Source organism: Cucurbita pepo, chromosome 9 (genome assembly GCF_057944985.1).
Source record: "Cucurbita pepo subsp. pepo isolate OVF chromosome 9, ASM5794498v1, whole genome shotgun sequence".
Taxonomy (NCBI): domain Eukaryota; kingdom Viridiplantae; phylum Streptophyta; class Magnoliopsida; order Cucurbitales; family Cucurbitaceae; genus Cucurbita; species Cucurbita pepo.
The window spans coordinates 7,003,774-7,075,862 of record NC_141806.1 but is presented as its reverse complement, the minus strand read 5'-3'; the positions used below and the strand labels follow the sequence as shown (position 1 = coordinate 7,075,862).

Sequence of the window (72,089 nt, the reverse complement as noted above, 5' to 3'; positions counted from 1 at the left end):
AGTTATGATGATGTATGAACTGTGTTGTACGATATCGTATGTTAGTATATGATGATGTATGAGTTGTATCGTATGATGCCATATACTAGTATATAATGATGTATGAGTTGTATCATATGATGTCATATATTAGTGTATGATGATGTACGAGATATGATGATGTATGAGTTATGATGCTTTATGATGTGCGTAGTATATATATATTTCGATGAATGACGTACTTGATATGCTTGATGCACTTTATGACAATATGATGAGCATGATTATTGTGTGACGTTTACCTTAATATGATGATATTTTCCATATTGAGCATGCTATATGATGATGAGTGCCATATTTCATCATGTCGTTAGATCGACATATAACACAAACTTAAGAGCATGAAAATGATATTAATATAAATATCCACGAGTATGTGTTACCTAGAGTAACAAAGAGAGGCAACGATATTTTCTAAGATAAATCTGCGGTCAGGTTACCGTTAAATAAAAATTAAGGAAAAAAACGTACCAAAGACACCATTTAGGACAAGGTATGATCACTATGAGTTCGTAGTGATGTAATTTGGCCTCACCAATGCTCCAACTGTGTTAATAATGTTAATGAACTGAGGGTTCAAGGACTGTCTGGACACTTTCGTGATTGTGCTCATTGATGACATCCTAGTGTACTCGAAAACAGACCAGGAACACTTCTGAAAAGTCCTAGCGGCCCTAAGAGAGAACAAGTTATACGCGATGTTCTCAAAGTGTGAATATTGGTTACGACAAGTCTTTTTCCTAGGACACGTGGTGAAAAAGGATGGAGTATCTGTAGATCTGACTAAGGGCGAAGGGTCACAAAGTGGGAACGCCCAACTACGATAACATCCGTACGGAGTTTCTTAGGACTTGTGGATACTATCGATGGTTTGTGCAGAACTCCACTAGGATAGCCTCGCCTTTGACACAGTTAACGAGAAAAGGGGTTTCATTCATATGGAATGATGCTTCTGAGGCAAGCTTCCAGAACCAAAAAGAGAGATTGGTAACAGTCCTGGTACTCACAATGCCTGAAAGTTCCGAATGGTACTTAATCTATAGTGATGCATCTATGAAGGGACTAGGATGTGTGTTAATGCAACATGTAAGGTTGTTGCATACCGTCCCGTCAACTAAAAGAATACGAAAAAAGTTACCCTACCCACGACCTAGAGTTGGCTGTTGTAGTGTTCGCACTAAAAATTTGGCGACACTTCTTGTATGGAGAGAAAACTCAACGTTTTACCAACCACAAGAGTTTAAAATATTTCTTCACCTATTAAGAGTTAAATATGAGGCAAAGAAGGTGACTAGAATTGGTGGGACTACGATGTAGACGCTTAGAGTAGAAAGACGGCCTACTCTTCAAGGAGACAAAAAAAAAGCTCCAGTAAGAAAACTCGTGATGTAGAAACCCTCAGACCCGCATTTTAACCAAACAGATCAACCATGAAAGACCTCACCGACCTTAGTATATTCCCCAAAGAAGATTCACAATGTGCATCGTCGTCCTCGAAGAGGGAATTCGAACAATCAAACTTTTGGAAGAATTTCTTATCTACCTCCATAAACGTCCAAGAACCATGAAACTTTTTGAGAGAGAGAAGAAGAAGATGATGAAAGAGAGATGAAGAAGGTGGCATCGAAATCGTCGCAACAAGGAGAGAGAAAAGGACACTGGAGAATCGCGCTGAGTTGGGTAAGGAAGACGAATCGAATGGATTCGGGTCAAACGCGAATCGAATACCCGAGACCCAAACCCATTGTAGCCTAATAGTTTAGCCTGTGACCTGTCTCCAGCCTACTTGTAGAACCCGAAGCCCAAATCCCTCCTCGGACCAGTAGCCAACTATCAATCCAGCCCTCAACAAACTTGAGACCCAAGTTCCCTCGACCCAACCAAACCAGCCCGCAGCCTAACTCACTCGCGGCCCAGTCTGTAAACAGAAACCCAGTCAGCAGCCCAGTCCGTAAACAGAAACCCAGTTAGCAGCCTAACCGTAAACGCGGTCATGAGCCAACCCAAACTGAACCTCGACCCGAGACGCTTGCATCGACGTGAAAAATGACTATATTTATAGCCAGTACAATGCTTAACAAAAGAGAAAAACAAAATCCTAACGGAAAGCAGAATATCAGAATTAAATGCCAAAACGATGCGGCAGAAGACCATATTAATGACCTCATGTTCAGGATTACTAAAACATAAAAATAGCAACTAACACTTTTACAACAAACTCACTCGAAGTTCGCTTGTACTTTTAACTCTCTAGTCATGAGGACCGACGAGTGTGCCGTTTTATGATTTAGGGCATCTTCGACTACGTTTGCCTTTTTAGGGTGGTACTAGATATTTATATCGTAGTCCTTTACTAATTCCAACTACCTTCGTTGTCTCACATTCAATTCTTTTTGGGTGAAGAAGTATTTTAGGCTATTGTGGTCGGTGTAAATTTTGGTCTCTTCTCCATACAGGTAGTGTCACCATATCTATATTGTGAATACTACTGCGGCCGATTCTAGGTTGTACGTATCCCTTTGAGCTTTCTGGAACCATGAGCATTGGAGCTGACACTAGTCTTTATGTAAGGTCTTGGCACTTGCCTCACGTGCGTCATTGTATATAAAAGGTATGCCCTTCCTTGTAAAATGTGTAAGAGGCGAGGCTATTCTAGCGAAGTCTTGGACAAATCTTCGATAGTAGCTTGCTAACCCTAGGAAGCTTCATACCTCTGTAACTGTAGTTGGGTGTTCCCATTTAGTGATGACTTCTATCGTAGTGGATGAAAGAAAAAACGTAACAGAATGGGAGAAGAAGCGAAGACACACAAATTAATTTTCTTCTTTTTGTGGTGTGTTTAGAACTTGCACCATTTTCCTTATATAATAAAATTTTTACCCATTTCTACTACAAATGAGCAAGCACTCCACCATTCCTTCCACTACTTCCAATATCTCCAGCCTTTTTTCATGGAGAAATAAGCAACAGAAATAAAATAAATACTAGCGAAGTCTTGGACACTTCTTGTATGGAGAGAAAACTCAAAGTTTTACCAACCACAAGAGTTTAAAATATTTCTTCACATAGAAAGAGTTAAATATGAGGCAGAGAAGGTGACTAGAATTGGTGGGACTACGATGTAGATATCCAGTACCACCCTGGAAAAACAAACGTGGTCGCAGACGCTTAGAGTAGAAAGACGGCCTACTCTTCGGCCCTCATTACAAGGAAAGTAAGGGTACAAATAGAATTTGAGCAAGCAAGCATAGCTGTAGCGAGCGAGGGAATCATAGCAAAGCTGGCCAGACTCATAGTGCAACCTACTCTTAAGCAGAGAATTATTACCTCCCAACGAGAGGATCCTAACGTACAGAAAGTCCTAGGCTAGCTAGACGAAAGTCCAGTAGACGGATTCTCAAAGTCCTCAGATGAATTACTATTTTATTAGGGACGCCTATGTGTCCTAGCAATAGAGGAGTTAAGGAAAGAGATACTAACGGAAGCTCACACCTTGCCATTTTCCATGCACCCAGGAGGTACTAAGATGTACCAAGATTTAAAACAACATTTCTTGTGGAAGAACATGAAGAGGGACGTGACCAAGTTTTTGAGCAAATGCTTAGTTTTTCAACAAGTGAAAGCTCCTAGACGAAAGACAATGGGGATGTTACAACCCTTAAGTATACCGGAGTGGTAGTGGGAAAACATAGCAATGGACTTCATAGTAGGATTACCCGAAACCCTTAAAGGCTATACAACGATCTGGGTAATTGTCGAAAGGTTGACCAAGTGGGCACACTTCTTACCTGAAAAAGGCACATATATAGTTGATAACTAGGCACAACTATATGTGAAGAAATAGTAAGACTTCATGGAGTTCTAGTGTCTATAGTGTCAAATCGAGATCCACGTTTTACGTTAGCGTTTTGGAGCAGACATCAAAAAGTGTTGGGTACTCGGCTCGACTTTGGCACCTACTTCCACCCCCAAACAGATGGACAAACTGAGCACCAAATCTTAGGGGACATTCTACGCTCTTGCGTATTAAGACTTTAAGGGAAGTTGCGCTTTCAAGCCACTATTTGAATGACACCGTTCGACACCCTTTATGGGAAATGGTGCAGGTCTCCGCAATGTTGGGATGAGGTAGGTGAGAGAAAGCTAGTAGGACCCGAGCTAGACCTAGTCACCAATGCGACTATCCAATAAATTTGATCGAGAATGTGTACCGCTCAAAGTAGACAAAAAAAAAGTTATGCCGATGTAAGACGTAGAGACTTAGAGTTTGAGGTAGAGGACCAAGTATTCCTAAAGGTAGCACCCATGAGAGGCTTCTTGAGGTTCAGACGTAAGGGAAAGTAAGTCCTAGATGCATTGGACCTGTCAAAATTGTCGAGTGAATTGGTATTTAGTGTATAAGTTAGCCCTACCTCCCTACCTCTCAGAAGTACACGAGGTAATTCACGTGTAGATGTAGAGTAAATACATGACGGGCCCTATACACATAATAGACTACAAGCCCCTCCCACTCAATGAAAATTTGAGTTACGAGGAAAACCAATAGAATTTTAACCCAAGAAGTGAATGTGCTACCAAACCAGGGACATTACGTTCATTTTGGTGTTGTGTCAGAGCAACCATATCAAGGGGGACACGGTGGGTGCAGGAGGATGAAATAAGAGAATAATACACCGAGTTAGTACAAGAGTTTGAAAATTTCGAGGACGAAAGTTCTTTTTAGGAGTAAATAATGTAACGAATCTGAAATATATAAAAAAAAACTTAGTCGCTGGTAATTCCGTGACCCGTACGAAATTGTGTTCCCCGACCCCTCACAACGCCTCCTTCAACCTTCAACCATCGCCACATGAACGTCAACAACCTCCCTAATGTTGAAATTGAAATTGGTCTGATACCAATTTGTTGGAATTGAAATCGCTCTAATACCAATTTGTAGAAAAATAAAGCCGCTCCGATACCAACTTGAGAAAAAAATGCTCGCTTTGAATCTAACTCATTTAGATAACTCTCACGAAACTTTAAAAGGGGTATTGAAAGGGGAGAGAGACAAGGAGACAAAGAAGTTCTCCAAAGGTTATTACACAGTAACTCAGACAATAAATTGCTTTCTACTTTTTATTCTATCTTGTTTCTCTACACATTTTACACTATACATAAGACCCCTTTTATAGTTTTTCTAAGGCTAAGTTGAGCAGTATCTCCCTCACTTTTCTATCTCCCATAACCCTTTCTCAAATTTAGTGCCATCACTCTTCTCTCTCCCATAAGCCTTTCCCCTCTCAAATTTCGTAATGGTCTTTTTCACAAAATAACAAACAAAAAATCATAATTTTTTTTCTTCTCTCTCCTGCATTTAAGTTTATTTTTCAACACCTAAACCACTTAGAACAACTACAACCAAAGAAGAGACGAAAAAAATTCGAGAGGAGAAAACTGAAGAAAAGCTCCAGTAGGAAAACTCGTGATGTCGAAACCCTCAGCCCCGCATTTTAACCAAACAGATCAACCATGAAAGACCTCACCGACTTAGTATATCCCCCAAAGAGGATTCACAATGTGCATCGTCGTCCTCGAAGAGGGAATTCGAAAAATCAAACTTTTGTCTTATCTACCTCCACAAACGTCCAACAACCACGAAACTTTTTGAGAGAGAGGAAGAAGATTATGAAAGAGAGATGAAGAAGGTTGCATCGAAACCGTCGCAACAAGGAGAGAGAAAAGGACACTGGAGAATCATGTAGAGTTGGGTAAGGAAGACAAATCGAATGGATTCGGGTCAAACGCGAATCGAATACCCGAGACCCAAATCCATTGTAGCCTAATAGTTTAGCCTGTGACCTATCTCCAGCCTACTTGTAGAACCCGAAGCCCAAATCCCTCCTCGGACAAGTAGCCAACTGTCAATCCAGCCCGCAACCTGTGACCCGTGCCTGCCTCTACAAACTTGAGGCCCAAGTTCCCTCGACCCAACCAAACCAGCCCGCAGCCTAACTCACTCGCGGCCCAGACTGTAAACAGAAACCAAGTCAGCAGCCCAGTCCGTAAACAGAAACCCATTAGCAGCCTAACCGTAAACGCGACCGTGAGCCAACCTAAACCGAACCTCAACCCGAGACGCCTGCATCAACGTGATGACTATATTTATAGCCAGTAGATTGCTTAACAAAAGAGAAAAATAAAATCCTAACGGAAAGCAGAATATCAGAATATCATGCCAAAACAATGCGGCAGAAGACCATATTAGTGACCTCATGTTCAGGATTACTAAAACATAAAAATAGCAACTAACACTTTTACAACAAACTCACTCGAAGTTCGCTTGTACTTTTAACTCTCTAGTGATGAGGACCGACGAGTGTGCCGTTTTATGATTTAGGGCATCTTCGACTACATTTGCCTTTTCAGGGTGGTACTGGATATTTATATCGTAGTCCTTTACTAATTCCAACTACGTTCGTTGTCTCACATTCAATTCTTTTTGGGTGAAGAAGTATTTCAAGCTATTGTGGTCGGTGTAAATTTGGGTCTCTTCTCCATACAGGTAGTGTCACCATATCTATATTGCGAATATACTGCGGCCGATTCTAGGTTGTACGTATCCCTTTGAGCTTTCTGGAACCATGAGCATTGGAGCTGACACTAGTCTTTATTTTAGGTCTTGGCACTGGCCTCACGTGCGTCATTGCATATAAAATGTATGCCCTTCCTTGTAAAATGTGTAAGAGGCGAGGCTATTCTAGCGAAGTCTTGGACAAATCTTCAATAGTAGCTTGCTAACCCTAGGAAGCTTCATACCTCTGTAACTGTAGTTGGGTGTTCCCATTTAGTGATAACTTCTATCTAAGTGGATGTCAGAAAAAAAGTAACAGAATGGGAGAAGAAGCGAAGACACACAAATTAATTTTCTTCTTTTTGTGGTGTGTTTAGAACTTGCACCATTTTCCTTATATAATAAAAATTTTACCCATTTCTACTACAAATGAGCAAGCACTCCACCATTCCTTCCACTACTTCCAATATCTCCAGCCTTTTTTCATGGAGAAATAAGCAACAGAAATAAAATAAATACTAACCACTATTTTTTTTTTTTTTTAACCAAAAAAGAACTTATAAAGCAAAAAAAAAAAAATAAAATAAAAAAATAAAATAAAATAAAATAAAACAAGTTTATAACCAACATCCACTCCTCTAAACTTGTTTAACTATGTTGAAACGACTTTCTTCAAGCCAATCTTCTCTCCTATCTCCAGGAACCGTTGTCTTGCTAATGGCTTTGTCAGAATATTCGCCAACTGTTCATCTGTGTTCACATATTCCAGTTCAATAGCTTCAGTTTGTACACATTGGCGAATAAAGTGGAACCTGGTATCAATGTGCTAACTTCGATCATGGTAAATAGGATTTTCCGCTGACGCTATAGCTGACTTGTTGTCAACATTAAGCTTGGGTTTTACTTGCAGTTGACTGATGTTACTCAAAATCCTGTCCAACCATACTCCTTGACATGTTCCAGCAGTTGCGGCTATATAATCAGCCTCGCATGATGACAAAGCCACCACCTTCTGCCTCTGTAATACCTAGGTTATTTGATTTACTCCCAAATAGTACAACACTCCAGTTGTACTCTTCCTATCATCAATATCCCCAGCCATATCACTGTTTCTAAATCCTACCAGCTCTACATTCGATAGCTTCTTATAAACACAGCCAAAACTTAGAGTACCTTTCACATACCTCAATATTTGTTTTACTGTTGTGAGATGTGAAGTTGTTGGTGCCTCCATGTATCTACTCATCACACAAACTGTGTAGGCTATGTCGGGTCGGGTATTAACTAGATAGCGTAAGCTTCCAATAACACTTTTGTAAAGTGTTTTATCAACCGCAGGTTCTCCATTCCTATTTTTGCTCATCTTCATTCTTGGTTCCATGGGAATCAAACAAGGATTGCACTCCCCCATTCCTAGCTTCTCTAGGATTTTTCTTGCATATATGGCCTAACATAAAGTGATTGATTCACTACTTTGTCGTACCTCAATACCCAAGTAATAGCTCAAAAGTCCAAGATCGCTCATCTCAAATTTCTGGTGCATCTCTTCCTTGAATTGAGCTATAACTTGCATGATTTCTTCATCTGGATTTTTCTTTAATTTGAAAATCCATTTGATGCCGATTACTTTATGATTCTTCGGAAAATCTGTGAGTTCCCACGTTCTATTCTTTTCAATGGAGAGAATTTGAGGCATCATGACATTCCTCCAGTTTTCATTCTTAGCAGCTTTCTTATATGAAGTTGGTTCCTCTATAGAAAGAAAACAAAGGTCCACTGCTTCCTCCTCTGCTTCGTTCAGTTCTCTATAAATATCTTCTAGAGACCTGAATTTTTTCGGCGTCGATGAGCTTGACAATGATGCATTTGAGGTATTGTCTGGCGTTGATAAATTTGAGGACAAATTTTTCCTTTGTCTTTCATCTGGATCAACTTCGATTTGTTCAATATTCCTCTCCTCTGTTCTACTCTGTTTTTCTGAAATTTGAACGGTGAAAGTTCCTCTTTGTTCATCATCACCGTTTTTGATTTCTTCCCAACACCACTTTTTCTCCTCTTCGAACACCACATCCCTGCTCACCATAATTCTATTCTTTTGTGGATCCAATAGTTTGTAAGCTTTGGTTCCATCTTCATATCCCAACATAATTGTCTTCGCACTCCTATCAGCAAGTTTAGGAAGGTGTGAATATGTATTCTTGGCATGAGCAAGACACCCGAAGATTTTAAAGCGATGAACCTGTGGTATCTTGTCAAACCAAGCTTGATACGGTGTACCATCTACAACTCCTTTTGTTGGTGATCTGTTCAGAATATACACGGCAGTTTTGATAGCTTCTCCCCAAAATTTTGCAGGCATCTCTTTTCTTTTTAAAATACATCTGGCCATCTCTACCACCGTTCGATTACGCCTTTATACTACGCCATTTTGTTGTGGTGAAAATCTTGCAGTAAGAAGTCTTTTCATGCTTTCATTCTCGCAATAGTCTTTAAAAGCAGTAGATACGAACTCTCCTCCACGGTTCGTTCTAAAGCTCTTAATCTTCTTGCCTTTCTCTACCTACACAATGATCTTGAACTTTTTAAATACCACCACTATTTCATTCTTGTTTTTCAACATAAACACCCACATAAATCGTGAAAAATCATCCACTAGTAACATAAAATATTTGTTACCTCCTTAAGTCAATAGCGAAATAGATCCACATAGATCTCAATGGACAAGATCTAATGACTCCTTCGCACGATATGTTTTTGTTCGAGGAAAAGGAGTCCTATGCTGCTTTCCAATTAAACACCCATCACAAAATTGATTGACCTGGGAGATTTTCAGCAACTCTTCAACCATTCTTTTGTCATTTATTTCTTTAAAGAGTGAAAATTCAGGTATCCATACCTTGCGTGCCAGAGCCAACAACTGTTACTGATATTTGTCATTAAACACACCTGATCCGCAAGCTTAAGCTTTGCTACATACAATCTGTTGGATTGTCTGGTCACCATAATAATCAGGCTCCTAGCCCTGTCATATATCTTCATCACACGGTCCTCTATGACAATTTTATTTCCACTCTCATCCAGTTGTTCCGAACTTATAATATTGCTTTTCAGTTTAGGTATGTAATAGACTTGCGATAAGATCAAGTGCTCATCGGTTTTGCATTTGAAGAGCACTATTCCTCGACCACAAATGTCTATTACAGAGTTATCACCTAAGCGTACCTTTCCAACAATAGATGTGTCGAGCTCACGAAACACCCTTCTTTCTCCTGACATGTGGTTGCTTGCTCTAGTATCTAGGAACAAGGAATTTTCAGCTCCAATATTGGCTGATGGCGGCACTATAGTTTCATTCAACATAACAAAATCAGGGTCTTTGTCATGTGTGGTTTTAATTTCACACGCCTCTATCATCAGCAATGAAGACTCCTCATCCTTTTGCATCTCTATCAAGTTGAGTTGTTCGTCTTTTGTGGAACACTCTAATGCGAAGTATCCCATTTGCTGACACCTGTAACGTTTAATTTTACTTTTCTCAAATTTCTTCTTTTGAGTTTGCGACTCTCCTTCATCTCCTCGATGCCAGTCACTTCTCCCACGGCCTCTCCATCTTCCACGACCCCGTCCCCTGCCTCGTTTGGAACTGCCTTTATCCTTCCATTCTTTCTTTGAGGATTTTGCATTCTCTCATTCCTTCCATTCTGCATGAGTGAGGAGAACGGTTTCATCCTTTTCTCCAAACCCTTGCGTTTTGAGATCACTGAACTCCTCAATCATTGAAGTGATTTGAAGAAACTTTGCAGAGGTGGATCGTAGAAGTTTCTTAACTACTTGGATATCATCCACAGTATTGGCGAGGCCTCTCAATTTGTTGACAATAATGGTGAGTTTTCCTGAATACTCATCAATACTTTCTGAATCACCAATCCTCAAGGCTTCAAACTCCCGCCAAAGAGTCTGCGTTCTAACTTCTTTCACTCTTTCCGCACCTAGATTCATATTTTTCAACATGATCTAGGCTTCCTTGGCAGTTTTCTTGGCACCCAACTATAGCAACGTATCTTCTCCAATACTTTGATAAATAGCTGCTAAAGCCATCTTATCTTTGTGGTTATCTACTGTTTCAGGTGACTCAATTGCCTCCCAAACACCTTGTGCCATCATAAATACCTCCATCTTAATTGTCCAAGCTGCATAATTGTATTTTGTCAACATCGGATATTTGAGTGTGATAGAACCCTCCTTTTCTTGAATCCGTACACTCACTTCATATGCATCACCTTCTATCGCACCGGTGTTTTGGCTCTTGTCACTTGATTCCTGTCTCATTTTTTATCTCTCTCCCTTCTTGACTGCTCAATCTCTAGGTGATACATGAATGAAAATAGGCCTTGATCTTGTAGCTCTAATACCAATTGAAAAAGAAAAAAAAAAGTAACAGAAGAGGAGAAGAAGCTAAGACACACAAATTAATTTTCTTCTAATTGTGGAGTCTTTAGAACTTGCACCATTTTTCTTATATAATAAATTTTTTACCCATATCTACTGCAAATCAGCAAGCACTCCACCATTCCTTCCACTCCTATTATTCCACTCCCTAAAAACTAGTTCCTTCCACTACTTCCAATATCTTCCGTCTTTTTTCATGGAGAAATAAGCAACAGAAATAAAATAAATACTAACCACTATTTTTTTTTTAAACAAAAAAAAAACTTCTAAAGCAAAATAAAAAAACAAGTTTATAACCAACAGTGGATTCAACTTAAATCCCATCTTTAGACACTACGTGTTCTAAGAATGAGACTTTTTATAGCCAAAATTCACATTTGAAAAACTTGGCGTACAACTTGTTCTACCTTAAGATAACTTTTCGGAGGTGTTCTTGGTGTTCTTGATCCATTTTCAAGTATATTAGAATGTTGTCTATGAACACATCTGGGGCATTGGTGAGACCAAATTACATCACTACAAACTTGTAGTGGCCATATCTTGTTCAAAGACTATTTTCGATACATCTCCTTCCTTAAAATTAATCTGATGATAGCTTTATTGAAGGTCTATCTTGGAAAATACTGTCGCCTCTCGGAGCTAGTAGAATAAATCCTCGATGCAAGGGAGTGGGTAGTTGTTCTTTATTGTTCTCTTGTTTTACTCCCCATAGTTAATACATAGGCGCATCGACCCGTCTTTCTTTTTCACAAACAACATCGGCACACACCAACAAAATAAATTAGGTCGAATGAAACCCTTTTATAGTAAGTCTTGTAGTTGTAATTTTAGTTCCTTTAATTCTGTTGGAGCCATGTGGTATAGTGCTTTAGAGATAGGTCTAGTTCCTGGTTTGAGTTCTATCCCAAAGTCTATAGTTCATGAAGGAGAAACTCCTAGTAAATCCTATGGGAAGACACTTGGAAATTAGTTTACTGTGGATACCGTATCCATTGTTTTCTCTTTTCCTTTTACGTCCACTATGCATGTTAGTATATCCCATCCTCCTTGTTGTACCAAGCGTTTGGCTTTCATCATCGACACTATCTTTGGGGTGACACCCGTACAGGTTCCTTTAAACTTAAAGTTAGGTTTAGTTGGTGGCGAAAAAACCACTTTCTTCTTGTGGCAATCTATACTTGCATAATTCTCGGCTAACCTTAATATTCCTAATATGACATCAAAATCTGTCATACTCACTACTTTCAGGTCTATGCTTATGATATGTCCAGCTACTATTACTTGTCCATCTTTTATCCTATTCTCAGTAACTAGATCTACTGCTACTAGGGTACTAACATATAAAACATGCAATAAGGATTCCACCGTGAATCCTGCTTGACTAACAAAAGGCATGGATATAAACGAATGCATAGAACTAGAATCAAATATCGTTAATGCGTAGTGACTTAGTATAGATAACGTACCTGTCACCATGGTGTCAAATGTTCCAACATCCCTACTGGTGGATGCATATTCCTTTGCTTGCAAGCGAGTTTGCACAGTTCGCTCGCCACTTCCTAAACCTCTAAGTGGTTCTTTTGGACTCTTGGTACCCTTCCCAATATAGTATTTGGTCGTTTGATGTTCACGACCATATCTGAGCATACATTTACCTCAGTGTTGTTTTCCGCATTAGTGGCATCGAAGCTTCTCATGTTCCTGACCCCTCTCTTTATCCCTGGTGTTTGTGTAAATGTTGGGCAGGACGCCTATCAGCGTATTAGGGCCTTCGCGTTGATGGTCGATAGTCTGTCCCTCTAGGCTCATATAATCGCTTCCTTCCGATAGTGACCGCTGGTTCTCGATGTCTTTCCTCTTGAGACTTTTTCAGGGATTTTTGCCATTCTTAATGCCTCCTCAAACATCTTTGGGTTTATAGCTTCCACCATGTGGCAGACCTACAAGGCTAGGCCCCAAAAAAAATAAATTATATGTCATCTTTTGTTCAGTATCAACCAATGACGGCGTAAACCTTTTTAATCTCATAAGTTCTCTGTCATATTTGTCCACTGAGTGTCCACCCTGAGTCAGATTGATGAATTTCTGCTGTTTCTTAAGACACACCGCTTTGGGATAATACTTCTTTAGCAAAGCCTCCTTAAATTGATCTCACGCCATGATTCCCCCTCTTGGATTAATATTATCCTTATTGTCCGTCCACCATACTTACGCATTCTTTCGCAGTATAAATGACGCACGAGGTACCTTCTAGTTGTTCAGACATTCCATTGACATAAATATGATTTCCATTGACGAAATCCACATCTAAACTTCTGTTGGATCTCTCGTAGTACTAGTGAATGGGTGCGAATCATACCGCTTGAAGTCTCGTAGCCAGTTCGCTCCTATAGTAGATTGCAAGTGTTGGATTGTTGGGTGATCATTATGGCATGCATCATGACCTAAAACGACTCCCGCATCAAACTAGTAGTGGGGTCTATTCTAGTCACTGGTGTTGCTAGAGGTGGTGCAGCTTGTGGTGGTACAACTTGAGGCAATGCAGCTGCATCCTTCCTAGTTACTAATCCTTCTTGAGGTGAGCTCTCTTTAGCCTCACCTCTTCCTCTACAACTAATAGGGGGTCCTCCCCTTCCTCTTCTTCCTCTTCCACATCCTCTGGGTGACATGGTTCTAAAAACCAAGATAATTCTATTTAAGTCTATCATTTACTAACAATACAATATCATAGTACCCATAAAAAATTCATACAACATTGCAAGCATATAATAGCGAAATTAAATCAAGCATCATGCTGCAATATATAATATAATTGAAGCTCGTCAATTTTCATGCTACATAACATTTAAAACATAGAGCCAATCTCAATAAATATCATCATAACATTTTCCTTTTTTAATCTTATGCATTGTGTATATAATGGTGACAGAGCATCAATGATTGAACCATGGAACACGTCAAGTCTACAAGATATACGTCGTAGGCTAGTCTAGGGTGTGTGAACTGCCTGGGATCCAGATCGCACGTGTAGGTTGTGTGTAGGGAAGTACTACACATCCAATGTTGTCTAAACTGGAGGACACCCCATGATCGTTAAACGATAGGTTCTAGATCATTAGTTACACATGTTTGCATTCTTTGACCCCATCAGTGGAGTCACTTACTTAGTATTTCCTAAAATACTCGAGTCATGTGCTATTTCTACTTTAGGTAAAGGCAAGGCACCCCTGTACCGTTGACGACGACATTGCAATCAGAGACCATGCCACGTGCATAGAATAGTAATATTTTCTTTTCTTAGACTTTGGCTAGTATAGTAGAAATCTAGGGTTGTTACAGTTGGTATCAGAGTTCTAGGTTATAGATTCTGTAGACTAGCATACGAGATAGGCTTAACATGTTCAATGGTCCCACATCTTATGCCCCCCAATCATCATCAAGTATGTCATGCATAAGATAAGAAAAGGAAATGTTGTTGATTTTGTTGGGTTTTATGTCCTAAAACTCATAGTTTGTAAACAAAAAACATATTTTATTTTCAATAAAGTTATTATTGTTGTTTATTCAGTAAAGATTGTTATTGAATAAAGTGAACTTTACGATCATTAATTTAAATCCAATAAACTAAGAACACTTTGGCTATAGTATGATTACTTGAACTATATGTAGAGACATAAGAGTGGATCAAGTTCAAGTATATAGTCAAAATGATCTATAGTATAAGGATAAGGCTGAGTATCTTATTCTAGTGACACTATGGATGCGGCCCACTTTTGTATATGATATAAACAATGTGATCACTAAATTGTACATGTGGAGACATGTGAGTGGGGGCGTCCTATGCAATGAGTATTGCATAAGATCGGACCATGAAGAAAACCACTCTCACTTTATAATGTCGTTTACTGTTGAGACTCATTTTTTTTTCATTCGATAACCTAGGTAACTCGGTTTTAATCCTGAGCTAACCATGAACTCCTGTTTATTCAGAATTATCCTTAGATTTGCACGGGTGAGAGTGGCTCTAGTTCGCCAACTCAATAGGCCTCCCATTTCAGGGGTAAGACTGGGTGAATGGCTGGGGACGTGGGGTGCAAGACGGAATTCACTCCTACCCACTTTTAAGGATAGAAGAGAGGTAGTTTCCATTGCTATGTTTTCCCACTTCCACTCCGATATACTTTAGGGCTGTAACATCCCCGCTGTCTTTCGTCTAGGAGCTTTCACTTGTTGAAAAACTAAGCACTTGCTCACAAACTTGGTCACGTCCCTCTTGATGCTCTTCCACAAGAAATGTTGTTTTAAATCTTGGTACATCTTAGTACCTCCTGGGTGCATGGCAAATGGCAAGGTGTGAGCTTCCGTCAGTATCGCTTTCCTTAACTCCTCTATTGCCAGGACACATAGGCATCCCTAATACAATAGTTCTTCATCTGAGGACTTTGAGAATCCGTCTACTGGACTTTCGTCTAGCTGGCCTAGGACTTTCTGTACATTAGGATCCTCTCGTTGGGAGGTAATAATTCTCTGCTTAAGAGTAGGTTGCACTATGAGTCTGGCGAACTGTGCTATGATTCCCTCGCTCACTACAGCTATGCTGCCTTGCTCAAATTCTATTTGTACCCTTACTTTCCTTGTAATGAGGGCCGACGAGTAGGCCGTCTTTCTACTCTAAGCGTCTGCGACCACGTTTGTTTTTCCAGGGTGGTACTGGATATCTACATTGTAGTCCCACCAATTCTAGTCACCTTCTCTGCCTCATATTTAACTCTTTCTAGGTGAAGAAATATTTTAAACTCTTGTGGTTGGTAAAACTTTGAGTTTCTCTTCATACAAGAAGTGTCGCCAAATTTTTAGTGCGAACACTACAACGGCCAACTCTAGGTCGTGGGTAGGGCCATTTTTTTCGTATTCTTTTAGTTGACGGGACGAGTATGCAACAACCTTACATGTTGCATTAACACACATCCTAGTCCCTTCATGGATGCATCACTATAAATTACGTACCCTTCAGAGCTTTCAGGTACTATGAGTACCTGGACTGTTACCAATCTCTCTTTTTGGTTCTGGAAGCTTGCCTCACAAGCATCATTCCATATGAATGAAACCCCTTTTCTCGTTAACTGTGTCAAAGGCGAGGCTATCCTAGTGGAGTCCTGCACAAACCATCAATAGTATCCTGGAAGTCCTAAGAAACTCTGTACTGATGTTATCGTAGTTGGGCGTTCCCACTTTGTGACCGCTTCGACCTTAATGGGATCTACGGATACTCCGTCCTTTGTCACCATGTGTCCTAGGAAAAAGACTTGTCGTAACCAATATTCACACTTTGAGAACATCGCGTATAACTTGTTCTCTCTTAGGGTCGCTAGGACTTTTCAGAAGTGTTCCTGGTCTGTTTTCGAGTACACTAGGATGTCATCAATGAGCACGATCACAAAAGTGTCAAGACAATCCTTGAACCCTCGGTTCATTAACATTATTAACACAGTTGGAGCATTGGTGAGGCCAAATGACATCACTACTAAATCATAGTGATCGTAAATGCTGTCTTTCGTATGTCTTTTTCTTTAATCTTTATTTAATGGTAACCTGACCGCAGATTTATCTTAGAAAATATCGTTTCCTCTCTGAGTTGATCGAATAAGTCTTCCATTCTAGGCAAAGGGTATTTGTTCTTTATGGTTCTCTTATTTAGCTCTCTTTAATTGATGCATAGACGCATCGATCCATCTTTCTTCTTAACAAACAACACTGGCGCACTCTATGGGGATACGCTAGGTTGAATGAACCCTTTATTCAATTAGTCTTGTAATTACGCCTTGAGTTCCTTCAACTCTGCTGGCACCATGTGATAAGGTGCTTTGAAAATAGGCCTAGTTCCTAGCTTGTGTTTGATGACGAAGTCGATCTCTCATGAAGGGGGTATTCCAGGTAGATCGTCCGTTAATACATCTTGGAACTCGTTTACTATTGGCACGTTTTCTAGAGTCTTTTCTTTTCCTCTTACATATACGACACATGCTAATATAGCCCATCCGTCTTGTTGGACTAACCTCTTTGCTTTCATCATCGAGACTACCTATGATTACTTGGTCATTCTTTACTCTATCCCTAGCTACTAAGTGTACCCCCGAAGGGGTGCATACAGACATTTCATGCAATAAGGGTTTTAATTCAAACCCCGTCTCTAATCCTTCTTGAGGTGGACTCTCTTTAGCCTCACCTCGTCCTCTACCTCTAATAGGAGATCGTCCCATTCCTTGTCTTACTCTTTTGCGTGGTCTAGGAAGCATGGTTCTAGAAACCAAGATAGCATCTCTTAAATCTAAGGTTCACCACTATGCATATATATTATTAAAAATACATATACTAAAGTCACATCATATTGCAAACAAAATTACTCAGCATACAACAAATCACATCATACTCTATAATAAATACATGAAATATCACAACAATTTCAGTAATATCAACAGAAAAATGCATGCGAGTTCGAAAATGTTTCTCTTTTCTTATCTTATGCAAGACGTACCTGACGGTGACGGGACATCGACGTTGTGACCATGGAATGTGTCAAGCCGACATCGTAGGCTAGTCTACAAAATCTAAAACCTAGAGCATTGATATCAACTGTAACAACCCTAAATTTTCACATACTTAGTGTCGCTACTAACGTCTCATGCTCCTCTATAATGTGGAAATATAACTCTTACATGAACATCATTTATAACGTAAACTTTGAAAAACGCTTAAAACAACATCTTATTTGGAAACACAGTCATGGTTTTACGTATTTAAATACGAAATACTGAAATTTAGAGAAAATAAGAGCAATACGAAGTTATTTAAAACAATGAAATGCATAACAACTTATTCTAACCTAAACCTAGAAATTTAAATATGAATCTACCACATGCACGTGCCACAGTCTCTGCTTGCGATGCCGCCGTACTCCATACAAGTGCGCCTTGCCTTTACCTAAAAAATGATATGGCACACAACTAGAGTATTTCGAAGAATACTCAGTAAGTGGCCCAACTATAGGGGGTCATGCAAATGCAAACACATGCAATCATGATTTATAGACCTATCTCTAACATCATAGGGGTGGCCTCCAGTCTCAGACAAATTGGATGTGTAGTACTTTCCTACACACAATTCACATGTGCGATTGTGAATCTCTAGGGCGCTCACACACCCCCTGGACCCTCTGGTCAAGCTAATCTGTAGTGATGTTTTGAGGTTAGCGTAACCCCATAGTGTTATGCGCCTCATGAACGCCCTCATATGTGCGCATTCACACTCATCATCATATTGTGTGCGTTCGCGCTCATCATCTCTAGGGGAAGTATCCCTATGCTTATGAACTTACAACATGCATGAGGTTCCTCTAAATCCATCATAATGTCTTTTCTGACACACCCCTCTAGTCTCATCTCTTTGTTACCCTAGGTAACACATACTCATGGATATTTATATTAATATCATTTTCATGCTCTTAGGGTTGTGTCCTATGTCGATCTAACGATACTCACCACTATTAGGGTCACGAAATGCAAACACATGCAACTCATACTTAAGGACCTACCGTTAAAACGATCATAGGGGTGGCCTCTAGTTCCGACAAAATTAGATGTGCGTGCGAGCGAGAGTCTTCAGACGGTTCGCACGCCCCCTGGACCAACCATAGTCGGGCTAATTGTCCATAGCCAGACTTCGTAGGTGTTGGTGTTAATATAACACATGCGGAAGCATTTTGGATCTTAGGCACTTTTAGAACATCAATTATTGTAAATAACTAGCATGTTCATAAGTATTAAAACTTAATGGGTTTAAATATAACCTTTTGTAGTTCAAACTCCTTTTGCCTCACGAACCGGTTTCGAACCACCACTAGTGTCTTCTCCACTATCCTCCGGCCTTAGAACGGGATTGTGGAATCCGGTGAGTGACTAAACTTGGGAGGGATTTTGTATATGTGAAAGAGAGTGTTTGTTTCAAGGTTTTTTCATCAAGATGAAGCCTTCCTTCCAAGTATCATGATCACTCTATTTAAAGAGTCAAGTTTGCATGTTCATGCAAACTTGAGATCACCAAATTTTGACACTTAAAATTCCACTCAAATGTTTGGGATTATGTGGCAAGCATGCATGTTTGAGTTAACCAAATTTTGACACTCAAAATTCCACTCAAACTTGTGGGGTTTATTTGGCAAACATGCAAGTTTGGTTAAACCAAATTTTAACACCTCAAAATTCCACTAACATGGATTTTTCCATTTGATGAAAGTCAACATTTTGACTTTCTTCATATTAATTCAACAATTAATTTGAATAATGAATTTCAAATTAAAGTAACATTAAATGATTAATTAAACTATTTAATTAATATTTAACATTAATTCAAATGCCAATCCCAATCAATTCCGACACATAATTGATTAAGATATTTAAATCTTATTTAAATATCTCAGATTCTCTCTTTTCGTTTAATTCGTAAATAAAACAAAATTGTGGTTAAATATATCGTATATATGTAACGCATATTCCCTAATTTGAATTCGAACACTTCGAACTCACTCGTCACACTGTTCTATGGTTTAGTCCGATATGAGCTAGCAGAGGGACCTAATGGACCTATAGATCATGGGCTCCAACGATCCAAGATTAACCGATTAAACTCATTAACCTGGTTAACCAACATTCGTTAACTACTAGGACACTCCACTATAGCCTAGTAGTTGCACTCCCCTCACTATAGATATATTTCTGTCCATCTGATATAACCATGATTAGTAAGTCGATCCTTCACAGGTTGTTCGTAACTAGAGCTGGGTCAATTTACCGTTTTACCCCTGAAGTTATTTCTTGTTCCTTATGTCTCACTGATCCTCTAATGAACAATTGGTTTGTGGTCCAACCAGTAAACCGAATCCCTCTCAGGCCAATGAGAGGGTGGGGCCCCTTGTTCAAGACCTGGAGTCAGTGCTTAAGGGAACTACCTTTCTTCTATCCCTAAAAGTGGGTAGGAGTGAATTCCGTCTTGCACCCCACGTCCCCAGCCATTCACCCAGTCTTACCCCTGAAATGGGAGGCCTGTTGAGTCGGCGAACTAGAGCCACTCTCACCCATGCAAATCTAAGGATAATTCCGAATAAACAGGAGTTCATGGTTAGCTCAGGATTAAAACCGAGTTACCTAGGTTATCGAATGAAAAGAAAATCAGTCTCAACAGTAAACGACTTTATAAAGTGAGAGTGGTTTTCTTCATGGTCCGATCTTATGCAATACTCATTGCATAGGACGCCCCCACTCACATGTCTCCACATGCACAATTTAGTGATCACATTGTTTATATCATATACAAAAGTGGGCCGCATCCATAGTGTCCCCAGAATAAGGTACTCAGCCTTATCCTTATACTATAGATCATTTTGACTATATACTTGAACTTGATCCACTCTTATGTCTCTACATATAGTTCAAGTAATAATACTATAACCAGAGTGTTCTTAGTTTATTGGATTTAGATTAATGATCGTAAAGTTCACTTTATTCAATAACAATTTATTACTGAATAAACATCAATAATAACTTTATTGAAAATAGAATATATCTTTGTTTACAAACTATGAGTTTTAGGACATAAAACCCAACAAACTCCCACTTGGACTAAAACTCTAGTGGGGTTTTATAACGTTGAGTAGAGAGAAATACAATAAACTTGGGCATCACATACTCATGCCTTTTCTCCCACTTGCCCTAGATTACATAACTCGTAGTCCTAGACTCACTAGGTGCCCTTCAAACACTTTAGCCGTGAGGGGCTTTGTAAATGGATCAGCAATGTTGTGTTCTGAAGCTATCTGTGTGACGATCACATCTCCTCGTTGCACAATCTCCCTTATGAGATGATATTTGCGCTCAATATGTTTTCCTCGCTTATGGCTTCTTGGTTCTTTTGAATTTGCAACTGCTCCACTGTTATCACAATAAAGAGTGACGGGAAGATGCATATTTGGAACGACTTCCAAATCAGTTAAGAACTTCCTAAGCCATACAGATTCTTTCGCTGCTTCACAAGCAGCAACATACTCAGCTTCCATGGTGGAATCAGCAATGCAACCTTGCTTTATGCTTCTCCATATTATTGCTCCTCCGTTCAGAGTGAAGACAGATCCTGATGTCGATTTCCTCGAATCTACATCGGTCTAAAAATCTGAGTCAGTGTACCCTGTAAGGATCAGATCCTTAGCACCGTACATTAGCATATAGTCCCTCGTTCTCCTAAGATACTTGAGGATATTCTTAACGGCAGTCCAATGAGCACGTCCCGGATTGGACTGATATCTGCTGACAATTCCCACAGCATAGCATATGTCGGGTCGGGTACATAGCATGGCATACATCAGACTACCGACTGCTGATGCATAGGGAATGTGTTTCATATCCTCAACTTCTTGAGGTGTCTTAGGACTTTGTTCCTTCGACAAATGAACTCCATGCCTGAAAGGTAATAATCCTTTGTTGGAGTCCTGCATCTTATATCGAATCAACATTTTGTCGATGTACGATGCTTGAGACAATGCCAGTGTTTTGTTCTTGCGATTCCGAACAATTTGGATTCCAAGAACAAACTGAGCCTCTCCCAAATCTTTCATTTGGAATTGTGTCGCCAGCCAATGCTTAATGTCAGTCAGAATTCCCACATCATTTCCAATGAGTAGGATATCGTCAACGTACAACACCAGGAAAGCTACTGTAGAGTTGACTATCCTTTTATAAACACAAGGTTCGTCAACATTCTGTTTAAAGCCATAAGATTTGATCGCAGTATCAAACTTTATGTTCCAGGATCGAGATGCTTGCTTCAACCCATAAATGGATCTTTTAAGCTTGCAAACCCTTTGCTCGTGATCCTGTTCAATGAACCCCTCTGGTTGAGCCATATAGATACTCTCTTCAAGATCGCCGTTTAGAAAAGCTGTCTTAACATCCATTTGCCAAATTTCATAATCATAAAATGTGGCAATAGACAAGAGTATTCTAATTGATTTAAGCATAGCAACAGGTGAGAAGGTTTCTTCATAGTCCACCCCCTCTCTTTGGGTATAACCCTTTGCTACTAGTCGTGCTTTAAAGGTCTGTACCTTACCGGTTTGGTCTCGTTTCCTCTTATAGATCCATTTGCAACCAATAGGTTTTACCCCATCTGGTTGATCTACAAGTTTCCAGACTGAATTGAAGTACATTGACTCCATTTCAAGATTCATGGCTTTAATCCACTGATCTCTATCTACATCATTCATTGCCTGTTTATAGGACAATGGATCCTCAACGCCATCATCAGGTATGATGACTTGAGTTTCTATCAAACCCAAGTAACGATCGGGTTGAGTTATAACCCTCCCACTACGTCGAGGCATTCTCAACTTTTGAGAAGGATGTGATTGACCAGAAGTGTCAGCTCCATCAACAACTCTGGTTGAAGGACCAGCTTGATCAACAACTCTTGTTGTTTTATCAGTAGCTTCTTTAGAAATCTCACTTAATACTAGTTTGCTACGAGGTTGATGATTTCTTACGTGGTCTTCCTCTAAGAATGTAGCGTTCGTTGATACAAACACTCTATTTTCTTGAGGATCATAAAACAAACCACCTTTCGTCTCTTTGGGGTATCCTACAAATAGACATAATTTTGAACGACGTTCTAATTTCTTGGGATTTTGCAACAACACATGTGCTGGACATCCCCAAATTCTGAAGTGACGTAAACTACCTTTACGCCCTTTCCATAACTCATAAGGTGTTTCTGAAACACTCTTAGTAGGAACCATGTTCAAAATGTATGTAGCAGTCTCCACTGCATATCCCCAAAACGAATCAGGTAATTGAGCGAAACTCATCATAGACCGAACCATGTCTAATAGAGTTCTATTTCTCCTTTCTGATACACCATTTTGTTGAGGCATACCAGGGGCTGAGAGTTGAGACCTTATTCCATGTTCTATCATATAGTTCTGAAATCTTAAATCCATGTACTCTCCTCCTCGATCTGATCGAAGTGTTTTAATAGTTTTACCTAATAGATTCTCAACCTCAATCTTATAGTCTCTGAATTTTTCAAGAGCTTCGGACTTGTGATGCATTAGGTAAAGATAGCCATACCTTGAATAATCATCAATAAAACTGATGAAATATTCATACCCTCCTCGTGCTTTGACATTCATTGGACCACAGAGATCTGTATGCACGAGTTCTAAGGTTTCTTTGGCTCTATAACCTTTTTCGCAAAATGATCGTTTAGTCATTTTACCCTCAAGACAAGACTCACATGGAGGTAAAGAATTGTCTTCTAACTTATTTAGAAGTCCTCTTTTAACCAATCTCTCAATCCTATTGAGATTAATGTGGCCTAGTCTTAAGTGCCAAAGATAGGTATTAGGAGAAATCTTTTGTCGTTTATTTTGAGTTTCAGCTGTTTTAAACATCTCAGTATTTAAAATAGCTTTTGTTTTGCTCGGTTTTAACATATATAAGTTGTTTTCTAGTTTTGCAGAACAAATATGAATACCTCTTTTGCAAATGAACACTTCATTGATTTCAAAAGATACTTTATACAACTGTTCTAATAAACAAGAGATGGATATTAGATTGCTTTTCATTCCAGGAACAAAAAGTACATTATCTAATATAATGAATCTATCTCCAAAAAACAACTTTAAATTTCCTACTGATCTTGCTGAGACAACCTCTCCTGTTCCAACCCTGAGTGTTATCTCGCCATCCGCAAGCATTCTCCAGGAGCTAGTTTCCTGGTAAAAAGAACAAATATGATTAGTCGCCCCTGAATCTAGTATCCAAGTTGAGTTGTCATACTCTACTAAACACATTTCTACAACGAGTAAATCATATTTACCTTGTTGTGTCTTTTCGGCTTTCTTCTCTGCAAGGTATTTTGGGCAGTTTCTCTTCCAGTGCCCGTTTTCGTTGCAATGGAAACATTTTCCTTTATCTGCTTTTTGAACCTTGTTCTTGCGGTTAGTAGGAATCTTATTTTTCCCTTTTCCCTTCTTTTTCATCAAAACACTTTTAGAAGTTGAAGGTCCAGACTTATTTTTGGAGGACGATCCTCGTTGTAATTTCTTGGAGATAGCAACATTTGCTTCTCCGGTTTGTCCCTTGTTTGTTAAGAGGGACTGATAAGTCTGTAGCTCATTGAGAAGAGCAGTCAAGTTATATTCTATTTTGTTCATAACCACATTGGTGCGGAACTGGAAGAAGCTCTTCGGAAGAGACATCATGATAAAACTGACTTGACTCTTCTCATCAATGACAGCTTCATTTTCTTCTGCCACATTGAAATGGACCATCATGTCCAGGACATGTTCTCTTACTGAGGTCCCTTCTTTCATACGGCAGTTGTAAATGTATTTTATGGCTTCATGTCTAAGGGAGAAGGACGGTTGTCCAAACATCCCTTTTAGAGATTCCATAATCTCTTTAGCAGTACCCATAACATCGTGTTTCTTAGCCAAAACATCAGATATGCTGGCTAGAATGTACACTCGGGCTTTATCATTTGCCTTTATCCATCTGTCATATGCATCCCGAGCTTTTCGATTTGCATTTGAGTTTGGGTTTGGAGGACACTCCTCAGTTAAAACAAACTTTAAATCATCAATGACCAGTATTGTGTTTAGGTTTGATTTCCAAGTTGAGTAGTTGTCGCCGTTTAATTTCTCAGAAGCGAGTAATTGTACTATTGAGTTTGTCATGCTGTGATATAAAGAAAATTCTATTAGTGATTTGACTTAATCCTGTTTAATCCAATCAGTTTTAGCAAATGTAATAATGTACCCAAATCATTATTAATTTGCAATGATACTTTAGTGAGTTAGAGCAACTGCTACCGAGGGGCAGTCAATCACTCATTCACTAAACCAAGACATTCTTGACTTAAACACTAATTCCAAAATAACTCTTGTTCCTATAGTGTTTTAGTTATCGCTATTTTGGTCAAGAATATACTAACTCTTAGTAATTCTTCGCAAGTGTGACCCACCAATTTCAGACCTCAGAAATCGGTCCCAACAACGCTATCGAATGAAAAAGCCAAAGTTAGGAATGGACCTAAGAAATCCTATCCATTTCTGGAGTTTGCGTTGTTCCGACTCCCATGTTACGACCCTCCGAATGGGTAGTTGCTCTAGGGCAACATGCAGGCGGAACATGGGAATCTCACGGTGCAACCTAGTGGTGGAGACCATAGGACGTGTTGACTTCCTTCTCCCACTTACTATAAATACTTTCTCAATTCACCTTGTTATTGACTCATGCAAATACCTTCCGAATGGAGGACGCTCCCAGGGCGACACGAGGCCGAGCATGAATCTCACTGTGTGAATTTTACAGAGAGCGTGAAGAGAAAACGATGTATCTTATACACCTTTTTCCTCCCACTAAGTATTTTAGACGGTTGGGTATACTCATTACTTAAGTATATTCCGGCTAATTAAATATAACTTAAGTCTAGGTGATTTTTCTAAATCTTACATCACTTAAGCATGCTCATAAAACTGGGCTAACTAAGCTCAAGTACTGGTCCGATCTCCAGGTAGTAGGTGTTCCGTAAACCGTCAACTTAAGTACCTTCAGCCTTAGACAAGATCGTGCCAGGTGAGCTTTCTCGTAACCGCAATTTTATTAGACATCGACCCTTTTTAACTGTTAAAATTGATCGTGCTGGGTTCTTAACCCTTAGTGAGCATGCACTTATCTTTATTATAGATTTTAACGTCTACCTCATTTTATGACGTTGAAAATAACCTATAACATGATTTATATAACAATTTATATAATCATCCATTCCATGCAATAATATAACAATTTATATCTATCACTCATGGAACCCTAAGACATGCATACTATACATTATAACACTTATAACATACTTGGAATGCATGAAACATGCTTAGCCTATGGTGGGATTTTAAATCTATATGACATACTTTATGCATATACATTTTCTATTTAATTAAAACATACATTCATAATGCATAATTAATTAAACACACTAAAGTGGGTTGGTTTTGGCATTTTAAAGCAAGCAATTAACTAAATTATTACATTAATAATTAAAAATAACTTGAGCCGCTCCCGAGGATCACGAACTGGACAAACCAACCCTTAAAAATGTTCAATCGGTCCCCAACGACAGAAAAAACACCCGAACCGCCTCTTCCATCTTCTTCGGTTCAGTTTGCATATCTCTTCCATTTTCGATCAATTACAACCTAAAATGGACTCTAATGACTCCATAAAAATTACAGACCTTTCTTCATTCATTAAAGCCCATACACCTTAGGCTTATTACAATAATTGTATCAAATGGAAGCATAAAAAAAAATGCCAAAACCAAAACCATCCACTTTAGCAACCACAAATTTCATGCATGAAATGGTACCCACCATGATCAAATTAATGTAAATAAAGTGCCTAAAACCTGGCTCTGATACCAATTGTTGGTGTTAATATAACACATGCGGAAGCATTTTGAATCTTAGGCACTTTTAGAACATCAATTATTGTAAATAACTAGCATGTTCATAAGTATTAAAACTTAATGGGTTTAAATACTAACCTTTTGTAGTTCAAACTCCTTTTGCCTCACGAACCGGTTTCGAACCACCACTAGTGTCTTCTCCACTATCCTCCGGCCTTAGAACGGGATTGTGGAATCCGGTGAGTGACTAAACTTGGGAGGGATTTTGTATATGTGAAAGAGAGTGTTTGTTTCAAGGTTTTTTCATCAAGATGAAGCCTTCCTTCCAAGTATCATGATCACTCTATTTAAAGAGTCAAGTTTGCATGTTCATGCAAACTTGAGATCACCAAATTTTGACACTTAAAATTCCACTCAAATGTTTGGGATTATGTGGCAAGCATGCATGTTTGAGTTAACCAAATTTTGACACTCAAAATTCCACTCAAACTTGTGGGGTTTATTTGGCAAACATGCAAGTTTGGTTAAACCAAATTTTGACACCTCAAAATTCCACTAACATGGATTTTTCCATTTGATGAAAGTCAACATTTTGACTTTCTTCATATTAATTCAACAATTAATTTGAATAATGAATTTCAAATTAAAGTAACATTAAATGATTAATTAAACTATTTAATTAATATTTAACATTAATTCAAATGCCAATCCCAATCAATTCCGACACATAATTGATTAAGATATTTAAATCTTATTTAAATATCTCAGATTCTCTCTTTTCGTTTAATTCGTAAATAAAACAAAATTGTGGTTAAATATATCGTATATATGTAACGCATATTCCCTAATTTGAATTCGAACACTTCGAACTCACTCGTCACACTGTTCTATGGTTTAGTCCGATATGAGCTAGCAGAGGGACCTAATGGACCTATAGATCATGGGCTCCAACGATCCAAGATTAACCGATTAAACTCATTAACCTGGTTAACCAACATTCGTTAACTACTAGGACACTCCACTATAGCCTAGTAGTTGCACTCCCCTCACTATAGATATATTTCTGTCCATCTGATATAACCATGATTAGTAAGTCGATCCTTCACAGGTTGTTCGTAACTAGAGCTGGGTCAATTTACCGTTTTACCCCTGAAGTTATTTCTTGTTCCTTATGTCTCACTGATCCTCTAATGAACAATTGGTTTGTGGTCCAACCAGTAAACCGAATCCCTCTCAGGCCAATGAGAGGGTGGGGCCCCTTGTTCAAGACCTGGAGTCAGTGCTTAAGGGAACTACCTTTCTTCTATCCCTAAAAGTGGGTAGGAGTGAATTCCGTCTTGCACCCCACGTCCCCAGCCATTCACCCAGTCTTACCCCTGAAATGGGAGGCCTATTGAGTCGGCGAACTAGAGCCACTCTTACCCATGCAAATCTAAGGATAATTCCGAATAAACAGGAGTTCATGGTTAGCTCAGGATTAAAACCGAGTTACCTAGGTTATCGAATGAAAAGAAAATCAGTCTCAACAGTAAACGACTTTATAAAGTGAGAGTGGTTTTCTTCATGGTCCGATCTTATGCAATACTCATTGCATAGGACGCCCCCACTCACATGTCTCCACATGCACAATTTAGTGATCACATTGTTTATATCATATACAAAAGTGGGCCGCATCCATAGTGTCCCCAGAATAAGGTACTCAGCCTTATCCTTATACTATAGATCATTTTGACTATATACTTGAACTTGATCCACTCTTATGTCTCTACATATAGTTCAAGTAATCATACTATAGCCAGAGTGTTCTTAGTTTATTGGATTTAGATTAATGATCGTAAAGTTCACTTTATTCAATAACAATTTATTACTGAATAAACATCAATAATAACTTTATTGAAAATAGAATATATCTTTGTTTACAAACTATGAGTTTTAGGACATAAAACCCAACAGTAGGTTAGCAAATCTCGAGTGTTATGCGAGGCATGATGGTGATCATCATCTTCATATTCATAGCTTACGCGTTTTGTAAAAATAGTAACATCATCAATCAAAAAAGTTTAAAAAAGATAGAATGGTAAGAAAGATTTGTGGAGTTAGAAAATGTTCATACAAAATTGAAATGGATAGAATATAGTGTAAGAATGTGACTCAAAATTTTGGATCATATCTTCTCTATCTTCCCCTATACTCTTCATTTTTGGATTCTTCCATCTAAAGAGGAGGGAAGAGAGATAGGAGAGAAATCTAGAGCTAAAACTTCCTCGATCGAGTTGCCCAACAAGTCAATTCTCTGCTTTTTTGGGTGAGCTGTAGATTGAGAAGAATTTATAAACATTAATGCCACACACTTAAAGACGTTGGTTCAAACTGATTCATTTAACTATAGGGAAGTATTAGTTTTCCAACCAACTTTGGAGGCAAATATCTTAGGCTACAATTCGAGAAGGTATGAAGTCAATCCCAAGCTCTTCTTTGTAACTCCATTTTAAGTTTCATGAAGAAATCAAGGAGAGCAATGTCATGATTAGAGCAGGTGAGAGGCGTTTTAAAATGGCGGCGCTATTGGACATGCGTCTTCCTCTTTACAGAGGAAGAGCATGATGACGTGGCCAGTTTAGTTGAACCCCCATGTCAAACCGAACCGTGACCCTCCCTCAATTTTTCTTAATTTTAATCCTCTTCTAGACAATTTGTCATGAAAAAATTATGGTTATAGAAACTTGACACCCCAAGGATTGTGTCAAAGAAAATTTGAAGCAATTGGGATACTAATTTCTCGAGAACGGAGGTCCCGTACGTCAACTACGAGGTAAGTAACCATTAGAATTTTCTTAAGAAATACTTGTAGGAATTGCTTGAATTTTTATATAAACATTAAACCAAGTATGAATTAAAGATATATGAAAGAAAAATATTAAGAACCATGAGTTAAGACCCTAAACGGATCAAATTTCTTGAGATTTAAGTAACATCAAAATAACCCACTAAATGAATTTCGCTGCCCATGAACTTTTAATTCTGAGCATACTGTGGTATGTTAAGATTATATATGCAATTTGATAGTCATTGCACAAAGTTGAGTAGTAAACCAAATAACGGTATAAAATGACCATAATGCTCCCAAGGCAACTTACCTTCGGTTCGTGATCTAAATGACCTCTAAATGCTATGAAACTTTGTAGTAGACCCTATTTATTTATTTATTTATTATTTTTTTTTTATAATGATTGATGACATACTAAAGTCTAAAAGGAATTGGAACATTTTCAGAGGTGGTTAAATGACCAAAATGCCCCCATGACCTTTTAAGGTATTTCAAGGTCTAAACCCCTCTAAGTGACTTACTACTTCTTACAAAGCCTATTCGTAGGGTCATAAAGATATTTTAAATATTTCAAGTTGTTAAAAATGAGAAGGTTTGATACCATGCTAAGAATGAGAAACATAACTGGGATCAAAAGTCCAAATTTCATTAATGTTCATGACGTTTAAATAAGATACAAGCAACCAACTAAATCATAGAAATAAGAGAAATCCATAATCTCATTGTTTCATTTTTATTCTCAATAACTATATTTATTTTCAAGCACGTGTTTTTGTCGGTAAAAAAGAAATCAAATTGATTTAAGGGGGCATTTCGAGAACGTATCAATAAGCTAGACCCATGCTTCGAGTTGTTTCATGCCATAAATAAATGCGAACACTCAAGAAATCCGTCGGACGGGCTAAATGATGCCTATGATGTCCATGATCAAAAGAATAGCTAATAATTATAAATTTTAATGTTTAAACAAAATATCCTTAGAACCTTGAAATGTTTCATCAATATTCTTCAAAAAAAAAAAAAAATAATAATAATAATAATAAATAAATAAAAATAATAAATAAGTTTATTTTTAGTGAGATGAAACCGTTAATATCTTGTTTGAAAATACAATTCAACTTTAAAACGTTTCGTTAATACTCATAATTTAAAAAAAAAATTAAAAAATACTCTTAAATCACTTTTCTCTTCAATTTTGTTTTGAAGTCTCTAGTTTATGGACATTTCCTAATATGAATATAATACAATTCAATATTTAAATAGACAATTTATTTTCAATCTTATTCTTGAGTATTTTTAAAATGGTGTTAACAAATTCGTTCATATACATAAGAATACGGTTTGACTCGTCTACTCCATTTCGAGTCAACAAAGATATCATAGGCTTTGCAGTGTACCCAAAATAAAATGGCGAGACCAAGTTATCGTTTTATCTATTCATATCCTATATTTAAAATATTATGTATAAAATCATTCAACCACATGAGAAAGAACAATATTACTAGCGAACAAACGAAGACCTTTGTATGTTAGACTAACATGATAACCAACTATACCACAAGACCAAATGATGTGCAAATTTTGTTCTATATTATGATATAATGTTATAAAATCTGATCTTAGGACTCCTTCCTTCACTGATATCAATAATAATTATAACAATAATAAAGAAATAAATAAAAAATTAACCTATCCCTCCCTTCACTGATATCTTAGGACTCCTTCCTCAAATATCACTCTTCAACCCCTACTCTAACTACCGGTTATGATAGAGAGAATAAAAAAATAGATCAGAAAAGATTCACATACAAAGCTAGAGAAAGAATAAAAAAATAGCCCATACTCCAACTATCAGTTATGCTAGAGAGAAAATAAAATGGCTTTGATACCATGATAGATGATCACCACCAACTATCAGTTATGCTAGAGAGAGAATAAAATGGCTCTGATACCATGTTAGATGAACACGACTCTCCACAATGGTATGATATTGTCAACTCTGAGCATAAGCTTTGCTTCGAGCTTTCCCAGAAGGCCTCATACGAATGGAGATAGTATTCTTTGATTATAAACCGATGATCATTCCCTAAATTAGGTGTGGGACTCTCATCCAATAGAATTAAACGGCTAAACAAAATTAAACGAAAAAAAGAAATCAGATTTAGAAGTAAAGAAGATTTAGTGGATAGAACTAAAAACTAAAACTAAATACAGAGATAAGATTCAATGAATAGAATTAAAAACTAAAACTAAATATGGAGAGAAAAGAAAATAAAGACAAAGATTTGGTGAAAAAAAACTCTACCATAAAACAATTAAAAATTAAAACTAAATATAAAAAAATGGAGATTTAGTGAAAAGAGCTCCACATAAAACAAAAGAATTAAAAATTAAAATTAAATACCGGGAGAAAAGAAAATAACCCCGGGGAGAAAAGAAAATACAAACCAAGACTAATAAAAATAAGAGGGAAGATTCAATAAATAGAATTTAAAATTAAATATAAAAAGAAAAATGGAGATAGGGTGAAAAAAACTAAACAAAGAAAAAAAAAAAAAGTGATACTGACACATATCTCGGAGTTTTATTCATGCAAATATTCTAATGTTCACATGAAATCTATCATAATCATTATAAATTAAAGGAATAATTTTGTAAAAGTTCGAATTTAAAACTGATGTCATGGGCTCACATAGGTTGACTTGGATTTCAAAGGATAGAATCGAACTTTAAATTAGTGACAACAACTTAAGCTAATCAAGTAAGTGGCCTTACTATCGACATGATTATATTTGATGCTGACACGTGCCCTGTGATTTTGCATGTGTCATAAACTTGATATGTGTGAATTGTTTATAAATCGATATGACTATGATATGTTTGTTGGGTTTTATGTCCTAAAACTCATAGTTTGTAAACAAAAACATATTCTATTTTCAATAAAGTTATTATTGTTGTTTATGCAGTAAAGATTGTTATTGAATAAAGTGAACTTTACAATCATTAATCTAAATCCAATAAACTAAGAACACTATGGCTATAGTATGATTACTTGAACTATATGTAGAGACATAAGAGTGGATCAAATTCAAGTATATAGTCAAAATGATCTATAGTATAAGGATAAGGATGAGTATCTTATTCTAGCGACACTATGGATGCGGCCCACTTTTGTATATGATATAAACAATGTGATCACTAAATTATACATGTGGAGACATGTGAGTGGGGGCATCCTATGCAATGAGTATTGCATAAGATCGGACCATGAAGAAAACCACTCTCACTTTATAATGTTGTTTACTGTTGAGACTGATTTTCTTTTCATTCGATAACCTAGGTAACTCGGTTTTAATCCTGAGATAACCGTGAACTCCTATTTATTCGAAATTATCCTTAGATTTGCATGGGTGAGAGTGGCTCTAGTTCGCCGACTCAATAGGCCTCCCATTTCAGGGGTAAGACTGGGTGAATGGCTGGAGACGTGGGGTGCAAGATGGAATTCACTCCTATCCACTTTTAGAGATAGAAGAAAGGTAGTTCCCTTAAGCACTAACTCTAGGTCTTGAACAAGTGGCCCCACCCTCTCATTGGCCTGAGAGGGATTCAGTTTACTGGTTGGACCACAAACCAATTGTTCATTAGAGGATCAGTGAGACATAAGGAACAAGAAGTAACTTTAGGGGTAAAACGGTAAATTGACCCAGCTCTAGTTACGAACAACCTATGAAGGATCGACTTACTAATCATGGTTATATCAAATGGACAGAAATATATCTATAGTGAGGGGAGTGCAACTACTAGGCTATAGTGGAGTGTCCTAGTAGTTAACGAATGTTGGTTAACAAGGTTAATGAGTTTAGCCGGTTAATCTTGGATCGTTGGAGCCCATGATCTATAAGTCCATTAGGTCCCTCTGCTAGCTCATATCGGACTAAACCATAGAACAGTGTGACGAGTGAGTTCGAAGTGTTCGAATTCAAATTAGGGAACATGCGCTACATATATACGATATATTTAACCGCATTTTTGTTTTATTTACGAATTAAACAAAAGGAGAGAATCTGAGATATTTAAATAACATTTAAATATTTTAATCAATTATGTGTCGGAATTGATTGGGATTGGCATTTGAATTAATATTAAATATTAATTAAATAGTTTAATTAATCATTTAATGTTAGTTTAATTTGAAATTCATTATTCAAATTAAATGTTGAATTAAAATGAAGAAAGTCAAAATGTTGACTTCATCTAATGGAAAAATCCATGTTAGTGGAATTTTGAGGTGTCAAAATTTGGTTTAACCAAACTGGCATGTTTGCCAAATAAACCCCACAAGTTTGAGTGGAAATTTGAGTGTCAAAATTTGGTTAACTCAAACATGCATGCTTGCCACATAATCCCAAACATTTGAGTGAAATTTTAAGTGTCAAAATTTGGTGATCTCAAATTTGCATGAACATGCAAACATGACTCTTTAAATAGAGTGATCATGGTACATGGAAGGTCTTCTTCTTCTTGGTGAAAAACCATGAGAAAAGCCTCTCACAAACACTCTCTTCATATATACAAAATCCCTCCCAAGTTTAGTCACTCACTGGATTCCACAATCCCGTTCTAAGGTCGAAGGATAGTGGAGAAGACACTAGTTGTTGTTCGAAACCGGTTCGTGAGGAAAAAGAAGTTTGAACTACAAAAGGTTAGCATTCAAACTCATTAAGTTTTAATACTTATGAATATGCTAGTTATTTACTATAATTGATGTTCTAAAAGTGCCTAAGATCCAAATTGCTTCCGCTTGTGTTATATTAACACCATCCATGTTATGTATATGTTATGATACGTGAATGATATGATAACTCTTACATCATCATGTGTTCAATGATATGTGTGAGATAGGATACGAGAAGGATGCGATAAACGTAATGGAACGATATGACTAAGATATGATTGACATAATCAATGATATGTGTGAGATAGGATACGAGAAGGATGCGATAAACGTAATGGAACGATATGACTAAGATATGCTTGACATAGCATATGGTTAGGTTATGTATAGAAAAGGATATGATTATGATAGAATGATAGAACGATATGGTTAGGATACGTTCCTATAACGGTATGACTCGGATTCGTAAATAAAACGAGATGGTTAGGATGCGTTCCTATAACGGTAAGACTAGCATACATTCATGAAACGACGTGAACTAAGATATGCATATGGAAATGATATGACTAGCATAAAATACAATCTCGATGTATGCATGAAAGTATGATAAATGATATGAGAAATGATATGAAAAACGATATGATATGTTCGCTAGAGGGATTGTATTAAACAATAATAAAAATGAAAAAAATGTTGTGACCAAAGTTTATGCAAATACATATATATAAATATATATTTTTATACTTCTATGTTTGAATTCCTACTTATCATACCGTGATGGAAAGTATGGGGACCTGATGCATAATTGTGTGTTCATGTGTATCGAGATATTGCCCCATTATGATGAGCACGGACGCGTACTTAAGACTGATTGTGATCATCTTGTTCGCCATAATGCTACGACAATCATTATTCCCTACGGGTGTCCAGCAACAACTCTCAGCAAGTGCTAGCCAGACCAGTAGGCCTAGGGAGCGTGCGAGCCTGCCTAGTGGGCCAACATTCGTAGGTGTGGGCCATGTGTAGAGAAGTATTACACATCTAATTTAGCCCGAACTAGAAAGCCTTCAAGAGAATGAAATGAACTCTTGTACAGTTGATGACTACATTTCATGTGACTTCATTTCATAACGCCAATAGTCGGGCCACTTATTGAGTACAGGGGTTCCTACACACGGCCCACACGTCACATTAAAGACCATGGAACTTATGTTACGATAAGTTGCATTTTATTTATTTTGTAGTCCTTAAGTTAGATTAGGACATTGTTTTATTTTATTTTTTGTTTTATATAAATTTCACGTTGTTTAGATTTTATTGTTCTAAACTCTCTCTCAGATTGGTCCATAAAAATCATCATTTTTTTTAGTTTTAATATAAAAACTATATTACAATTTTGAAAACTTGTATTCATATACAAATTTATTTTGTTTTTCTTCGTAATTTAAAATTTTGGAGAACAACAATACACTTCGTTACGAAATAAATTTCATACAAAAAAAAAAAAAAAAACAACAACATTTTTGTGTTATTCCATTATTTTTCATTGGTTCCGGAAGGATAATTTCACCAAAAGGAGATAATAAAGCTTCTCTAACTTTTATAGTTCCACTTGTGAATCAATTCATCAACATTAGCAAGAAAGTTTCTCAAGTAAATTCCATCATCTTTAGCCGTCCAAAGACAAGTTCCTACAGTTCCACGTTTGCACCTATCACGGAGCCATAAGTGCTGTGTTTCAGGCCAAAAGCTTTCAAAAGAGACATATGCTTGTGGCGTCTCCAATTTGCCGCAATAGAGGGTTGATCCCCAAAAGCTAACCTTGAAGTTCCACTGGTAATCATCTCCATGATTAAGCAAACGATGATACCCCAAGTCATCGTCTTTAGACTGACAATGCACAAGCAACCCAAGTTTGCTTAGCCCGTTAACCACATGAATGTAATATCTAGAAGGTCCTGGTGGTGGTAACGCGACCCTTGGAACCTGAGCCCCAACTAAAGCCACCGTGAAAAGAAAGAAAACGACAATATTCTTTATCATTTCCTAATCAACCTTTAGCTTAACTACCAATTTGTGTTGGACATGTGAATAAATATACGTACTTATAGTACATGCAAGAAACTATGTAAATGCATGCTATGGTTGCAAAAAAACTCAATCATTTAACTAATTTCCATTATGCAACACAATTTAAGGTTAATTTTGGGATAATTTGAGAGATTTATTAGATTTTCAATAACAAAATTCCTTGAATAGATAATAGTTATTAGCCCAAGAATAATAAATATTTCATTGATTTTTAAAACACTCTCATAAAATGGACAACAAAATATGAATACTTCCCGGTAGAAAATATAAAATAGAGAAAGCAATTCATAGATTACATATGGTATAGCACCCAAGTCCAACAAGGTATTAAATTCCCGATTTATTTCTTTAAGTTGAACTTTCAAACTTTTTACGAGGACCTTAGAAATTTTAGGGTGAGGTAGAACAGATAAGTTCAAAAAATTCTAGAACTATAGTTTCAAACAGGAATTGCGCAAGACTTCTTTCGCAAGAATTACTCTCTTTTGAGTAATATATCTGGAAATCCCCACGGATTCCTTATTAACACCGTTTCGAACACAACGAGTACATTCCAAAATAACTGTTACTCGGGCATCTTTACCCTTGGCCATGAACCTCCCTTGTATTTTTGATTCACGCAACTCTTCTATTTTCCGATCCAAAATGAAGAAAAAAAGAGAAGTTGGTAACTCGAAATCAAATTATAAAAGATTTCGTTGCCTGTTGGGAGAACCGTTATGGGGTTTTGATTTCATCATGTCACACCCTGAATCTCTAGGATGTTGGGTTTTATGCCCTAAAACGTATAGTTTGTAAACAAAAACATATTCTATTTTCAATAAAGTTATTATTGTTGTTTATCAAGTGAAGATTGTTATTGAATAAAGTGAACTTTACGACCACTAATCTAAATCCAATAAACTAAGAACACTCTGGCTATAGTATGATTACTTGAACTATATGTAGTGAATAAAATTCATGGGACCTCGTGCATGTATGTATGTCATGTGTATCGGGATACTTCCCCGTTATGTTAAGTTAGTACGGATGCATACCTTCGATATATATGTTCGACATGTTATCATGAAGACCTTTTCTTTTATGAGGGTCCAGTCACGTGTATTGTGTTGTGCCCGACAGAGTCTGGCCTAAGGGGCACGTATACCAATCCGTCTGAAGGGTCCATGTATGCGTTCGTGGGCCGTGTGTAGAAAAGTACCATGCATCCAACTCTGCCAAGAATTGAAAAAAGCCTAAGGTCATGCTAGGATTTAAACGATAGGCCACAGTCATATATTGTGTGTGATTGCATTACTAACCGAATAATATAACTTTACACGATATAAGGTGTTTGCCTCACTAGTTGTGTTCGTATATCCCAACACCATTTTCGCATTTATAAAGAAATTTAAGAGGACCCTCTTGTAATTAAATATTATTTTGTATTTAATTTTGGTGTTGTTTATCTTCCTTTAAATTTATATTTTATCGAATTTTCATGTTTTATTTTATGTTACTTTTCATTTTTTTTGTTTGCTTTTTCATATTTTTAGTTTTGGTCCGAGATCCAAATTCTTGAAAATCGGACATCAAGAAAGATTGTGGAACTATAATGTAATATGTGAAACTTTTAATAAGATATATGGAAATTCAAGGATTCTGCCTACCATCCTATTCTAAGATGGATGTGAAGATGGCAGAAACATGAGCTTTTAATACCTATTTTAGATTTTATTGTTCTAAACTCTCTCTCAGATTGGTCCGTAAAAGTCATCCTTTTTTTTAGTTTTAATATAAAAACTATATTACAATTTTGAAAGCTTGTATTCATATACAAATTTATTTTGTTTTTCTTCATAATTTAAAATTTTGGAGAACAACAATACACTTCGTTACTTAATAAATTTCATACAAAAAAAAAAAAAAAAACAACAGTTTTGTGTTATTCCATTATTTTTCATTGGTTCCGGAAGGATAATTCCACCAAAAGGAGATAATAAAGCTTCTCTAACTTTTATAGTTCCACTTGTGAATCAATTCATCAACATTAGCAAGAAAGTTTCTCAAGTAAATTCCATCATCTTTAGCCGTCCAAAGACAAGTTCCTACAGTTCCACGTTTGCACCTATCACGGAGCCATAAGTGCTGCGTTTCAGGCCAAAAGCTTTCAAATGAGACATATGCTTGTGGCGTCTCCAATTTGCACCAATAGAGGGTTGATCCCCAAAAGCTAACCTTGAAGTTCCACTGGTAATCATCTCCATGATTAAGCAAACGATGATACCCCAAGTCATCGTCTTTAGACTGACAATGCACAAGCAACCCAAGTTTGCTTAGCCCGTTAACCACATGAATGTAATATCTAGAAGGTCCTGGTGGTGGTAACGCGACCCTTGGAACCTGAGCCCCAACTAAAGCCACCGTGAAAAGAAAGAAAACGACAATATTCTTTATCATTTCCTAATCAACCTTTAGCTTAACTACCAATTTGTGTTGGACATGTGAATAAATATATGTACTTATAGTACATGCAAGAAACTATGTAAATGCATGCTATGGTTGCAAAAAACTCAATCATTTAACTAATTTCCGTTATGCAACACAATTTAAGGTTAATTTTGGGATAATTTGAGAGATTTATTAGATTTTCAATAACAAAATTCCTTGAATAGATAATAGTTATTAGCCCAAGAATAATAAATATTTCATTGATTTTTAAAACACTCTCATAAAATGGACAACAAAATATGAATACTTCCCGGTAGAAAATATAAAATAGGGAAAGCAATTCATAGATTACATATGGTATAGCACCCAAGTCCAACAAGGCATTAAATTCCCGATTTATTTTTTTAAGTTGAACTTTCAAACTTTTTACGAGGACCATAGAAATTTTAGGGTGAGGTAGAACAGATAAGTTAAAAAAATTCTAGAACTATAGTTTCAAACAGGAATTGCGCAAGACTTCTTTCGCAAGAATTACTCAATGCCTGTTGGGAGAACCGTTATGGGGTTTTGATTTCATCATGTCACACCCTGAATCTCTAGGATGTTGGGTTTTATGCCCTAAAACATATAGTTTGTAAACAAAATCATATTCTATTTTCAATAAAGTTATTATTGTTGTTTATCAAGTAAAGATTGTTATTGAATAAAGTGAACTTTACGATCACTAATCTAAATCCAATAAACTAAGAACACTCTGGCTATAGTATGATTACTTGAACTATATGTAGTGAATAAAAATCATGGGACCTCGTGCATGTATGTATGTCATGTGTATCGGGATACTTCCCCGTCAAGATCTCTTATACTCCAACATCGTGAAGAGTTTAACTATCTCCATGTCGGTCTTGTCCAAGTCGCGGTAAAACCATTGTTCCGACTTGGATTAGATATCCCAGTCCTTATCTCCTTACGAGATAAGAGACATGAAGATTTCAAAACAAAAGATCATTAATTTCTGCTTTGCAGAACGTTAGTAATTCTTTATTCATTTGAATAGGTCGGGCTTTTGTAGGAATATTTTTCTCCTCGAAAGCTTTGATATAAGGAAGATCAACAATATGTTGTTTCCTATTCCAAAAGGCATTTGGGATATTTGAACAAACTTCTTTTTCTAATTGAGTTTGTAAAGTTTTGATTTTAAACTGGACAGTTTTGTTTTGAATTTGTTCTTCTATTCTTTTGAATCAAATTTCTTATTTCAAAAAAGAAATTTGTTTTTCTTTATAATTTAATACATTTATTGATTGAATAATTGTATTCTTTTGAAGGTTATTTATTTCGCTATTCCTTATGGGGGAAAGAAAGTTAAATTTTATCTTCTTTCCTAAGGCTTTTGATTCTAACCCTTTTTCAGTTATTCTAAAAGGATATAATTGAGTAATGAAATGAGTACCTAGGATTAGTTCTTTTACTAGAAGGAAGGAATTTACGAAGCAAATTCCATCATTGCAAACATGAACTTTTGATAGTTTGTAATTAATTTTGAGTTTGTTGTTGTTAGCACCTCTAAGGCCCTCAGTAGTTTTTTCAAAATACTTTGTAGGTATTAAGCCTTCTTGAATGCAATTTTGATCGGCTCCAGTATCTATGAGAGCCTTTAGTGTGATTTTGAAATCATAAATTTTTAAGGTAACAAGAGCGTACCATTTTTGAAATTGAGAAGTGGTGATGGCTCCAACGAAGGAACTTTGAAAATCTTCTTCATCCAGGTTCGGTTGCGCCATTTCCTTTTGTGCTGGCAGCCTTTCCTGAAGATTGAGAATTTCTTGACGAAGCGTATAAGATTCTGACCTGGTTTCAGATCTTAGCGCCTGTACCTCTTGTTTGAGATTATTAATCTCTCTTTGTAAATCTTGAGTAGTGAGTTCCCTTGGTTTTTCAAATCTTTGGAGAACAGATTGGAGTCTGTAGGGATTTCTTTCTTCCCTTTCAGTTGGCCTAGAGATTGTCTTGGTATCCCTAAGTCGTTGAGCAATCTTCTGTTGAATTTCTGGGTCTTGAACTTTTTCTACTACTTCGAGTAGAATTTCTTGATCCTTGGTAAGGACATTTATGCATCCTTTGCACGTCCTTTTTCCTTCTTGTTCTGATTCGTATTCTGTGCTAGAATATGAATCAGATTCTTCTTGGAGTTCGAGGATTTCTCCCTCGCTTGATTGCTCTGAGTCAGTTAGGGTCAGTCGTAATAGCTGATTTTTCAGCTCTTGATCTATATCCAACTCATTGATCTTTCCTTTGATTGGACACTTGTTAGCATAGTGTCCTTCTTCATGACATTTGAAGCAAGTTTGCTTTTTCTTTCCTCTATGGGTTTTTGTAGGAATATACTTCCTTCTTGAGTATGTTGGCTTCTGAGACTGCACGGGTTTACTCCGATATGTTTCTCTAGGCCTGTATGAATGATAAGGTTTTGGATGCGTCTTAACCTTCTTCCGTCTGGAGGTTGAGGGAGCTTCTATTCCCTTGCATCCATATTGATCGCAAAATCTACCAAGCTCTTTTCTGTTTGATATCGAAGAATTGAGCTTGTTTTGAATCTTTGACTCATTACAAAGTCTGAGTCCTTCTTCTATGATGAAGGATGTTATGGATCCGTATGACAAAGTTTGCCATGGAATTGTTCCATTGTACTTTGTCTTAAGACCATCTTTGATCCTCCTTGAGAAGTGTTTTGGTAGTCCATTGACGAAATTCTCTTTCCAGAATTCCAACGAACTATCTGTTCTAATAAGAACTTTGCTGAAGTACATGTCTTTGTAAAACCTGAAATCACCTAAGGTAGGACATTTCAGATTCATGAGTATCTCAGCGGATCTCTCCTGGTATTTTAGAGGGTCGCCGACGAAGAATTCTATGAGGGTATATATGAGGGTGTTGACAGCATCCTCTACCCTTTCATGTTGTACCTCGGTCCTAGTTGATGGACCTTCTTCTTTGATAATTTGAGTAGTTGATCTAATGACATAGTGGTTTAATATCTGTTGGCGGGTTGTTTCGTCGAGATATTTGTCCCACCAATCCTTGAGTTGCCCGGTAAATCCGGTTACCAAAACTTGAGCTATCTGATGGTCGGATTTATGGCCTTGTAATTTATACGTGCCTGCGGCCATCATCATTTCATTTACAACATTCATTATCAGATAGTCAGACAATCAATCGATATTCCATTCATAGATTGCTAAACCATCGTAATGAGCTTGAGTTTGTAGTGTCTTTTCTTCGAACTGGATATCCGGAAAAGACGGTTGAGGATACCAGTTTTTCTGATTACTGGCATTATTTTGACTTCTTCTAGAGATCCTTTCAATTCGATTGTAGAAAGGTTCTTCTCTCTCGTTTGCAATCTCGTCTTCGAATTCTTGGTTCTCGTCGTCATTGTTAACGACATTGACAGATGAATCTTGAGGCGTCATGGCGGGATTTAATATCCTGTCTAACTTTTCCTCTATCTTGGCCATTGCAGCCTCTTCTTTTGAAATCCTTTTTGTAAATATTTCGAGATTTGCCGGTCTGAGTATTGGTATTGACTCATCAACCTTTGGTACAGAGCTGCTTGCCTGTTCTTGCTGAGTACCTGATTTCTTTGAGATTTTTCCCTCGATACTTTCAAGTTGAGTAGTGATCGTGGATAAAATCTTATTTGAATAACTGTTTTGATGCTGGATATTCTTGATATCCTTTAGGGTCGGATTACCCTTTTCTAGTCCTTCCGGAATATGTTTGAAAGGGCTAGCTTTGACCTTTTCTCCGTAGTAGTTGTCGAATTCGACTTCTTCTAACGGAGGATGTTTCGAATATACCTCGCCTCTTTTGGTAGTCTTCCAACTCCTCTGGGTCAAGGTGCATACCTGCAGAATATTTTCTTCAAACCATTCGAAGAATGGTATATTTTCTTTGATGGCTTCCATATGAGAATACCACTGAGCTCTTAATTCATTTCGCTCAGCCTCTTTGTAGGTTTGGAAGAAGGCATTTCTTTTTGAAGAGTTGGTAGTTGACATAAAATCTGCTTTCAAAAATTCTTTGTCTATCTGGAAATCAGCTGTAATGACATTTAGCTGGCTTTCGTAGACGGATTGAGTATCCATATCCGTATGGGTTGGAGACCTTGAGCCATCTTCATAGTGGATTGACGCCCTTTTTTGATCATAACTGACCTCTTTTACCTTTAAGGGGTCATACATTGATCTTGATATTCCTGAAGTACTTGGTCTAGAACTCAGGAATTTTTTTACTTTTGACTCTGACGAAGGTTCTTCGCTGAATTTTATTTCAACGCTTCCATCGTCATGTTCGATAATTTGGACTGGGTTTTGAGATTCTTTCCACTTTGGAAGATTTGCATCTTCTATTTTCCAGAGAGTGCTTCTGGTTATTTGATCCCAAGAGAGTGTTTTTGGGACAGTCACTGATGATTTTCCAATATTTGCTTCTATGAGCATAGTCCATCCTTTTGGTGAGGATCTTAATGCTCTTGGAGAAATGTTTGTATTCATGAGCTTATAATAAACCCTGAATATAACGACTGAAGAATGGGTTTCAGCCTTGATGTTTAAATTTTTTGACTGTAAATCTAGCATGAGAGCTGATAATATGTGTGGGTCCTGGAGAGACAGAGTAAAGTTTGGATAACAATTGAAATAGACTGGTCCATTCTCTAAATTGGATTGAACCATTCCCAATAAAGAATTTGAGAAATCTTCATGTCTCTTATCTCGTAAGGAGATAAGGACTGGGATATCTAATCCAAGTCTGAACAATGGTTTTACCGCGACTTGGACAAGACCGACATGGAGATAGTTGAACTCTTCACGATGTTGGAGTATAAGAGATCTTGAAAAAAGATTCAGAGATTCCCTATTGCTATAATTGGGATGTTCCTCTCTGAGAATTTGATGCATGATCTTTGAGTAAAATTGAAGGTTGAAATTTAGTAGATAGTTTTAGGATCTACCTTTGGAATAGTCCAATTTTTGAGTTGATCTTCGATTCTAGGAATCTGGTATTCTTGATTGATAGTATTTGAGATTGTGAGATTTTCTCCCCTTCGATGTTCATTTGAACTTTCTTCTTCATCGGTAGAGCATTTGAGATGGCTTGATTTTCTGAGCTTTCTAAGAAATTCGTTCATAAGATAGATAAGAAAAGAGTAGGATAATTTTTCTCTGAATTGTTCAATTGATATTCAAGAGAGAGCTATCGGCCGATCGATGCCCTCTTTACATTGATGAAGTCCCTTTATAGACTTCGAGTTTGATCGTAAATTTGAAAAACGTCAACTAAGAGATAAGATCGAATCTAAGAGGACAGGACCCCTGCAAGATCTGTTTTCCTATAAGACATAAAGTAAACTAATAATTTAAAAGACTAATAATTTACCGACATTAGTAATTGGCATGTGAGCCTTTACTGTTTGGCTGACAAGTTGTCAATCTTTGTTTTGTCTCTGGTAAAGTTGTCAGGTTGTAGATAAGATTTTCTTCAGAATTTTTCATATGACTAAGCACCCAAGCTTGCCAACGGACTTACTGCGCTTCCCGCGTCTTACCACCTGGAACACAAGGGTTATTCGCTCAGCTATCACATACTCCAAATTCTTCTGAATTTTCATATCTTCCTCCTGGTTTCTGTGATATCGCTCTTAAAGATCGAGTAACTCCTCTTCCCTCATGAATAGAAGGCTCTGATACCATTTACAAATGCTTATTGCCTCCCATTTCAGGGGTAAGACTGGGCGAATAGCTGGGGACATAGGGTGTAAGAAGGAATTCACTCCTACCCACTTTTAGGGATAGAAGAGAGGTAGTTCCTTTAAGTACTGACTCCAGTTGTTGAACAAAGGGCCCCCACCCTCTCATTGGCCTGAGAGTGATTCGGTTCACTGGTTGGACCACAAACCAATTGTTCATTAGAGGATCAGTGAGACATAAGGAACAAGAAGTAACTTCAAGGGTAAAACGGTAAATTGACCCAGCTCTAGTAACGAACAACCTGTGAAGGATCGACTTACCAATCATGGTTATATCAAATGGACAGAAATATATCTATAGTGAGGGGAGTGCAACTACTAGGCTATAATGGAGTGTCCTAGTAGTTAACGAATGTTGGTTAACAAGGTTAAGAAGTTTAACTGGTTAATCTTGGATCGTTGTAGCCCATGATCTATAGGTCCATTAGGTCCCTCTGCTAGCTCATATCGGACTAAACCATAGAATAGTGTGACAAGTGAGTTCGAAGTGTTCGAATTCGAATTAGGGAATATGCGCTACATATATACGATATATTTAACTGCATTTTTGTTTTATTTACAAATTAAACAAAAAGAGAGAATTTGAGATATTTAAATAAGATTTAAATATTTTATTCAAATATGTGTTGATTGGGATTGACATTTGAATTAATATTAAATATTAATTAAATAGTTTAATTAATCATTTAATATTACTTTAATTTGAAATTAATTGTTGAATTAAAATGAAGAAAGTAAAAATGTTGACTTCATTTAATGGAAAATCATGTTAGTGGTATTTTGAGGTGTCAAAATTTGGTTTAACCAAACTTGCATGCTTGCGAAATAAACCCCACATATTTGAGTGGAATTTGAGTGTCAAAATTTGGTTAACTCAAACTTGCATGAACATGCAAACATGACTCTATAAATTGAGTGATCATGGTACATGGAATGTCTTACTTTGGGAAAAACCGTGAGGAAAACCTCTCACAAACACTCTCTTCATATTTACTAAATCCCTCCCAAGTTTAGTCACTCACCGGATTCCACAATCTCGTTCTAAGGCCGGAGGATAGTGGAGAAGACACTAGTGGTGGTTCGAAACCGGTTCATGAAAAAAAAAAAGAAGGAAATTTGAGCGACAGAAGGTTAGTATTCAAACTCATTGAGTTTTTATGCTTTTGAACATGCCAGCTAATTTACTATAATTGATGTACTTAGAGTGCCTAAGATCCAAATTTCTTCCGCATGTGTTATATTAACACCATCATAGGAAAAATTTTGCCAGTCAATGTTTATAAAATAAGAGGGAAATCAAAATGTGTATTAATCTATGCCAAATTCATCTAACGAGGGAAGCGGGAATGAGATACATGATTCCCTAGGTCCATAATCCCTCTATTACTTCTAAACTCTAGAGTACCCTCTCGTCACGATCAAGCAATCTACTTGTAGTCTCTCATCACATCCTTAACCTAGCAGGGAACCAATTGTTTACTTTTGTCCCGAGTTTCCACACTCTTGATACAAAGGCCTGGGCTGAAAATCTTAGCCTTCGCAATGGTACACGGTGGGGAAGAACATGGTGAGTGTTGGTCTGCTTGCATCCATGGGAGTATTAACTGGTGAACCCGTCCCACAGGCCATGAAGTAACCTATGGTGAGGGGGTGCTACCCCTCGGTACATGGCACCTAAACAAGTTACTCACATGATCAACGGCCTCTCATAGGACGGATCTTACGTGCAGGGTAACTACTACCTTGCATCGTGATTAATGTCCTAAAACACGATGTGTCCACAATGCAGTGTAGTCGATCTACCACTGAGTAACAAGCCTTGGACATAGGATTGCCAGGTGTATGGCTAGTGCCGTAAATCCTAGGGGGAGTGTCTTGGAGAATAAATCAATAACAGAATAAATACCTAGAAAGTACCAAGAACAAGAGAAAGATCTAGGTCTAGAACATGGATCAAGACCCTAGTTCTAAGTACAAGAACCAAGAACCAAGAACATGGTACTAAGGCCCTTAAAGGATGACCAAGGTTTTAGAATCCAAGGACCAATGTCCTTAGAATAAATCACGATAAGAACCCCAAGTCAAGAACAAGTGGGCCTAAGTACTTACAATAAGAAACAAGAACAAAACAAGAAAGAGTGTGGTATCCTAGCATATCAACGAATGGATTGAGAGCCTACAAGCAGGCTACATACTAAGTCTTTGTACTCATTCCTTATTCTCCATTTTTTTCAGGTAAGGAGCTGGTCGAAGTCGGGAGTGGACTCTTGGGCAGGTGCCATAGAATAAACTCACCCGTCGTCCTCAACTCTTTTGTTTTAAAATGCTTTGAGTTCGTTTCTTATTTTGTGTTTTAAATTTTGTCGTGCTGTAAATTACTTATGTGCGCACACTATTTTGTTATAATATTGTCTCACCCTCTGATCGCCCTTCGAGATTCCATTGGTCTCAGACCTTTAAAGGTGTTCAATCCTAAGTCTCGACCCACCAATCTCCGTGCTTACCCTAGACTTAACTCGATTCTGTTGCTTATTCCTTAAAGGGAGAGATCACACAATAATTCACCAGGAGTCACACATGCTCAATGGGACGATAACATCCATCCAGCAGCCAGATTGCTGATAAATAAACATCTCATCCGCTGTCATAGCATGATTACTTACACCAGTACTAAAGTATATCAAGACAGTATACTGGGTAAGACAAGAAATTTCAACAACTAGCAAGTCTGTTTTCATTCTTAGTAAGTTTGCTAGGTCGTTGTTAATCAAGAATAGCTACCTAGGATTAATTTTACTAGCATGCATTCATAAGCAAGCGAATTGTAAAAGTACTGCTTTGTAGGTTTTCATGTTGTTACTTACAGATTTGTCGTGTGCCTTCTCGAGTAGGATTAAAGGACAAAAAGAAAGTCTATACACGCTCTCACGTGCTTTTCTAGCACCAAAGAAGTTTTCTACGTGCGCATATACAGTCACGGGTCGCGTATCGTTGGTTAGTGAATAGGTCGGGTAGGATTTTGAGCACCCGGATCAAACTCCAGTTCTTTGGTACTGTTTGAGTTCATGGGCTCCAACGATCCGAGATCAACTAGCTAAACTCATTAACCTTTTAACCAACATTCGTTAACTACGAGGACACTCCACTATAGACTAGTAGTTGCACTCCCCTCACTATAGATATATTTCTGTCCATTTGATATAACCATGATTAGTAAGTCGATCCTTCACAGGTTGTTCGTAACTAGAGCTGGGTCAATTTACCGTTTTTACCCCTAAAGTTACTTCTTGTTCCTTAAGTCCCACTGATTCTCTGATGAACAATTGGTTTGTGGTCCAACCACCAAACCGAATCCCTCTTAGGCCAATGAGAGGGTGGGGCCCCTTGTTCATGTAACAACCCTAAATTTCCACATATTTAGAGTCGCCACTAACGTCTCATGCTCATCTATAATGCGGAAATATAACTCTTACATGAACATCATTTATAATGTAAACTTTTAAAAACGTTTAAAACAACTCCTTCTCTGGAAAACACAGCCATGGTCTTACCTGTTTAAATACAAAATACTAAAATTTAGAGATAATAAAAACAAATACAAAATAATTTAAAACAATGCAATGCAAAACAACCTATTATAACTCAAAACTAAGAATTTAAATATGAGTCTACCCTATGCACGTGCCATAGTCTCTGCTCGCGATGCCGCCGTCCTCCGTACAAGTGCGCCTTGCCCTTTACCTGAAAAATGATGTGGCACACGGCCTAAGTATTTCAAAGAATACTCAGTAAGTGGCCCCACTATAGGGGCCACACAAATGCAAACACATGCAATCATGATTTAGGGACCTATCTCTAATCCTCTTAGGGGTGGCGTCCAGTCTCGGACGAATTGGATGTGTAGTACTTCCCAACACACGACTCACACGTTCGAGTGTGAATCCCAAGGGCGCTAGCACACCCCCTGGACCCTCTGGTCAAGCTAATATGTAGCGACGTCTGGAGGTCAGTGGAACCGCATAGTGTCATGCGCCTCATGAACATTCTCATCTGTGTGCGTTTGCACCTGTGCGCATTCGCGCTCATCATATGGTGCACGTCCGCACTCATCATCTCTAGGGGAAGTAGCCCTATGCTTATTTACATACAATATGCATGAGGTCCCTCTAAATCCATCATAATGTCTCTTCTGATACAACCCTCTAGTCTCATCCTTTGTTACTCTAGGTAACACATACTCGTGGATATTTATATTAATATCATTTTCACGCTCTTAAGGTTGTGTCCTATGTCGATCTAACGACATGATGCAATATGACACGCATCATCATATAGCATGCTCAATATGGAAAACATCATCATATTAAGGTAAACATCATGCAATCATCATACTCATCATATTGCCACAAAGTGCATCAAACATATCAAGTTCGTCATTCATCAAAATATGTATGTACTGCACACATCATCAAGTATCGTAACCCACACATCATCATAACTCATACATCATCATAACTCATACATCATCATAACTCATACAATTTTTAGCCTATCCTATAGTAAGGCCACTTACTTGGTTGGCCTTGGCCGAAGTACTCCCTAAATAGCTAAATGTAAGCTCCCGTTCCGTGAGAGCTGCTTCCTACGTTGCCGGGGTTTGTTTCCTATCACACCGTTCACCACTTTCCGTTAGTATTTCACAATTAATTTACCTATAATTCAATAAATGTGAAATATGGCGCTAAAACGGCCTCAGATACCTTAATCGAACCCAAAAACAGATTCGGGAATGTCGAAACAGTGGAAATCGAGCTGAAAATAGGTGAGCCGAGCTGAACAGCCGTTGGGAGCCACCGGAGCGTCACTGGAGGAGCCCAAGCCGTTGCACCGAGCCGAGGCGAGGGACCGCCTGCGCCGCTATGTGACACTTGGCAGCAACAGAGCGAGCTACGTCGTACGGTAGCGTTGCATCGTAGCGCGGGTCGCAGCACGGTTCAAGTAGTGGTCCAGGTCGTGGGCTGCAAAAGCCTACTGGGCCAAGACTAATCGTTGGGCCTCGGCTTACTGGGCTGGGTTGCAAGTGTTTGGGTTGTAGGCCGGCTCGATTGGACCGTGGGTCTGGTCTCGGGTTGGTTCAACTAAACCGTAGCTACTGGGCTGGTTTGAGGTATGGGCCGCTGTAGTTGGGCTGGGCTGAAGGTAGAGGTCGAGGGAAAGAATGGGCTGGCTCTCTCGAGTCTTGGGTTCGGGTTGACTCGGATCTATGGATCTCGTCTTCCTTACCCGACTTTGGCCAATTTTCTGGCGAGTTTTCTCTCTCCTTTCCGTGGTGTTTCTGTTGCCGATTTCGGTCCTCTTTCTTCCTTTTCCTCTTTATTTGTCATCCTTCTTTCTTTTCTGGGAGTTTTGCGGCCTAAAATTTCCTAAAACCACAGATCAAAGAACGATTAGGAAAACCCAACCTTTTGACCTCGGTTATCGACGACGGCGCTTACGAAAAAGCACAAAACGCACCTTGAGTTATTGTGCTTTCATTAGGGATCCTTCTCGTGGTGGTAACAGGTCGTTTGGTGTCGGTTTGAGGGTGGTTTGAGGGTTCGTCAGAGAAACTGGATACTCGCCGACGTTTATCCGAAATCTCTCTCTCTCGTATTTTATTTCTTTTCTCCCTTTGAAGGTATTCTGATAGGTGCTGGGAAACGTGGGCTGAAGACTGGGCGTGGTGTGGCCGTCGTTTCGCGTGGGGTCTGGGAAACTCGGCGGTCACCAGAAAACTTGCGAGTTTTCTAGCGACTGAGTTTTTTTTTTTTTTGTTTTTTTTCTATCCTGGGTCGTTACATTATCTACCCCTAAAAAGAAATTTCGTCCTCGAAAGTCTCAAACTCTTGTACCAACTCGGGGTATTTTTCTCTTATTTAGTCCTCACACTCCCACGTGGCTTCCTTACTGTGGTGATTCCGCCACAGTACCTTAACGAACACAATGCTCCTGTTGCGTAAGGTTTTTACTTCTCTAGCTAAGATTCTTACTCGTTTTTCCTCGTAGCTTAGATCTTCATTGAGTTGGAGTGGTTCGTAGTCTATTATGTGGATAGGGTCCGTAATGTACTTCCTCAGCATCGACACGTGAAATACATCATGTACTCCTGAGAGGGCTGGAGGTAGGGCTAACTTATACACTACTGGACCAACTCGCTCTTGGATCTCGAATGGTCCAATGAATTTAGGACTTAACTTGCCCTTATGTCCGAATCTTAACACACCTTTCATAGTTGCCACCTTGAGGAATACTGGGTCCCCTATCTCAAACTCCAGGCTTTTACGCCTTACATCGGCATAACTTTTCTGTCTACTTTGAGCGGTACGCATCCTCACTTGAATTTTCTGGACAGCCTCATTGGTGAATCGAACAAGCTCGGGTCCTACTAATTCTCTCTCTCCTACTTCGTCCGAACATAGTGGGGACCTACACCGTTTCCCGTACAGGGCCTCAAACGGTGCCATTCCAATAGTTGCTTGGAAACTGTTGTTATACGAGAATTCCATCAGGTGGAGTTTGGAATCCCAACTTCCCTTAAAATCTAGTACACAAGCGCGTAGCATGTCCTCTAGAATTTGGTTTAAACACTCCATTTGTCCATCTATTTGGGGCTGAAAGGCGGTACTAAAGTCAAGGCGGGTACCCAGCGCTTTTTGAAGTCCGAGCTAGAACGCTGACGTAAAGCGTGGGTCCCGATCTGACACTATAGATACTTGGACTCCATGTAGTCTTACTATTTCTTTCACATACAGCTATGCCCAATTGTCAACTGTATATGTAGCTTTCCCAGGTAGGAAGTGTGCCGACTTGGTCAACCTATCGACAACTACCCGATCATTGTATAGCCTTTAAGCGTTTTGGGTAATCCTACTATGAAGTCCATTGCTATGTTTTCCCACTTCCACTCTAATATGCTTAGGGGCTGCAACAACCCCGCCGCATTTTATTGAGGATCTTTCACTTGTTGAAAAACTAAACACTTGCTCACAAACTCGGTCACGTCCCTCTTCATGCTCTTCCACCAGAAGTGTTGTTTTAAATCTTGGTACATCTTAGTACCTCCTAGGTGCATGGCAAATGGCGAGTTGTGAGCTTCGTTAGTATTTCTTTCCTAAGCTCCTCTATTGTCAAGACATATAGGCATCCCTGATACAATAGCCCTTCATCTGTGGTCTTCGAGAATCCATTTACTAGACTCTCAGCTAGCTGGCTTAAGACTTTCTTTAGGTTTGGATCCTCTCGTTGGGAGGTAACCATTCTTTGCCTAAGTATAGGTTGCACTGTAAGTCGAGCCAGTTGTGCCATGATTTTCTCGGTCGCTACAACTATGTTGGCTCCCATGAATTTTCTTTGTACCCTTACTTCCCTCGTAATGAGGGCCGAAGAGTGGGCCGCATTTCTACTCAAAGCGTCTGCGACCACATTTGCTTTTCTAGGGTGGTACTGGATATCTACATCGTAGTCCTTCACCAATTCTAACCATCTTCTCTGTCTCATATTTGACTCTTTCTGGGTGAAGAAATATTTAAAATCTTGTGGTCGGTTAAACTTTGAATTTTCTCTCCATACAGTTAGTGTCACCAAATTTCAGCGTGAACACTACAGCAGCCAACTCCAGGTCGTGGTTAGGGTAATTATCTTCGTATTCATTTAGTTGACGGGACGCGTATGCAACAACTTTACCGTGTTGCATTAACACACATCCTAGCCCATTCTTTAAAGGCGTCACTAATACAATTAGTTTATATAAAACTGAATCACGAAATATTTAATCTGTATTTATAAATTCATTAATTGAGAAGATTAATATTTCACAGATGATCATATGCGACTTGATTTTAATTCTTAGTGAGTTATGAACTCTTGTCTATGAAGGTTATCCTTTTATTTGTATGGATGAGAATGACTTTCGTAACCTAATCATTATGCCTGCAATTTTCAGTACTTGACCAAACGGGAGATGGGAACATAATTTCACGAGATGACTTTCACCCATTCTCATATATGTAAGTAGATGAGTAGTTTCCTTTAGTGTTGATTTTGAGATTTGAACAATGAGGCCCACCCCTCTTACTGGCTCGAGAGGGACTTAGTTTATGATTGAATCATTAACAAATGGTTCATTAGAGAATAAGTGATACTTAAGGGGAAAGATATAATTAAGGGGTATAAAGAACTTTTGACCCAGCTGTAATTACGGAAAAATTGTGAATGATTGACTTGTTTGTAATGATTATATCAATTGACACAACTTGTTCTACCATCCATAAAAGTGCAACTCTAAATATATAGTTAACGATTCAAAATTGATTAATTAAGACTTTAATTTAGTTAAAAGAAAAATTTGAAGGATACAAATTAAAATTTAATCTAAGAAAATAGATCTAATTTGAAGGGTTGGAATAAATATTTAATATGTTAAATAAATACAAATAGAGAAAAATATATTTGATTTAAAGTGTTTATTTAATATATTAGATATATTAAATATAAAAAGACAAAAAAAAAAAAAAAACTTAATCTGAACCGTTCACATTAATATTTAATACATCAACTATATTAAACATAAAAGCTAAAAGTAGGTTTATTGTATCACACTTCCATCTTGGCTTAGAATCCCCCGGTTATCCCCCGACTATAACTCCGCATCATTTTTTAGTATAAACGATGCACAAGTCACCTTTTGATCTTCGGGACAGTTCATTTATAACGACTCGAAATTTTTTATTTAATTTAAGGTCGCGACTGTATACATATCATAAATATTGAATGCGGAAATACTACCATTTAAACTTTCATGAATCATAACCTTCAACTTAAAACACTGCCATGGACTTATGTGTTTCGAAAAAAACTTTAAAAACAACACAACAAAAGGCTAAATAAAATAAATGAATGTTTAAATTAAAAACATCATATCCTAGTCTAAGTCTAAGAAAATAAATACGACTACTCTATGCATGTGCCATAGTTTCGAGTTGCGATGCCGTCGTCAGCCGTACAGGAATGTCTTGCCTTAATCTAAAATAAAGGTAGCATGTGGCTTGAGTATTTTAAGAAATACTCAGTAAATGACCCCACTATTAGGGGTGAAATGCAAGAACATGCAAATGCAATGACGGAACCTATCATTTAAATCCATTTTCCTACGGTACTGTCCTAACGGGTAATTTTGATGTGTATCATATACTCTACACATAGCCCATACGTGCGAGTATGGACTCACCAGTCAGTTCGCACACCGCTGGGCACCCTTCCTTGTTAGGCGAGCATACTCCGGGAGATCCTTAGGCCAGACACCCGTTAGAACTAGTAAACGTCACAACAACATTAGGTTAACCATAATGATCGTACCCCTGCCTGACCGTCGCAGCATTATGATAAACATAATGATCGTTTTCCTGCGTAGTCATCGCAACATTATGATAACCATAATGATCGTATTCCTGCCTCGTAACGTATTTGTCCGTACTATTGTGAAGGTAAGGGGTATCCCCCAATGCATGAACACACAATAATGCATGAAGTCCCAACATTTTTTCATTTTCATTATCATTTAATACAACCCCACTAGCGTTCCGTACATCCCATATCATTTTTCATATCACTTATCATATCTTTCATGCATATGCTGGGGTCGTATTTCATGCTAGTTCGTTGTTTTGCATGTTAATCATATCATATCATTCAAATTACATAAGTGTATCATAATCATAACATTTCATGCTTCCAGGCATAATAATTTTCATCATATACGTATCATGCCATAACATATCGCATCACAATATTCATATCATAAGCATGTCAATTTATCACATATCTTACCATAACATATTGTCTTTATATCATATCACAATATATATACATCCATCATTCACATGTCGTATCATAAACATATCATATCGTAAACACTTCGTGGTCATATCATTCCCTAACTTAACATAGCCTTAACATTCTTATACCTATCACAGTCATGTCGTTACATGAACGTACCCTGACGTTATCGTTCTATCAATCTATCATAATTCCATCTCTTTCTACCCATAACCTAACTATATTCTTTTATCAACCTCTCATATCCATAGTACTTCTAGATGTAACCTCACCTTCACGTTTCATGAACAAATCTTACTTCTATCGATTCACAAATAATTCACACATATTAGTATATATGACATGTGTAGAACCACGAGCATGTGTCAACATCAAATATAACCATATCAATAGTAAGGTCAGTTACCTGGTTAGCTTAAGTTGTTGTCACGAATATATCCTTAATGAATGTTCGATTCTGTCCCTTGAAATCCAAGTCAACCTATTTGAGCCCATGACATCAGTTTCAAGTTTGAACCCTATCAAATTACCTCTCTAATTTAGATTGGTCCATTTACTTTTATTAAAAATCTTGTTTTCTATGATTTTGTATAAAAAAATTGACAGAGTTATTTTGTGTCTGTATTTACTTTTCTTTCTATATTTAGTTTAAGTTTTTTAATACTGGAATCTTTCTTTTTTTTTTTTATTATTTGTATTTACTCTATAGCCTTTTAATTTTGTTCACATGTATTCCAAATTTATAGTGGATCTCTATTTTCAAATCTTTCGTGTTTTCTTTTGTTTGACATAATTTACTAGAATTATATAAATGATTAATATTTAGCTTCTAAGTCAAAGCTAAACCATTGTAATGACCATATATATCTTCACGTAAATCTCTCTGTTTTCCAACGGTGACTTTCTAACTCAAAGCTAAACCATTGTAATGACCATATCTATGTTCGCGTAAATCTCTCTGTTAGCCAATTTACTAGAATTGTATAAATGATTAATATTTGGCTTCTAACTCAAAGCTAAACCATTGTAATGACCATATCTATCTTCACGTAAATCTCTCTGTTTTCCAACGGTGACTTTCTAACTCAAAGCTAAACCATTTTGGGTACACTGCAAAGCCTATGATATCTTTGTTCACTCGAAATGGAGTAGACTAGTCAAACTGTGGTAGGACGAAGGTGGCTCTTCAAAAAAGACATGACCACAGGTTACATTGGGTCACCACCATATGATGCCCTTGATTATCTTTTTAAAAAAGTTCAAAAGTATTCTTATGTATATGAATGAATTTGTTAACACCATTTTAAAAATACTCAAGAATAAGATTGAAAATAAATTGTCTATTTGAATTGAATTGTATTATATTCATATTGGGAAATGTTCATAAATGAGAGAGTTCCAGACAAAATTGAAGAGAAAAGTGATTTAAGAGTATTTTTGAATTTTTTTTCTTTTTAAAATTATGAGTATTAACTAAACGTTTAAAAGTTGAATTGTATTTTCAAACAAGATATTGACGGTTTCATCTCACTAACAATAAACTTATTTTTTATTTTTATTTATTTATTTGAAAAGTAAAAGATATATTTCAAGATTTTTTTTTTTTTGAAGAATATTGATGAAACCTTACGAGGTTCTAAGGATATTTTGTTTAAACATTAAAATTTATAATTATTAACTATTTTTTGGATCATGGAGATCATGGACAACTTGTTGTTGTGGTGTAGTGGTTATCACGTTAGTCTTACACACTAAAGGTCTCCAGTTCAATCCTGGGCAACAACATGCTTCTTTGCTTGCAATGGTGTAGTTTTCGGATGGGAAACATTTTTGTTCATCCAAGACTCATACTCTGAGAAATTTGTGTAACGCTCACTAAGAACTTTAAGTTCGCTTAAGAGTTTGACATGTTACTCCCTTTAGAATTTATTTAGAGCATGACATGTTACTCCCTTTAGAATTTATTTAGAGCATTACAAACTAGTTTAAGAACGTTCTCGAACATCTAGTTCATTAAATTATACAAGTTGTGGGCATTAATGAGTTAAAAGACCTCACAGTCACTCTTAACTACCACATTGAAACTTAAAGAAAATCTTTGAAACATTATCTTTCTTCAACTCCTATCCTTAAGAGAACTTTCTTGAATTCCTATCTCTTGACTTTTGTTACCTTAATTTATTCCTTATATTTAATATAACTGCACGAGGCTTCATGCATTCCCCGTGACATAGTCTTAATATTTGCATCCAAAGCTTCATGTGTTCGGTGCGATACAATTTACATACCTATGTCCAAGGATTCACGGGTTCCTTGTGACATAGTTGAAGTACCTACACCTAGGTGTTCATAGTTTCCTACGACGTATTCATTGTCGTAAGACCATATTGCACTACTCATCGGGAGGTCTTTAAAATATCTCGGGTTCTCGTTCAAGAGTTTTTTTGTTAAGTCTTGAAATACAACTAAAGAAAAATTCTTAACAAGTACACCCTAATCCATATGAGTCATAAATATTTTTCTACATGCATAAATCTTTCATATGTATCTTGTCACTTAGTACTCATAAAAACCTTGATTCCTTATCAAGTGTCTTGAGGGGTAGTTACATACTTTTTCTCTTAGCTCATATCCCTAAGTTGTTATAATCTCCATAAAATCTTTCATACTTACCCTTATATTGTAAACGAGTCTCATAAATTTTCGTAGTATTTTGAGTATTTAAGATCTTGAAAACATCTTAGAATTCTTATAGGGATATTTTGGTTATTTACCACTGCAAAACTTGGTTTAAATCCTCAACATATTTCAATGGCCTTGTAACATAAGTCTCATTCAATTAAATGTCATTTAGGGGTCACTTTGCTCCTAAGCCAGCTATATATAATTATAGGGGAATTTTAGTCATTTTACACCTACCCTTGGTTTAGCCTTTTATCATAATCTAATTATTATCAAATTTCATACATAACCTTATCATATCATATTGAGTCTTCTCCTAAAATTTCATGAAAAATAGAATCCATTTAGTATGATTGTGGTTTAGGCGCATTGAAATCAACATTCATGTGGACATTAATGTTGGAGAACTTAAATACTTACCTCAACCTCAATGACGGCTTTCTTCTGTCAACAAGATCAATAGTTTAATCAGTTTCCTTCATTACATTGTCCTCCTAGTCAATTTCTTTTAAGCCTAGCTAAAGGTCCAATAATGCACTTTTTTGTCCATATGTCTTCAAGGTCTCATTTAAAATTTTTTTCATTCGTTATATGAAAAGGCAACATAACCAACGTGTGCTTTTTTATATTTTATATTTTTTTAATATTGTGACTCCTCCCAAATCAATCTTAAATCATTCCTAAATTTAAGATATCTTAAAAATCTCAAACTCCAATCCATGTTTATAAATATTTATAAAACTTTGACCATGATCATAATATCTCATCCACAATGTGACTCGATTGTAACTTTAAAAATTTTCAATTAGTGTTAGGCAGGGAGGTTTTCTACATCTCACGACTTCCTGAGCTTAGCTCACATTAAAGTCATTCATAAATCAGTTTAGGTATACAATGTTTCAACTTTTACTGTGTTAGCTCTTTTTTTTTTTTTTTTTTTTTTTTTTTTTTTTTGTTCACACCGATATTTAAATTTCATATTTACCTACTTCGTAGTGATGAAATTTCCTTTCGACACTACCACTTTTAATATCTCTAGCAGACTATAAGATGTTATCGTCTATCAAGTTTTCTTGATCGTTTTCATTTGAATCTATTTAGGGTACAAACCTTACTAATCTGAACATTATCAATATATTAATGAACATTCATATTCCATGCCGGTAAATCATACCAATTCTGTATTAAAATAAACATATAACTAAGTCAAGAATAATACAGTCAATGGTGTCAAAATTTAATTGGAAGTTATAGTTGATAATGACCAAGCAGTAACAACATATGAAATCTGATGGTGTTAATATAACACATGCGGAAGCAATTTGGATCTTAGGCACTTTTAGAACATCAATTATAGTAAATAACTAGCATGTTCATAAGTATTAAAACTTAATGAGTTTAGATACTAACCTTTTGTAGTTCAAACTTCTTTTTCCTCACGAACCGGTTTCAAACAACCACTAGTGTCTTCTCCACTATCCTCCGGCCTTAGAACGGGATTGTGGAATCCGGTGAATGACTAAACTTGGGAGGGATTTTGTATATGTGAAGAGAGTGTTTGTGAGAGGTTTTTCTCAAGGTTTTTCACCAAGAAGAAGAAGATCTTCCATGTACCATGATCACTCTATTTAAAGAGTTATGTTTGCCACTAACATGGATTTTTCCATTAAATGAAGTCAACATTTTGACTTTCTTCATTTTTCCATTAAACTATTTAATTAATATTTAATATTAACTCAAATGCCAATCCCAATCAATTCCGACACATAATTAATTAAGATATTTAAATCTTATTTAAATATCTCAGATTCTCTCTTTTTGTTTAATTCGTAAATAAAACAAAAATGCGGTTAAATATATCGTATATATGTAGCGCATATTCCCTAATTTGAATTCGAACACTTCGAACTCACTCGTCACACTGTTCTATGGTTTAGTCCGATATGAGCTAGCAGAGGGACCTAATGGACGTATAGATCATGGGCTCCAACGATCTAAGATTAACCGGTTAAACTCATTAACCTTGTTAACCAACATTCGTTAACTACTAGGACACTCCACTATAGCCTAGTAGTTGCACTCCCCTTACTATAGATATATTTCTGTCTATTTGATATAACCATGATTGGTAAGTCGATCCTTCACAGGTTGTTCGTAACTAGAGCTGGGTCAATTTACCGTTTTACCCCTAAAGTTACTTCTTGTTCCTTATGTCTCACTGATCTTCTAATGAACAATTAGTTTGTGGTCCAACCAGTAAACCGAATCCCTCTTAGGCTAATGAGAGGGTGGGGCCCCTTGTTCAAGACCTGGGTCAGTGCTTAAGGGAACTACCTCTCTTCTATCCCTAAAAGTGGGTAGGAGTGAATTCCGTCTTGCACCCCACGTCCCTAGCCATTCACCCAGTCTTACCCCTGAAATGGGAGGCCTATTGAGTCGGCGAACTAGAGCCACTCTCACCCGTGCAAATCTAACGATAATTCCAAATAAGCAGCAGTTCATAGTTAGCTCAGGATTAAAACCGAGTTACCTAGGTTATCGAATAAAAAGAAAATCAGTCTCAACAGTAAACGACATTATAAAGTGAGAGTGGTTTTTTTCATGGTCCGATCTTATGCAATACTCATTGCATAGGACGCCCCCACTCACATGTCTCCACATGTACAATTTAGTGATCACATTGTTTATATCATATACAAAAGTGGGCCGCATCCATAGTGTCCCCAGAATAAGGTACTCAGCCTTATCCTTATACTATAGATCATTTTGACTATATACTTGAACTTGATCCACTCTTATGTCTCTACATATAGTTCAAGTAATCATACTATAGCTAGAGTGTTATTAGTTTATTGGATTTAGATTAATAATCATAAAGTTCACTTTATTCAATAACAATCTTTAGTGAATAAACAACAATAATAACTTTATTGAAAATAGAATATGTTTTTTTGTTTACAAACTATGAGTTTTAGGACATAAAACCCAACAAAATCAACAACATTTCCTTTTCTTATCTTATGCATGACATACCTGATGATGATTGGGGGGCATAAGATGTGGGACCATGGAACATGTCAAGCCTATCTCGTAGGCTAGTCTACAGAATCTATAACCTAGAACTCTGATACCAACTGTAACAACCCTAGATTTCTACTATACTAGCCAAAGTCTAAGAAAAGAAAATATTACTATCCTATGCACGTGGCATGGTCTCTGATTGCAATGTCATCGTCAACGGTACAGGGGTGCCTTGCCTTTACCTAAAGTAGAAATAGCACATGACTCGAGTATTTTAGAACCTATCGTTTAACGATCATGGGGTGTCCTCCAGTTTAGACAACATTGGATGTGTAGTACTTCCCTACACACAACCTACACGTGCGAGCTTGATCCCAGGCAGTTCACACACCCTAGACTAGCCTACGACGTATATCTTGTAGACTTGACGTGTTCCATGGTTCAATCATTGATGCTCTGTCACCATTATATACACAATGCATAAGATTAAAAGAGGAAAATGTTATGATGATATTTATTGTGATTTGCTCTATGTTTTAAATGTTATGTAGCATGAAAATTGACGAGCTTTACTTATATTATATATTGCAGCATGATGCTTGATTTAATATCGCTACTATATGCTTGCAATGTTGTATGAATTTTTTATGGGTACTATGATATTGTATTGTTAGTAAATGATAGACTTAAATAGAATTATCTTGGTTTTAAGAACCATGTCACCCAGAGGATGTGGAAGAGGAAGAAGAGGAAGGGGAGGACCCCCTATTAGATGTAGAGGAAGAGGTGAGGCTAAAGAGAGCTCACCTCAAGAAGGATTAGTAACTAGGAAGGATGCAGCTGCATTGCCTCAAGTTATACCGCCACAAGCTGCACCACCTTTAGCAGCACCAGTGACTGGAATAGACCCCACTACTAGTTTGATGCGGGAGTCGTTTTAGGTCATGATGCATGCCATAATGATCACCCAACAATCCAACACTTGCAATCTACTAGAGGAGCGAACTGGCTACGAGACTTCAAGCGGTATGATTCGCACCCATTCACTAGTACTACAAGAGATCCAACAGAAGTTTAGATGTGGATTTGGTCTATGGAAATCATATTTATGTCAATGGAATGTCTGAACAACCAGAAGGTACCTCGTGCGTCATTTATGCTGCAAAAGAACGCGTAAGTATGGTGGACGGACAATAAGGATAATATTAATCCAAGAGGGGGAATCATAGCGTAAGATCAATTTAAGGAGGCTTTCCTAAAGAAGTATTATCCCAAAGCGGTGTGTCTTAAGAAACAGCAGAAATTCATCAATCTGACTCAGGGTGGACACTCAGTGGACAAATATGACAGAGAACTTATGAGATTAAAAAGGTTTACGCCATCATTGGTTGATACTGAACAAAAGATGACATATAATTTTTTTTTTTTTTGGGTCCTAGCCTTGTAGGTCTACCACATGGTGGAAGCCATAAACCCAAAGATGTATGAGGAGGCACTAAGAACGGCAAAAATCCCTGAAAAAGTCTCAAGAGGAAAGACATCGAGAACCAGCGGTCACTTTCGGAAGGAAGCGATCATATGAGCCTAGAGGGACAGACTATCGACCATCAACGCGAAGGCCCTAATACGCTGATAGGGGTCCTGCCCAACATTTACACAGACACCAGGGATAAAGAGAGGGGTCAGGAACATGAGAAGCTTCAATGCCACTAATGCAGAAAACAACATTGAGGTAAATGTATGCTCAGATGTGGTCGTGAACATCAAACGACCAAATACTATATTGGGAAGGGTACCAAGAGTCCAAAAGAACCACCTAGAGGTTTAGGAAGTGGAGAGCGAACTGTGCAAACTCGCTTGCAAGCAAAGGAGTGTGCAAACTCGCTTGACAGGTACGTTATCTATACTAAGTCACTACGCATTAATGATATTTGATTCTAATTCTATGCATTCCTTTATATCCATGCCTTTTGTTAGTCAAGCAGGATTCACGGTGGAACCCTTATTGCATGTTTTATATGTTAGTACCCTAGCAGGAGTAGATCTAGTTACTGAGAATAGGATAAAAGATGGACAATTAATAGTAGCTGTTCATATCATAAGCATAGACCTGAAAGTGTGAGTATGACAGATTTTGATGTCATATTAGGAATATTTTGGTTAGCCGAGAATTATGCAAGTATAGATTGCCACAAGAAGAAAGTGGTTTTTTCGCCACCAACTAGACCTAACTTTAAGTTTAAAGGAACTTGTACAGGTGTCACCCCAAAGATAGTGTCGATGATGAAAGCCAAACGCTTGGTACAACAAGGAGGATGGGATATACTAACATGCACAGTGGACGTAAAAGGAAAAGAGAAAACAATGGCTACGGTATCCATAGTAAACGAATTTCCAAGTGTCTTCCCAGAGGATTTACTAGGAGTTTCTCCTTCACGAGCTGTAGACTTCGGGATAGAACTCAAACCAGGAACTGGACCTATCTCTAAAGCACTATTCCACATGGCTCCAACCAAATTAAAGGAACAAAAATTACAACTACAAGACTTACTATAAAAGGGTTTCATTCGACTTAATTTATTTTGTTGGTGTGTGCCGATGTTGTTTGTGAAAAAGAAAGACGGGTCGATGCGCCTATGTATTAACTATGGGGAGTAAAACAAGAGAACAATAAAGAACAACTACCCACTCCCTTGCATCGAGGATTTATTCTACTAGCTCCGAGAGGCGAAAGTATTTTCCAAGATAGACCTTCAATAAAGCTATCATCAGATTAATTTTAAGGAAGGAGATGTATTGAAAACAGTCTATGAACAAGATATGGCCACTACAAGTTTGTAGTGATGTAATTTGGTCTCACCAATGCCCCAACCATGTTCATAAAATTAATAAACCATGTATTCAAGGAATATCTAAACATGTTTGTTATCGTGTTCATAGAAAACATTCTAATATACTTGAAAATGGATCAAGAACACTAAGAACACCTCCGAAAAGTCTTAACTATCTTAAGGTAGAACAAGTTGTACGCCAAGTTTTTCAAATGTGAATTTTGGCTATAAAAAGTCTCATTCTTAGAACACGTAGTGTCTAAAGATTGAATTTAAGTGGAATCCACTGTTGGTTATAAAATGTTTTTTTATTTTACTTTACAAGTTTTTTTTGGTTTAAAAAAAAAATAGTGGTTAGTATTTATTTTATTTCTGTTGCTTATTTCTCCATGAAAAAAGACTGGAGATATTGGAAGTAGTGGAAGGAACTAGTTTTTAGGGAGTGGAATAATAGGAGTGGAAGGAATGGTGGAGTGCTTGCTCATTTGCAGTAGAAATGGGTAAAAATTTTATTATATAAGGAAAATGGTGCAAGTTCTAAAGACACAACAAATAGAAGAAAATTAATTTGTGTGTCTTCGCTTCTTCTCCCCTTCTGTTACTTTTTTTTTTTCAATTGGTATCAGAGCTACAAGATCAAGGCCAAGATCAAGGCCTATTTTCAATCCTATCTCACCAAGAGATTGAGCGGTCAAGAAGGGAGAGAGATCAAAAAATGAGACAGGAATCCAGTGACAGGAGCCAAAACACCGGTGCGATAGAAGGTGATGCATATGAAGTGAGTGTACGAATTCAAGAAAAGGAGGGATCTGTCACACTCAAATACCCGATGTTGACAAAATGCAATTATGCAGCTTGGGCAATTAAGATGGAGGTATTTATGAGGGCACAAGGTGTTTGGGAGGCAATTGAGTCACCTGAAACAGTAGATAACCGCAAAGATAAGATGGCTTTAGCAGCTATTTATCAAAGTATTGGAGAAGATACGTTGCTACAGTTGGGTGCCAAGAAAACTACCAAGGAAGCCTAGATCATGTTGAAAAATATGAATCTAGGTGCGGAAAGAGTGAAAGAAGTTAGAATGCAGACTCTTTGGCGAGAGTTTGAAGCGTTGAGGATGGGTGATTAAAAAAGTATTGATGAGTATTCAGGAAAACTCACCATTATTGTCAACAAATTGAGAGGCCTCGGCAATACTGTGGATGATATCCAAGTAGTTAAGAAACTTCTACGATCCACCTCTGCAATGTTGCTTCAAATCACTTCAACGATTGAGGAGTTCAGTGATCTCAAAACGAAATCCGTTGATGAGATTATTGGATCACTCAAGGTACATGAAGAAAGGTTGCAAGGGTTTGGAGAAAAGGATGAAACCGTTCTCCTCACTCATGCAGAATGGAAGGAACGAGAGAATGCAAAATCCTCAAAGAAAGAATGGAAGGATCAAGGCAGTTCCAAAGGAGGCAGGGGACGGGGTCATGGAAGATGGAGAGGTCGTGGGAGAGTGACTGGCATCGAGAAGATGAAGGAGAGTCGCAAACTCAAAAGAAGAAATTTGACAAAAGTAAAATTAAACGTTACAGGTGTCAGCAAATGGGATACTTCGCATCAGAGTGTTCCACAAAAGACGAACAACTCAACTTGATAGAGATGCAAAATGATGAGGAGTCTTCATTACTGATGATAGAGGCGTGTGAAATTAAAACCACACATGACAAAGACCCTGATTTTGTGATGTTGAATGAAACTATAGTGCCGCCATCAGCCAATATTGGAGCTGAAAATTCCTGGTTCCTAGATACTAGAGCAAGCAACCACATGTCAGGAGAAAGAAGGGTGTTTCATGAGCTCGACACATCTGTTGTTGGAAAGGTACGCTTCGGTGATAACTCTGTAATAGACATTTGTGGTTGAGGAATAGTGCTCTTCAAATGCAAAACCGATGAGCACTTGATCTTATCGCAAGTCTATTACATACCTAAACTGAAAAGCAATATTATAAGTTTGGGTAACTGGATGAGAGTGGAAATAAAATTGTTATAGAGGACAATGTGATGAAGATATATGACAGGGCTAGGAGCCTGATTATTATGGTGACCCGACAATCCAACAGATTGTATGTAGCAAAGCTGAAGCTTGCGGATCAGGTGTGTTTAATGACAAATATCAGTAACAGTTGTTGGCTCTAGCACGCGAGGTATGGACACCTGAATTTTCACTCTTTAAAGAAATAAATGACAAAAGAATGGTTGAAGGGTTGCCGAAAATCACCCAGGTCAATCAATTTTGTGATGGGTGTTTAATTGGAAAGCAGCATAGGACTCCTTTTCCCTGAACAACAACATATCATGCGAAGGAGTCATTGGATCTTGTCCATGGAGATCTATGTGGATCTATTTCGCGAATGACTTATGGAGGTAACAAATATTTTATGTTACTAGTGGATGATTTTTCACGATTTATGAGGGTGTTTATGTTGAAAAATAAGAATGAAACAGTGGTGGTATTTAAAAAGTTCAAGATCATTGTGGAGGTAGAGAAAGGCAAGAAGATTAAGAGCTTTAGAACGAACCATGGAGGAGAGTTCGTATCTACTGCTTTTAAAGACTATTGCAAGAATGAAAGCATGAAAAGACTTCTTACTGCACCATTTTCACCACAGCAAAATGGCGTAGTATAAAGGCGTAATCGAACGGTGGTAGAGATGGCCAGATGTATCTTAAAGAGCAAAGAGATGCCTGCAAAATTTTGGGGAGAAGCTATCAAAACTGCCGTGTATATTCTGAACAGATCACCAACAAAAGGAGTTGCAGATGGTACACCGTATCAAGCTTGGTTTGACAAGATACCACAGGTTCATCGCTTTAAAATCTTCGGGTGTCTTGCTCATGCCAAGAATACATATTCACACCTTCCTAAACTTGCTGATAGGAGTGCGAAGACAATTATGTTGGGATATGAAGATGGAACCAAAGCTTATAGACTATTGGATCCACAAAAGAATAGAATTATGGTGAGTAGGAATGTGGTGTTCGAAGAGGAGAAAAAGTGGTGTTGGGAAGAAATCACAAACGGTGATGATGAATAAAGAGGAACTTTCATCGTTCAAATTTCAGAAAAATAGAGTAGAACATAGGAAAGGAATATTGAACATATCGAAGTTGATCCAGATGAAAGACAAAGGAAAAATTCATCCTCAAATTTATCAACGCCAGACAATACCTCAAATGCATCATTGTCAAGCTCATCGACGCCGAAAAAATTCAGGTCTCTAGAAGATATTTATAGAGAACTGAACGAAGCAGAGGAGGAAGCAATGGACCTTTGTTTTCTTCTATAGAGGAACCAACTTCATATAAGAAAGCTGCTAAGAATAAAAACTAGAGGAATGCCATGATGTCTCAAATTCTCTCCACTGAAAAGAACAGAACGTGGGAACTCACAGATTTTCCGAAGATTCATAAAGAAATCGGCATCAAATGGATTTTCAAATTAAAGAAAAATCCAGATGAAGAAATCATGAAACATAAGGAGAGACTCGTGGGAAAGAGATATGGACAGCAGTTTGGTGTAGATTACAGTGAAGTATTCGCACTCGTGGCCAGGTTAGAAACAGTGAGATTAATTCTTGCCCATGCAGCCTTTAAGAACTGGGAAGTACATCATATGGATGTAAAGACAGCTTTTCTGAATGGCGAGTTCGAAGAGGAGGTGTATGTTGCTCAACCAGAAGGGTTCGTTGACAAGGAAAATCCAAACATGGTGTTAAAACTACGTAAAGCCTTGTATGGATTAAAACAGGTTCCGAGGGCCTGAAATTTTAAACTTGATCAATGTTTGCAGTCACTTGGTTTTGTTAGATGTCAACAGGAATATGCTCTCTACAAGAATATTAATGGAGTTGAAGCAATGATAATCGGCACATATGTGGATGACTTAATCATAGTCGGCTCAAACAAACAAGTTATAGCTCAGTTCAAGGAAGAGATGCACCAGAAATTTGAGATGAGCGATCTTGGACTTTTGAACTATTACTTGGGTATTGAGATACGACAAAGTAGTGAATCAATCACTTTATGTCAGGCCATATATGCAAGAAAAATCCTAGAGAAGCTAGGAATGGGGGAGTGCAATCCTTGTTTGATTCCCATGGAACCAAGAATGAAGATGAGCAAAAATGGGAATGGAGAACCTGCGGTTGATAAAACACTTTACAAAAGTGTTATTGGAAGCTTACGCTATCTGGTTAATACCCGACCCGACATAGCCTACTCAGTTTGTGTGATGAGTAGATACATGGAGGCACCAACAACTTCACATCTCACAACAGTAAAACAAATATTGAGGTATGTGAAAGGTACTCTAAGTTTTGGCTGTGTTTATAAGAAGCTATCGAATGTAAAGCTGGTAGGATTTAGCGACAGTGATATGGCTGGGGATATTGATGATAGGAAGAGTACAACTGGAGTGTTGTACTATTTGGGAGTAAATCCGGGTATTACAGAGGCAGAAGGTGGTGGCTTTGTCATCATGCGAGGCTGAGTATATAGCCGCAACTGCTGGAACATGTCAAGGAGTATGGTTGGGCAGGATTTTGAGTAACATCAGTCAACTGCAAGTAAAACCCAAGCTTAATGTTGACAACAAGTCAGCTATAGCGTTGGCGAAAAATTCTGTTTACCATGATCGAAGTAAGCACATTGATACCAGGTTTCACTTTATTCGCCAATGTGTACAAACTGAAGCTATTGAACTGGAATATGTGAACACAGATGAACAGTTGGCAAATATTCTGACAAAGCCGTTAGCAAGACAACGATTCCTGGAGAAAAGAGAGAAGATTGGCTTGAAGAAAGTCGTTTCAACATAGTTAAACAAGTTTAGAGGAGTGGTTGTTGGTTACAAACTTGTTTTTTTTTTTTTTTTTTTTTTTTTTTTTGCTTTATAAGTTTTTTTTGGTTAAAAAAAAAAAACAAAAACAAAAATAGTGGTTAGTATTTATTTTATTTCTGTTGCTTATTTCTCCATGAAAAAAGGCTGGAGATATTGGGAGTAGTGGATGGAATGGTGAAGTGCTTGCTCATTTATAGTAGAAATGGGTAAAATTTTTATTATATAAGGAAAATGGTGCAAGTTCTAAACACACCACAAAAAGAAGAAAATTAATTTGTGTCTTCGCTTCTTCTCCCATTCTGTTACTTTTTTTCTTTCATCCACTACGATAGAAGTCATCACTAAATGGGAACACCCAACTACAGTTACAGAGGTATGAAGCTTCCTAGGGTTAGCAAGCTACTATCGAAGATTTGTCCAAGACTTCGCTAGAATAGCCTCGCCTCTTACATATTTTACAAGGAAGGGCATACCATTTATATGCAATGACGCACGTGAGGCTAGTGCCAAGACCTAAAATAAAGACTAGTGTCAGCTCCAATGCTCATGGTTCTAGAAAGCTCAGAGGGATACGTACAACCTAGAATCGGCCGCAGTAGTATTCGGAATATAGATATGGTGACACTACCTGTATGGAGAAGAGACCCAAATTTACACCGACCACAATAGCCTGAAATACTTCTTCACCCAAAAAGAATTGAACGTGAGACAACGAAGGTAGTTGGAATAAGTAAAGGACTACGATATAAATATCCAGTACCACCCTGAAAAGGCAAACATAGTCGAAGATGCCCTAAATCATAAAACAGCACACTCGTCGGTCCTCATCACTAGAGAGTTAAAAGTACAAGCGAACTTCGAGTGAGTTTGTTGTAAAAGTGTTAGTTGCTATTTTTATGTTTTAGTAATCCTAAACATGAGGTCACTAATATGGTCTTCTGCCGCATCGTTTTGGCATGATATTCTGATATTCTGCTTTCCGTTAGGATTTTATTTTTCTCTTTTGTTAAGCATTGTACTGGCTATAAATATAGTCATTTTTCACGTCGATGCAGGCGTCCGGGTCGAGGTTCGGTTTGGGTTGGTTCACGGTCGCGTTTACGGTTAGGCTGCTAATTGTGTTTCTGTTTACGGACTGGGCTGCTGACTGGGTTTCTGTTTACAGACTGGGCCGCGAGTGAGTTAGGCTGCGGGCTAGTTTGGTTGAGTCGAGGGAACTTGGGCCTCAAGTTTGTAGAGGCAGGCACGGGTCGCGGGTTGCGGGCTGGATTGATAGTTGGCTACTGGTCCGAGGAGGGATTTGGGCTTCGGGTTCTACAAGTAGGCTGGCGACAAGCACAGGCTAAATTATTAGGCTACAATGGGTTTAGGTCTCGGGTATTCGATTCGCATTTGACCCGAATCCATTCGATTCGTCTTCCTTACCCAACTCAGAGCGATTCTCCAGTGTCCTTTTCTCTCTCCTTGTTGCGACGGTTTCGTGCCACCTTCTTCATCTCTCTTTCATCATCTTCTTCTTCTCTCTCTCAAAAAGTTTCGTGGTTGTTGGACGCTTGTGGAGGTAGATAAGAAATTCTTCCAAAAGTTTGATTTTTCGAATTCCATCTTCGAGGACGACGATACACATTGTGAATCCTCTTTGGGGAATATACTAAGGTCGGAGAGGTCTATCATGGTTGATCTGTTTGGTTAAAATGCGGGGCTGAGGGTTTCGACATCACGAGTTTTCCTGCTGGAGCTTTTCTTCAGTTTTCTCCTTCTCTCGAATTTTTTTCGTCTCTTCTTTGGTTGTAGTTGTTCTAAGTGGTCTAGGTGTTGAAAAATAAACTTAAATGCAGGAGAGAGAAGAAGAAAAAATTATGATTTTTTGTTTGTTATTTTTTGAAAAATACCATTACGAAATTTGAAATTTGAGAGGGGAAAGGCTTATGGGGGAGAGAAGAGTGATGACACTAAATTTGAGAGGAAAAAGGGTTATGGGAGACAGAAAAGTGAGGAACATACTGCTCAACTTAGCCTTAGAAAAACTATAAAAGGGGTCTTATGTATAGTGTAAAATGTGTAGAGAATAAAAGAACAAGATAGAGAAAAAAGCAGAAAGCAATTTATTGTCTGAGTTATTGTGTAATAACATTTCGAGAACTTCTTTGTCTCCTTGTCTCTCTCCTCTTTTGATACCCCTTTTAAAGTTTCGTGAGAGTTATCTAAATGAGTTAAATTCAAAGCGAGCATTTTTTCTCAAGTTGGTATCGGAGCGGCTTTATTTTTCTACAAATTGGTATTAGAGCGATTTCAATTTCAACAAATTGGTATCAGACCAATTTCAATTTCAACATTGGGGAGGTTGTTGACGTTCACGTGGCGATGGTTGAAGGTTGAAGGAGGCGTTGTGAGGGGTCGGGGAACACAATTTCGTACGGGTCACGGAATTACCAGCGACTAAGTTTTTTTTTTTTTTATATTTTAGATTCGTTACATTATTTACCCCTAAAAAGAACTTTCGTCCTCGAAATTTTCAAACTCTTGTACTAACTCGAGGTATTATTCTCTTATTTCATCCTCCTCCACCCACTGTGTCCCCCTTTATATGGTTGCTCCGACACAACACCAAAATGAACGTAATGTCTCTGGTTTGGTAGCACATTCACTTCTTGGGTTAAAATTCTATTGGTTTTCCTCGTAACTCAAATTTTCATTGAGTGGGAGGGGCTCGTAGTCTATTATGTGTATAGGGCCCGTCATGTATTTACTCTACATCTACACGTGAATTACCTCGTGTACTTCTGAGAGGTAGGGAGGTAGGGCTAACTTATACACGAAATACCAATTCACTCGACAATTTTGACAGGTCCAATGCATCTAGGACTTACTTGCCCTTACGTCTGAACCTCAAGAAGCCTCTCATGGGTGCTACCTTTAGGAATACTTGGTCCTCTACCTCAAACTCTAAGTCTCTACGTCTTACATCGGCATAACTTTTTTTTTTGTCTACTTTGAGCGGTACACATTCTCGATCAAATTTTTTGGATAGTCGCATTGGCGACTAGGTCTAGCTTGGGTCCTACTAGCTTTCTCTCACCTACCTCATCCTAACATTGCGGAGACCTGCACCATTTCCCATCAAGGGTCTCGAACGGTGTCATTCAAATAGTGGCTTGAAAGCGCAACTTCCCTTAAAGTCTAATACGCAAGAACGTAGAATGTCCCCTAAGATTTGGTGCTCAGTTTTTCCATCTGTTTGGGGGTGGAAGGAGGTGCCAAAGTCGAGCCGAGTACCCAATGCTTTTTGAAGTCTGCTCCAAAACACTGACGTAAAACGTGGATCTCGATTCGACACTATAGACACTAGAACTCCATGAAGTCTTACTATTTCTTCACATACAGTTGTGCCTAGTTATCAACTATATATGTGCCTTTTTCAGGTAAGAAGTGTGCCCACTTGGTCAACCTTTCGACAATTACCCAGATCGTTGTATAGCCTTTAAGGGTTTCGGGTAATCCTACTATGAAGTCCATTGCTATGTTTTCCCACTTCAACTTCGGTATACTTAAGGGTTGTAACATCCCCACTGTCTTTCGTCTAAGAGCTTTCACTTGTTGAAAAACTAAGCATTTGCTCACAAACTTGGTCACGTCCCTCTTCATGCTCTTCCACAAGAAATGTTGTTTTAAATCTTGGTACATCTTAGTACCTCCTGGGTGCATGGAAAATGGCAAGGTGTGAGCTTCCGTCAGTATCTCTTTCCTTAACTCCTCTATTGCTAGGATACATAGGCGTCCCTAATACAATAGTACTTCATCTAAGGACTTTGAGAATCAGTCTACTGGACTTTTGTCTAGCTAGCCTAGGACTTTCTGTACGTTAGGATCCTCTCGTTGGGAGGTAATAATTCTCTGCTTAAGAGTAGGTTGCACTATGAGTCTGGCCAGCTGTGCTATGATTCCCTCGCTCGCTACAGCTGTGCTGGCTTGCTCAAATTCTATTTGTACCCTTACTTTCCTTGTAATAAAGGCCGAAGAGTAGGCCGTCTTTCTACTCTAAGCGTCTGTGACCACGTTTGTTTTTCCAGGGTGGTACTGGATATCTACATCGTAGTCCCACCAATTCTAGTCACCTTCTCTGCCTCATATTTAACTCTTAATAGGTGAAGAAATATTTTAAACTCTTGTGGTTGGTAAAACATTAAGTTTTCTCTCCATACAAGAAGTGTCGCCAAATTTTTAGTGCGAACACTACAACGGCCAACTCTAGGTCGTGGGTAGGGTAACTTTTTTTGTATTCTTTTAGTTGACGGGACGGTATGCAACAACCTTACATGTTGCATTAACACACATCCTAGTCCCTTCATGGATGCATCACTATAGATTACGTACCATTCGGAGCTTTCAGGTACTGTGAGTACCAGGAC

General features: G+C 37.7%; 2 protein-coding genes and 1 non-coding gene across 3 annotated transcripts; 1 reads left to right on the top strand and 2 right to left on the bottom strand.

Moving 5' to 3' along the window:
* Nucleotides 1–35,643: 35,643 nt before the first annotated feature.
* On the bottom strand, nt 35,644–36,093 carry LOC147791212 (S-protein homolog 6-like). The gene has a single exon (XM_087126983.1). It carries the CDS (start codon nt 36,091–36,093, stop codon nt 35,644–35,646), a length of 450 nt encoding a protein of 149 aa, XP_086983109.1.
* A 2,037-nt stretch (nt 36,094–38,130) lies between these two features.
* On the bottom strand, nt 38,131–38,580 carry LOC111802091 (S-protein homolog 1-like). The gene has a single exon (XM_087126982.1). The coding sequence runs from the start codon at nt 38,578–38,580 to the stop codon at nt 38,131–38,133; it is 450 nt and encodes a 149-aa protein (XP_086983108.1).
* Nucleotides 38,581–55,965: 17,385 nt separating this feature from the next.
* On the top strand, nt 55,966–56,038 carry TRNAV-UAC (transfer RNA valine (anticodon UAC)). The gene has a single exon. It is a non-coding gene; the product is annotated as a tRNA-Val (tRNA).
* The last annotated feature ends 16,051 nt before the right edge of the window (nt 56,039–72,089 follow it).

Coding starts and splice junctions, on each gene's coding strand:
- LOC147791212 (XM_087126983.1), bottom strand. CDS start 36,093: ATGATAAAGAATATTGTCGTTTTCTTTCTTTTCACGGTGGCTTTAGTT.
- LOC111802091 (XM_087126982.1), bottom strand. CDS start 38,580: ATGATAAAGAATATTGTCGTTTTCTTTCTTTTCACGGTGGCTTTAGTT.